This window comes from Nicotiana sylvestris, chromosome 10 (assembly GCF_000393655.2).
Source record: "Nicotiana sylvestris chromosome 10, ASM39365v2, whole genome shotgun sequence".
NCBI lineage: Eukaryota > Viridiplantae > Streptophyta > Magnoliopsida > Solanales > Solanaceae > Nicotiana > Nicotiana sylvestris.
Window position 1 is genome coordinate 157,067,872 of NC_091066.1, and position 63,064 is coordinate 157,130,935.

The following is a 63,064-nucleotide window of genomic DNA, read 5'->3' on the forward strand; positions in this document are numbered from 1 at the left end:
AATTAATTAAAATCAATATTTTTTCTCTACCCAACCCATTATCTTCTCACTCATCCCCATTACATTAAATAAACATATCACACCACCCCATTTCATTTTGTCCCCCATGCCTAACATAAAATAATGCAAGATTCCCCCTTTAAATTAAATCTTGTCCCCCCTTTATATTAAATAACCATATCACAACCCACCCCATTTTATTTTGTCCCCCATGCTTCATATAAACAATTACAAAATGTACAATTCCTAAACTACCCCTCCGACCTTACTGAAAATTACCAAACTACCCCTGAACGTACTACAAATTACCAAACTACCCATCAGCTATAACACATCAATTAATCAAACTTAACCAAAATATAGGCAATATGGTTAATTTCTAACAATGTTCAAACAACAAATTTCATGAACATGATTTCTTCAACATTTCAATAACAAATCACATGAAACATGATTTCAACCACAAATCATATGAACACAAATTGAACAACCAAGAACAACTAAATTTTGATTGAACAATATTTTTAGCAACAACAAACCTATTTTCGGATTTAACAACAACAACAAACAAGTATATTTAGATTTCTAACTTCAATCAAATATCTAAACATAGACATGAATAAAACAAACATTCGCCGATTTTAGATTCGAAAAATATCAAAGAAAAATACGGACAAAATAAAATTCAAAAACTACTAACCGGATTGAAACAACGAATGACTAACCAACGACGAACGACATCGACCAAAACTCATCCGTGTACGCAAGGCCAAAGTGAAGAGGACGAAGGTGAGGCGGCAGCGTCGGGGGCAGCTGAAGCCACTGCCACGACAAAGCAGCAGCGGCGACGACCTAGCAGCGGCGACGAACTAGCAGTGGCGTCCAAGCAGTGATAGCAGCATCAACGACAACCATGGAAGCAGCAGTCCATCGAGGAGGACGACGGGAAGCACTAGCAGCTGCTTAGCAGCAGTAGCAGATGCGTGAGCGGACAACCATGGCATCTTGGTTCGTTTTGTGTTGTTCCGGCGTGGCTGGGGTCATTCGGAGGTGGTGTTTGGACGGAAAAGATCTAAGCAACCACAGCAGCAGCTCGACGTGCTCGGAAGGAGGAAAAGAAGCAGCATGGTCAGCCATGGACGTCGAGCTCAAGCTTGAGCTCGACGAGCCTCGTCAATGGCGGATATGGCTAGGGAATTCGGACGAAGAAGAAGGAGATGAAGATGATGTAGTCATGGGTGGTCGGAGAGCAGCTTCGTTGCTGCGTCAACTGTTGGACGAAAGATGGTCGACGGGCGGACATGGGAGGGCAACTTGGAACTTGAGGAAGAAGAAGAAGATAGGATGGTGGCAGATGATTTTGCAATTTTTATGGTTTTCTTCATTTTGTTTTGTTTTGTTTTTTTTTTTTTGTAAAATGTAAGACAAAATGGGTTTGGGTCTTTTGGGTTATGGACTGGGTCGACCCAGTTCGAAATGGACTGGGTCGTAGGGAAGATTGGGCCACTTTTGGGCCTGTGGCTTGAAATTGAAGAAGAGGCCTAATTCCGACTTTCTTTATATTTTCGCTCTCTTTTCTTCTTTTATTTCTTCTAAAACTAATCTATAAAAATACTTAAACTATTATTAAGAATTAAATTAAGTTATAAAAGCGCAAATTAACTCCCAATAACAATTAACGCACAATTAAGTAATAATTAAGCATAAAATTGTATATTTGGACATTAAATGCTAAAAATGCAAACGATACCTATTTTTGTAATTTTTAATTTTTGTAAAACAAATTTAATTACTAACAATTTTAGAATTAAATCGTACATGCAAAAGGCGACATATTTTTATATTTTTTATTAATTTAGCAAATAAACACGCACAGAAAAATACAAATAATTATTCAAAATATCACAAAATTGCACACTAAAGAAAAATCATTTTATTTTTGGATTTTTGGGAGTAATTCTCATATTGGGCAAAAATCACGTGCTTACAGCTGCCCCTCTTTGCCCGGAGACACGAAGGGTTTTCGTGCAAAGATAAAGCGAGCGATTTTTGCCCATCCGAGTACTCCGTTGAAGCATTTTTTGAAAAAGATTTGACCGAACCTTTGCTTCAAAGGTTTCCTACATATCCTGGGCTAAACAGGAATCAGGTCAATGTAGTTCGGGAAATTTTGGTAGCTGGGACTACCGTGGGACTGCATTGTCATTGTTGTTGCATGCTATTACTACTGCTTACCGATCTCCTTGTTACACCGTTCTTAAAAGAAAACAAGAATCTAGGCTAGAGTACAATTTGTTTTTGTTGCCTTGCTTCCTTGTCTGCTTGCATTTCTTCCGGTGTTTTTCTTCTTTTGACACATGTACTTGAGTTTGTACTGTGACCTCTTGTTGCAACCTTCTGTTTCCCGGTGCTGGGGATTTTTATTGTTTCCTGCTGGGGATTCCTATTGTAACCCTCTGTTTTATTGTCCTCTGACTTGATCTTGAAATGTATGCCTCTGTTATCTGGGCGGGCTCCCAACTTCAATACTTGAAAATTAAAGACTTGAAATGTATGCCTCTGTTATTTGGGCGGGCTCCCAACTTCAATGCTTGAAATATAAAGACTGAAATGTATGCCTCTGTTGTCTGGGCGGGCTCCCAACTTCAACAACTGAAATGTAAAGACTGATATGTATGCCTCTGTTATCTGGGCGGGCTCCCAACATCAATAACAACTTTTAAAAATAAGCGTCATTCCTCTCTTCAGGCGGGCTCCTGACTTCAACAACAACTTTGAAAATAATCGCCATTCCTCTCTTCAGGCGGGCTCCTGACTTCAACCAATACATCGCCATTCCTTTCTTTAGGTTGGCAAGATTTCAACAAAAAACGCCTTTCCTCTCTTCAGGTGGGCTCCTGACTTCAACAACAACTTTGAAAATAATCGCCATTTCTCTCTTCAGGCGGGCTCCTGACTTCAACCAATACATCGCCATTCCTTTCTTTAGGTTGGCAAGTTTTCAACAACTTTTAAAAACGCCTTTCCTCTCTTCAGGCGGGCTCCTGACTTCAACAACAACTTTGAAAATAATCGCCATTCCTCTCTTCAGGCGGGCTCCTGACTTCAACCAATACATCGCCATTCCTTTCTTTAGGTTGGCAAGATTTCAACAACTTTTAAAAACGTCTTTCCTCTCTTCAGGCGGGCTCCTGACTTCAACAACAACTTTGAAAATAATCGCCATTCCTCTCTTCAGGCGGGCTCCTGACTTCAACCAATACATCGCCATTCCTTTCTTTAGGTTGGCAAGATTTCAACAACTTTTAAAAATGCCTTTCCTCTCTTCAGGCGGGCTCCTGACTTCAACAACAACTTTGAAAATAATCGTCATTCCTCTCTTCAGGCGGGCTCCTGACTTCAACCAATACATCGCCATTCCTTTCTTTAGGTTGGCAAGATTTCAACAACTTTTAAAAATGCCTTTCCTCTCTTCAGGCGGGCTCCTGACAACAACTTTGAAAATAATCGCCATTCCTCTCTTCAGGCGGGCTCCTGACTTCAAACAATACATCGCCATTCCTTTCTTTAGGTTGGCAAGATTTCAACAACTTTTTTTAAAACGCCTTTCCTTTAAAAAAAAATTATCCTAGGAGAAAATTCATCAGACTAGGATTTGATATCTTATCTTAGGAGAAAGATTCATCGGACTAAGATTTGATATCTTATCTTGGGAAAAAAATTTCATCGGACCAAGATTGTGACTCTAGGAGATAAATCGTCAGACTAGGTCCATTTGTTGTGATCTTAGAAGAAAGATTCATCCGACTAAGATTTTATCTTGGGAGAACAATTTCATCAGACCAAGATTTTGACTCTAGGAGATAAATCGTCAGACTAGGTCCATTTGTTGTGATCTTAGGAGAAAGATTCATCTGACTAAGATTTTATCTTGGGAGAACAATTTCATCAGACCAAGATTTTGACTCTAGGAGATAAATCGTCAGACTAGGTCCATTTGTTGTGATCTTAGGAGAAAGATTCATCCGACTAAGATTTTATCTTGGGAGAACAATTTCATCAGACCAAGATTTTGACTCTAGGAGATAAATCGTCAGACTAGGTCCATTTTGTTGTGATCTTAGGAGAAAGATTCATCCGACTAAGATTTTATCTTGGGAGAACAATTTCATCAGACCAAGATTTTGACTCTAGGAGATAAATCGTCAGACTAGGTCCATTTGTTGTGATCTTAGGAGAAAGATTCATCCGACTAAGATTTTATCTTGGGAGAACAATTTCATCAGACCAAGATTTTGACTCTAGGAGATAAATCGTCAGACTAGGTCCATTTTGTTGTGATCTTAGGAGAAAGATTCATCCGACTAAGATTTTATCTTAGGAGAACAATTTTATCAGACCAAGATTTTGACTCTAGGAGATAAATCGTCAGACTAGGTCCATTTGTTGTGATCTTAGGAGAAAGATTCATCCGACTAAGATTTTATCTTGAGAGAACAATTTCATCAGACCAAGATTTTGACTCTAGGAGATAAATCGTCAGACTAGGTCCATTTATTGTGATCTTAGGAGAAAGATTCATCCGACTAAGATTTTATCTTGGGAGAACAATTTCATCAGACCAAGATTTTGACTCTAGGAGATAAATCGTCAGACTAGGTCCATTTATTGTGATCTTAGGAGAAAGATTCATCCGACTAAGATTTTATCTTGGGAGAACAATTTCATCAGACCAAGATTTTGACTCTAGGAGATAAATCGTCAGACTAGGTCCATTTTGTTGTGATCTTAGGAGAAAGATTCATCCGACTAAGATTTTATCTTGGGAGAAAAATTTCATCAGACCAAGATTTTGACTCTAGGAGATAAATCGTCAGACTAGGTCCATTTTGTTGTGATCTTAGGAGAAAGATTCATCCGACTAAGATTTTATCTTGGGAGAAAAATTTCATCAGACCAAGATTTTGACTCTAGGAGATAAATCGTCAGACTAGGTCCATTTTGTTGTGATCTTGGGAGAAAAATTTCATCGGACCAAGATTGTATCTGGAGGTAAATTCATCAGACTAGGACTTTTTATCCTAGGAGAAAAATGTAAAGATCAATGATTTGAGAAACTTACCTTCGTAATTTCTTCTTTTCTTTTCTCCTTCCTTCGCGCTGCTTTGTTCTTGCTTGCTGGGGATAATACCACTGCGGGAGTCTTCTTTCTTGCCCTCCTTCAAATTTTTTTTTTTTTCAGAATTTATTTTCTCTCAACACTGCTGGGGATAAAAGTGTTATCTTCTTGGGATAACGTTGTTGAGGATAACGCTGCTGGGGAATTTTATCCCTTCAAATCGATGCTTCATTCTTCTGGAAGCTGCTGGGGATGATAATGGCTTTTGTGCTTTTATGAGCACAAGCGTCATCCCTTTATTCTGTCTGCTGGGGATCAATTTCCTCCATTGGAAACTTATTATGTTGGGGGCAACCCTGGTTCAAAGACCACTTCCTTGGTGCTATCTTTATTCTTCCCCAAATGGGTACCTGATTTTCCAGAAAATTTTCTAACTGAAAAGAAAATTTTCTGCCCCAGTTTGACAATCTTTCTTGCGGCATGCATTTCCGACATCAATGCCATTTCCTTTACCTGTTTTAACTCAAACAAAATTTGTTAGCTTAAAGCGTGGTAGTTGGTTGTGATACTCCACTGGGATGGCTTTTCCCTTTCTCCTTCCTTGCTCTGCATTCCACCAGGGACGATATTATTTGCTGGGGATAATCCTTTTCTGCTAGGGATATCCATCTTCTTTCGTGACATGGCTCGGAGACTTGCATTTTTCCGACCTTTTAGTCTCGCATGAATTTTCCAAGTCATGCTTATTGCTCTCCTTGTTTGTCCACGGGCCTTGGCCTTGAGGTTTTAATAACCTCTGATTTTGGCAAGGATATCCCTCTTGACACTCGTTGATCTTTTTGTCAATTCCCTTTTGCTGGGGATATCTTTTTTTACACTGGCCTCGCGCTTGTTCCTTGCTGACTATATCATTTGTATGTATTAGTCAGATCTTATCTTGGAAAGCTAATGGCCTATTTTGAAGTCATTTCCCACTGGTTCTGACCAAACAGACTCTACTGGGGAAATTTCTATGAAAGGAAAAGATAAAAGGGAACAGAATAAAAGACAACGGAAAAAGATGACTCTTTAACAAAAGAAACTATAAATAAAAACCTATCAAACGCAAATACCGACTCTAATGGTCATGACATGCACATGTGGCCTATCCTTCGTCATCAATCATCTTTCGAGATCTTCCCTTGACTTGGCAATTCCCCATCTAATTCCCAATCTTATTCGACTTGTAGTGCCCGAAGGGTTTTCACTATCAAGCCTCTCTCATTTTGGTTTTTCTCTCAGCTTGCGTCGCCTTATGGTGTCCGTAAAGATTTTCACCGATAAGACTCTCTCATTTGTATCACTTTCCAGCTGGGGATTTGGAGTGTTGCCGGTATGACTCTCTCTGCTGGAGATTAGAGTCCTTTCTGCTGTGGAACAGAATGTTATGTTCGCCGGTAAGACTCTCATTTGTCTGACTTGGCATCTTTTGCAGACTGATCAGAAGGTCTTTCTTTGGACCGTAATGTGGGTTTTTTGGATAGGCTTAGAAATAAAGGGTATTAAAGGCTCAAAAACAAATCAATTTGGGGTTCAAAATTACAACCTTCGAAATCATATTTGTTTATAACAAGCGCAACCCTTGCCCCAGTTTCTTGCTTGGGGATTATTTATTTATTATATATATATTTTTAAATTTTTTGGTTACACTATGCATACTACGCACATTATGCGCACTATGCACCCTATGACCGAGCCGTGAAGCGCCTACGTATCCTCTTTGAGGAATCAGGTCAAACGTAGTTCCCAATTCCTCTGTTTTCTTCTGACTTTCTTTTGTTTTTTGTTATCATTTTTCTCTCATTTTTCGTTTTTTTTTATTATTATTTTTTTTGTTGATTTTTTCTTTACCTTCCAGGCTCGTATTTCCTAGTCGTTGCTATTGATTCCGAACGAGGGGTATGAAAAAAAATAAAATAAGGCTCAAAAGGGGTAACGAAGGATAAAGTGTTTAGGTAGCAGAACAAAATGCCTTCGTCATTCCAGTCTTCAAAACATGTCAAGTGCAAACAACACAATTGAACATAGATTTATTGTCTCTTCTGACGGTGCTGGCCTTGACAATTATGTTAAACACTTACTTTTCATTTGTCCTTTCTAAAGCACTGCTGGGCGACACTCTCACTCTCATGAACGACCCTCATGCCAATTCGGCGAATCTTGCATTTAACGGTTTTCTTTGTGTTTTACTTGCCCTAATTCCACCTGACTCAGGCTTCAAATAATCTCACACCGTTCTTATTTCCTTTAAATGGTCTGATCACCTTTCCGGAGTTTTATAATTAACTTTTAAGACTAGGCCCAAACTGTGTGCGCATGTCATGTCCCTAGAATCGGCATTGAACAAAAGAAAAACAAAAGATGACTGGAAACAATAAAAGACCGGCTTTTGTATTAGACTACCGGTGAAATGGTTTGAATAATAAAACAAACAAAACAACCAGAATAAAATCCTAACACAACCTCGACAAAACTTAAACAAACTGATATGACAAACTGGAAAGATAAGAAGGTTTGACACAAGACAATATTCGGATTACAACCCTAAGAATAATCCGGACAACAGAAATGACAACAAAATAAGCCACCACAAGCTTCTCTTTTGCTAACCAAGGAACGGAGCGTCCTCCCACTTTATCGAAATTGACATCTTTAGCCACTGAGCTTTGCATCAATATTGTCCAGCCCATTTCCAACTTCGATATCATCAACCTTAGTCAACAAGTCCCAATAGGATTCGAGTGCTTCTGTTATCATGCCTGATCCCCGCAAAGTGTGCTTCTGGGTCTTGTATTTCCGGCTTACCACAAACCAACCACCTTCTTTCTTTGCGATTCAAAACAAAACAGGTTAGAATGGACTCAGTTGGTCCCCATTATTAACAACATCTTTTTTTTCATTTTCTTTCTTCTTTTTTTCGATTTTTTTTCATTTTTTTTTTCATTTTTTCTTTTTCATTTTTTTTTTCATTTTTTTGTTGTGGTCGAATCTTATGGAGATTGCCTACGTATCATGACCCCGCATGAATCAGACCTTGCGTAGTTCGGACCAATAAAAGATGAACAATACTAATCATTTTTTTTCAATTTTCATATTAAAATAAACTGGGTTTCAATGGTTTGAAGATGTCCTACAAACTCGAAAATCAAACAACCTACATATTTTAATCAAAAGATTTACAAACTCAAAAACAAACGGCCAGCTTCCTTTCCCCGTTTGACAAATGCAACGGCTATTTTTGCAAATGTGGCCCCTTCCAAATTTTGAGGCCGGAGAGGATTATTTTATGACACTTTAAAAACTTGTCCATTCTTTTACGAAAATAGCCTTTCGACAACTGAAAGATACTCTAAGGCTATTTCGGCAAGAACGGTTTAAGACACTGTCGAAGCTAGCTCGGCTTATTTTTTACTAAAAAAAATTCACCTGACCGTTGACTCTTTGTTTTTTTTTTCAAATTACAATAAAAACCAGGTGGTGCAACACGGCCCTTCAGCGCCTCGGGGACGAAGATGTTTTAAGGCTGTGTGGGTCAACTGGACCAAAATCCTAAACATGACCCAAAAGGTGGCTGTTTATTCAAAGTCAGCCTTCTGGCGTCCCATTCGGGAACATTCGGCTATTTTTGACAAGACAACATCACCCGACTTATTTATGACTCTTTTTTATCGTTTTTTTTTCAAAATAGAAAACTCAATATTGCAAACACGGCTTTTCAACGTCTCGGGGACGAAGATTTTTAAGGTTGTGTGGGTCAACTGGACCAAATCTTAAAAAATGCCCCAAAGGTGGCTGTTTATGCAAAGTCAGCCTTCCGGCATCCCTTTCGGGAACATTCGGCTATGTCTTGATAAAACAGCGTCACCCGACTTCTTTATGACCAAATTAAAATTTGACATATTTTTTTTCGGCTATTTTTAGCAAAAGGGGAGGTTAGACACCACCCGACTTATTTATGACAAAATTAAAATTTTGACACGTTTTTATTTATTTATTGGTTTTTGGCTATTTTAGCAAAAAGGTGGGGTTGGACCCGATGAGGTAGAATAAGTAAATGAACTAACTTCTTTTTTTTTTTTTTTGTGAAAGAACTACTTTAAAAGAAGAAAGGAAGTTTTTTTTTATTTTCTTTTTAAAAGAAAGACTTCTAAGATATTTTTTCAGAATTTTCATTTGTTTTTTTTTTCTTATTCTAAAGAAAAAAGAAAATATTTTTTGGAATTTTACCTTTAATCAAAGAAATGCTTCTAAAAATATTTATTTTTTTTTGAATTTTGAATTTTCTTTTTAATTTTGAAAGAAGAATCAAAATATTTTCGGATTTTTTATTTTATATATATTTTTTTAAATAATTAAAAAAAACTTTCTAAAGAAGTCAATAATGAAAAATATTTTTGGATTTTTTGTTTTGAAAATTGGGGGTCTAAAAAACACTTTTCTAGACTTTTGGCAAGACAAATATTTTTTGCAACTAATAAAGATACACATATATATTTTGGAAATAAAGAAAAACTTTTTGGACTTATATATATATATATTTGTGACAAATAATGAAAGACTCTTTTTATTTTTTTTTATTTTTTTTGCATTTTCATAAACGAATAAATAACAAAAAACCATTTTTAAAAAAATAAGACTCTTTTTTTATTTTCATTTTCATGGCAAGACAAACTATATATTTTTTCTATTTTTTTTTTTGAAAAAAAAAACAAGCCAGAACAACGACTTTTTTATTTATTTTTTTTCTATTTTTCTTTGCTTTTATTAAAACAAACTAATAAACATTTTTTTTTTATTTTCTCAAAATTTCGGCAGAGTTTTGACAGTATTTGGGCATTGGTTTTTTTTTCAAAAATAAACAATCAATTCCCTAACCGCTATTTTTTTTTCAAATTCAAAATATCATTCCTGATATTCAAAAGTTAGTCAACACACAAACCCGGATCAAATAAATGCGCAAGTAGCAGCAAGTAAGATGCATCAGGATGGTCATTTTCATTTTTGGTACACCTGTCCTAGACAGACCCAACCCCTGTGTTGAGCCTCCAAAGTCAAATGCACGTGATGCAAACAAACGTTCCTACTAGGGATCCGGCATGAAGCTGAGTTATTCTAAGTGAAAAAACCTGAGGCATATTGTTCTAGCCCTGGCTTACCCAAGTGGACAGCTTGAGCCGAAATGGGGGCAACGTACCGGGAGCACGAAAGTCTGCCCGGCCTAGTTACTTGTCCCAACTTCGTCTTATTTGGTATGACTTCTAACAGAAAGGTGGGTCACGCGCACGTGTACACCATAAATTTAGAAGACTCAGAAAGAAGAAGAGTTTCGTAGCAGTTTTATACACAATTCAGATAATATTAAAGCGGTAAAAGCATCATTTAGCATATTAAGCATAAACATGTAAAAATCAGATAATAAATAAAGCCAACTATAACAGTTATTTTAAGCTCGAATTTCTTGAACCCTGAACCAGTGGTTCTGGGTTAATATAATTTCCCCAGCAGAGTCGCCAGAGCTGTCGCACCTCATTTTTCCGCCCCCGCGGGGGTGCAAGGAGTTTTCTCCAATTAAAGGACAGTCGAAACGGGATTTGTTTGTTTGTTTGTTTCAGAGTCGCCACCTGGGAATTTTAAGGCGTCCCAAGTCACCGGTTTTAATCCCTGAATCGAGGAGAATATGACTCTGTTTATTATTCTGCGAACCAGAAATCCTGAGTAAGGAATTCTGTTAATCCGGAAGAAGGTGTTAGGCATTTCCGAATTCCGTGGTTCTAGCACGGTCGCTTAACTGTTTTTATTCTTGGCTTAATTATCTCGATTTTACATTTTTTATTGCATGATTTTGTTATCGCTTCTGTTTAGATTGTTTATAATTAAAGACCCTTCTTCGAATCGAATCACGCATACGTGTATCCGTTTTATATATTATATATATTTTAACGTGAAAAATCGTGTCACGCGTACGTATACACAATGATATTGATAATATAATAATTATTTTTTTCTGAATTTTTTTTTTATTATAAAAATAGACTTAAGTTCGAAATTGTGCTTAAAATAAAATTAAGAACGTTCGTTGCTCTTGTATGATTAAATAGCGAACTTCACATCTCGGGTTATATGAAATTAATTTAACATCCTCGGAGAAGTCCCTTTTATTAAATATTTGCTCGAAGTTGCGCGAACGCATAATCCGAATTGCTTTTAGAAATATAATCAGGTTACGCGAACGTATCCCTAATCACAAATATATTCTTGATGATAATATAAATTTGTTTACAAATTATTTATTACATCCATATTATTTTTATGTGAAAGTCATGGTAAACCACTATTTGAGACGCCTCTAAATTACTCGAAAAGGATTCACAAATTATTGAGTGTTGACCACAAATTATATTTTTTCGCGTATAAATTATATTCCTCCAAGCCATTCGAATTTAAGGAGTAAAAATGAACAACGTGTGATTAATACTACCATTTGTAGTGAATACAATATTTGCCTACCCAAATAAACAACGTGCAAATTACATATAAAAATTGGGAAAGAATGGATGTAAGAAAGGAAGTAATATTTTTGAAGAATTTCCATTGTTCTATTTGAAGCGAATGCTAAAAAAAATGTTATAATCTATAAACCTAATCACCTTCTACATTACTTGTTTTTAATCCAAAGTTATAATCGTTTGGTTAATTTATTTATGATGGTAGATAGGCATCAAGTTGATAAGAAAAGGAATTATTATACAAATCGATTGAATAAAATTGCCTTACATGCAACACAATTGTACGTCTGAAACATTCATAACACTCTAACATCGTAACGAGCTATATCAAATCACCTTCCACTTATAGTTCTATATATACCTGTTATCATGCCATATATGAACATACAACTTACATCGTTCAATCCACAACTAAATCAGATATTAGAATAAACTATCAATATGGTTTTTGATATTTTCATACTATTCTTTATTCAACTAACAATGCCACAAGGCTTAGTTAATGGCCAATCTTTATGCCATATTTTCTATCTTGGCAATCCAATCATAACTATGCTTTTAATGAGATTCCGAAATAGGCAACATTATTACTACGCTCATACGAATTTCAAAAGAGAAATGATCAACTAATAGTTATTCTATCAAGCATATTACTATGTTAATCAGTATGAAGCAAAACTGAAATTTAAAATAATGAACTTAGACGAATGAAAAACAGAATTGTATTTCCCAAACTTCATTTATTTGTCATGTTGAAGCTCTTCACAACATGAGTTTAAAAGATATGTACCTGATATTGGAAGCAAAAGAAAATGAAGATGAAAATCAACAACAGTAATAACAGTACAACAGCAACAACTGCCCAGCAACAGTAACAACCCAGTAACAGACCGGTGGAGTAGTAATCCCAAAAACAAAAGCTTTAAGCTTTGAATGAAACAACAACCATTAATACTAATTTCAAACAAAGAAAGAAAGCAGAAGATTTTTTAGTTTTTATTTTTATTTTGAAAGCTTAAATATTTTTCGGAATTTTTCTTTCTCTTAAATATTCAGCCCTTTTTTTTCTTCTATTTTTCTTCTCAGATTCGTTTCTCTTATCTGTGTATTTTTCTCTAGTATCTGTCTGTGTATTTTTCTTTATCTCTCTCTATTTTTTCTCTCTGTATTGTCTATATTGTCTTGTGTTCAAGACTTCATCTTATAACCCATCCCATAAACCTTTCAATTAATTAAAATCAATACTTTTTCTCTACCCAACCCATTATCTTCCCACTCATCCCCATTACATTAAATAAACATATCACACCACCCCATTTCATTTTGTCCCCCATGCCTAACATAAAATAATGCAAGATTCCCCCTTTAAATTAAATCTTGTCCCCCCTTTATATTAAATAACCATATCACAACCCACCCCATTTTATTTTGTCCCCCATGCTTCATATAAACAATTACAAAATGTACAATTCCTAAACTACCCCTCCGACCTTACTGAAAATTACCAAACTACCCCTGAACGTACTACAAATTACCAAACTACCCATCAGCTATAACACATCAATTAATCAAACTTAACCAAAATATAGGCAATATGGTTAATTTCTAACAATGTTCAAACAACAAATTTCATGAACATGATTTCTTCAACATTTCAATAACAAATCACATGAACATGATTTCAACCACAAATCATATGAACACAAATTGAACAACCAAGAACAACTAAATTTTGATTGAACAATATTTTTAGCAACAACAAACCTATTTTCGGATTTAACAACAACAACAAACAAAGTATGAAGATTTCTAAATTCAATCATATTGAACTTAAAATCAACTCTAACAACATTACAACAAACAATTCTTATATTAAACTTTAAACAAGATTATGAGAACAATTCAAGCAATAATCATAAATGGTAAACAAGAAATCAAACTATACAAAATTCGGATTCAAGATCATCCAAACAAAGTATGAACATGAATGAATCTATTTTAACACAACAAACATGACGGATTAAACGATTAAAACAATATATTCCTTTAACACAACTAAATTCTTTAAACAAATAACAAGATCGACGAAGAAACAATTATGAACTTAAACTTGAACTTAACAATATTAACAATTTCTAACAATACATAAACACATGAAACAAATTGAAGAAATAGTTAATTAAATTTCAATTTGAATCTAACAAACATCAAACTAACAAATATTCATTTAAACAATAATACAAACATGAAATGAATATGAAAACAACTAATTAAACTTCTATTTTGAAATCTGAAAATTAATTTAACAAACAACATGAACATGAACAAAACCAAAAATCAAATATCTAACCATAGACATGAATAAAACAAACATTCGCCGATTTTAGATTCGAAAAATATCAAAGCAAAATACGGACAAAATAAAATTCAAAAACTACTAACCGGATTGAAACAACGAATGACTAACCAACGACGAATGACATCGACCAAAACTCATCCGTGTACGCGAGGCCGAAGTGAAGAGGACGAAGGTGAGGCGGCAGCGTCGGGGGCAGCTGAAGCCACTGCCGCGACAAAGCAGCAGCGACGACGACCCAGCAGCGGCGATGAACTAGCAGCGGCGTCCAAGCAGTGATAGCAGCATCAACGACAACCATGGAATCAGCAGTCCATCGAGGTGGACGACGGGAAGCACTAGCAGCTGCTTAGCAGCAGTAGCAGATGCGTGAGCGGACAACCATGGCATCTTGGTTCGTTTTGTGTTATTCTTGCGTGGCTGGGGTCGTTCGGAGGTGGTGTTTGGACGGAAAAGATCTAAGCAACCACAGCAGCAGCTCGACGTGCTCGGAAGGAGGAAAAGAAGAAGCATGGTCAGCCATGGACGTCGAGCTCAAGCTTGAGCTCGACGAGCCTCGTCAATGGCGGATAGGGCTAGGGAATTCGGACGAAGAAGAAGGAGATGAAGACGATGTAGTCATGGGTGGTCGGAGAGCAGCTTCGTTGCTGTGTCAACTGTTGGACGAAGGGTGGTCGACGGGCGGACATGGGAGGGCAACTTGGAACTTGAGGAAGAAGAAGAAGATAGGAGGGTGGCAGATGATTTTGCAATTTTTAGGGTTTTCTTCATTTTGTTTTGTTTTGTTTTTTTTGTAAAATGTAAGACAAAATGGGTTTGGGTCTTTTGGGTTATGGACTGGGTCGACCCAGTTCGAAATGGACTGGGTCGTAGGGAAGATTGGGCCATTTTTGGGCCTGTGGCTTGAAATTGAAGAAGAGGCCTAATTCCAACTTTCTTTATATTTTCGCTCTCTTTTCTTCTTTTATTTCTTCTAAAACTAATTTATAAAAATACTTAAACTATTATTAAGAATTAAATTAAGTTATAAAAGCGCAAATTAACTCCCAATAACAATTAACGCACAATTAAGTAATAATTAAGCATAAAATTGTATATTTGGACATTAAATGCTAAAAATGCAAACGATGCCTATTTTTGTAATTTTTAATTTTTGTAAAACAAATTTAATTACTAACAATTTTAGAATTAAATCCTACATGCAAAATGCGACATATTTTTGTATTTTTTATTAATTTAGCAAATAAACACGCACAGACAAATACAAATAATTATTCAAAATATCACAAAATTGCACACCAAAGAAAAATCATTTTATTTTTGAATTTTTTGGGAGTAATTCTCATATAGGGCAAAAATCACGTGCTTACAGCTGCCCCTCTTTGCCCGGAGACACGAAGGGTTTTCGTGCAAAGATAAAGCGAGCGATTTTTGCCCATCCGAGTACTCCGTTGAAGCATTTTTTGAAAAAGATTTGACCGAACCTTTGCTTCAAAGGTTTCCTACATATCCTGGGCTAAACAGGAATCAGGTCAATGTAGTTCGAGAAATTTTGGTAGCTGGGACTACCGTTGGACTGCAATGTTACTGTTGTTGCATGCACGTCGAGCTTCTGCCATGGTCGACGAGCTACTCCTGTTCCGAGCACGTCAACTTCTGCCCGTGTCCAGCTGCGACGAGCAGCCATGGCTGCTCCGAACGGATGTCGCCGTTGTTTCTCCTTAACCTCCATTGCTACTGCTTCGACGTTGTTTCAGCCGAATCCTTAAGTTCGAGTTCGTCGTTGGTTAGTCGTTCGTCGTTTCAATCCGGTTAGTAGTTTTGAATTTTATTTTGTCCATTTTCGTTTTTATATTTCTCAAAGTTAAAATCGTTAAATATTTGATTCTTGTTTTGTTCGTTGTTCATCGTTGAAATCGTTTTTCTAGTTTGTTCATGTTCATGTGCTTTGTTAAAATTAATTTTCAGATTTCAAAATAGAAGTTTAATTAGTTGTTTTCATGTTTATTTCATGTTTGTATTATTGTTTAAGTGAATATTTGTTAGTTTAATATTTGTTAGATTCAAATTGAAATTTAATTAATTGTTTCTTCAATTTGTTTCATGTATTTGATGTATTTTCCGGAAATTGTTAATATTGTTAAGTTCAAGTTTAAATTCATAATTGTTTCTTCTTAGTTTTTGTTTTGTCATTTGCCTAAAAGAATTTAGTTGTAATAAGGGAAGTATGTTGGTTTTAGTCATTTGAATCCGTCGTTTTTATTTTTAGATTTAATTCATGTTCATATTATGTTTGTTTGATTTTGAATCCGAAATGTGTATAGTTTGATTTCTTGTTTACCATTTGTGATTATTTCTTGAATTGGTCTCATAATCTTGTTTAAAGTTTAATATAAGAATTGTTTGTTGTAATGTTGTTAGAGTGGATTTTAAGTTCAATATGATTGAATTTAGAAATCTAAATATACTTGTTTGTTGTTGTTGTTGAATCCGAAAATAGGATTGTTTGTTGCTAAAATATTGTTCAATCAAATTTTAGTTGTTCTTTGTTGTTCAATTTGTGTTCATGTGATTTGTTGTTGAAATGTTGAAGAATTCATGTTCATGAAATTTGTTGTTTGAACATTGTTAGAAATTAATCATATTGTCTATATTTTGGTTAAGTTTGATTAATTGATGTGTTATAGCTGATGGGTAGTTTGGTAATTTATAGTACTTTCGGGGGTAAAATAGTAATTTGCAATAGGGTCGGAGGGGTAGTTTAGGAAATGTACATTTTGTAATTGTTTATTTGAAGCATGGGGGACAAAATGAAATGGGGTGGGTTGTGATATGGTTATTTAATATAAAGGGGGGACAAGACAAAATTTAGTGGGGGGAATCTTGCATTATTTTATGTTAGGCATGGGGGACAAAATATAATGGGGTGGTGTGATATGTTTATTTAATGTAATGGGGATGAGTGAGAAGATAATGAGTTTGGTAGAGAAAATGGGTTGATTTTAATTGATTAAAAGATTTATGGGATGTGATATAAGTAGAAGTCTTGAAATCAGATATATATATACACAGACAGAAAAAAACGGGAGAGAGAAACAAATCTGAAAATAAGAGAGAGAAAAGGGCTGAACATTTAAGAGATAGAAAATTCCGAAAAATATTTAAGCTTTCAAATATAAAAAAAAAACTAAAAAAAATATTCTGTTTTCTTTTGTTGTTTGAAATCAGAATTAATTGTTGTTTCATAAAAGCTGGAAGCTTTTGTTTTTTTTTGGATTACTACTCCACCGGTCTGTTACTGGGTTGTTACTGTTGCTGGGCTATTGTTGCTGTGTTGTACTGATTTTACTGCTGTTGCTGATTCTCATATTCATTTTCTTTTGCTTCCAATATCAGGTACACAACTGAAAAGCTGGTTATTGTAATCCGAAATATGAAGCGTGAATACATATGAAGAATGAAAATTTGAAGTTTTAATTTCGTTTTTTTTCTTTGTTCCTTTTGTTGATTGTATTTAAGCTATTTCATGAATTACTAAATAATAACTGGAATAAGAAAATAATATCATAAGTTAGTCTGTAATAAATCAGTTCGGCAAAATAGGTTAATTCACTAGTTATGAAGGCTTCAAGATTATAGGTTGATCATGAACAAGTAGCTAAATTTAGCTAAGACACGAATTTAAATTAAACATCGTAAATTAGGCATTAAGGCATGACTTGAGCTTAAGCAAGATTAAAAGAACGTTTAAGTCTAATAAACTTTCTAATAAGCTTTAGTAATTATGGTTAAATCTAGTTTCAAATGATTGTGAATAATTAATCTCAATAATATTTTAAAAAAAATAACAATGCTGAGTTTTAATCTAGCTATATTTGTTTATTTTGAATATTAGTTGTTGAATTTTTATTTTATTTATAATTTCGAAATTAAGAGTAAAATTCCTTTTTCATCAATATTTGTATTAATCAAGCAATTAGCATGTCATGTCTTCTTAAAATAATAAAAAGCTAGTAATTAATTAGGATTTTCTTTCTTTATTTTAGAGACTAATTTTTATAGAAAAATGTAGTCGTTTTAAGATTTGTCCATTTAAAATAAATGAGATGAGCCTCGCTTAATGAAATGTATAGATTGCGGGGCCCTCAATAAATGTACATTTAATCGCTTAGAATTAGGGAGGAGCCGTTTTTAGCAAATTTCACGGCCCTACCCAAAATAATTATACGCTAGTCGCTCTAGGAGCGTATTTAATAATGTTATTTTCTTAAATACGGGTGTGCATTTATGTAACCCAAATCTAAATCTCAACGGAGTCGAAATGTGTCGATAATCACGGGTGCATTGATTGCGACGTGATTTGAAATACGTTTTCACAATGTTGCAATTCTTCGTAAAATAATAACAATAAATAATAATAATAATAATAATAAAAGCGGCTAAGGGATAAATTTGCACATAAGTTTATAATACGTATTATATCAGATAATCAAGCCAAATATAACAGTTGAGTGACCGTGCTAGAACCACGGAACTCGGGAATGCCTAACACCTTCTCCCGGGTTAACAGAATTCCTTATCCAGATTTCTGGTTCACGGACTGTAATACAGAGTCATTCTTTTCCTCGATTTGGGATTAAACTGGTGACTTGGGACACCCTAAATCTCCCAAGTGACGACTCTGAAATAAATAAACAAATCCCGTTTCGACTGTCCTTTAATTGGAAAAAAACTCCTGTACCCCGGCGAGGGCGGAAAAAGGAGGTGTGACAGCTCTGGCGACTCTGCTGGGGATATCGTTTTTGGCCCAGAACCACTGGTTCAGGGTTAGAAATTCGAGCTTTAGATGAATTGTTATATTTGGTTTTTATCTGATTTCGTTACATGATACATGTCTAATGTGCTAAATGATTCTTTTACCGCTTTGATATTATTTGAACTGTATATAAACTGTGTCGAAACCTTTCTCTTCTTACCTCCGGGGAGAAGCTCGCTGGTCGAGGCTCCCTATTCTGTTAGTGTCAATACCCGAAATAAGAAAGAGGACGGATAAGTTACGAAGCCGGACGGCCTTTTGGTTCCCGGTAAGTTGCCCCCTCCTCGACTCGAGTTGTCCGCTCGGGTACACAGTCTAGAACATATACCCAGGTTATAAACCTAGTATAACGAAACCTCATGCCGGATCCCTAGTAGGAACGCTTATTTGCATCACGTTGCATTTGACTTAGGGGACTCAACACAGGGGTTGGATCCGTCTAGGACTAACAACCTGAAATGAAAAGACTATTCTGATGCATCCTACTTGCTCTGTACATATATTTGTTTCGAACTTGCATGTTGACCGGTTTCTGAATCTCGGAAATGTTGGAAAATTGAAAAAAAAAAGGAAAAAGAATATATCAGTTAGGGAGTTAATTGATTATTTTAGAAAAATCAGTGACCAATTACTGGCGAAACTCTGCCGAAATTTTGAAAAAAAAGAGGAAAATATTTTATTTTGTTTTACTAAAAAATATAAAAAAAGAGTCTTTTATTTTTTGGAAAAATAGATTGTTTTATTGTTTGTTGAAAATGAAAAAAAAAATCGTTATTTTGTCTTTTTCAAAAATATAAAAGGAAAATAAATTGTCTTGCCAGGAAAAAATAAAAATGGAAAAGAGTCATGTTTTAAAATAGTTCGGTTAATCTGCCCGAACTACGCGGGTTTGATTCTCACCGGATGTGAGATACGTAGGCAACCCTCATCGAGTCCAACCCCCTTTTGCTAAAAAAAAAAAAGCCAAAAACAAATTTAAAAAAAAAACAAAAAAAAAACATGTCAATATTTTTAATTTTGTCATAAATAAGTCGGGTGATGTCCAACTTCCCTTTTTACAAAAAAAATATAATAGCAAAATATATATGTCAAATTTCTAAGAAGTCAGGTGACGCTGTTTTATGAAGACATAGCCGAATGTTCCCGAAGGGGACGCCGGAAGGCTGACTTTGCATAAACAGCCACTTTTGGGTCATATTTAAGATTTGGTCTGGTTGACCCACACAGCCTTAAAAATCTTCGTCCCCGAGACGTTGAAAGGCCGTGTTTGCAATATTGAGTTTCCTAATTTGAAAAACGATAAAAAAGAGTCATAAATAAGTCAGGTGATGTTGTTATGTCATAAATAGCCAAATATTCCCAAACGGGGCACCGGAGGGCTGACTTTGCATAAACAACCACCTTTATCGTATTTTGATTTTTGAGCCTCACAGCCTTAAAATTTTCGCCCCTGAGGCGCAGGAAGGCCGTGTTGCAATATCGGATTTTTTTTATCTAAAAATATTAGAATTAAGAATTGAGTTCTTCATTTGAAATATAGGGTTAATTTTGAGTCGATAATATAGATAGTAGTTTTTGGAGTTAAATAAAAGTTTTCTTTTGCTTAAACGCTTTAATAAATGTGCAGGATGAGCACGACAATAAATGAGCCTTTTTCAATAATGACCAAAATCCCTTTTGAGCTGCAATTGTGGTGGAATGATTTGGGCAAAGAAGGGCAAGACGAAGTGAGAAAATATTTGAAAGACCTTCCGGATTTATTAGACATTCAGCCTCGGGGGGATATCATCAGGGCATTGGTCGCCCATTGGGATTCGGCACATAATGTGTTTCATTTTTCAGACTTTGAACTCACCCCAACAATAGAAGAAATAGCGGGGTACATTGGAAGTGACCAAGCTCCATTGAGATTCAAATACTTGATTGCTCCTAGAGCCATTACCATACATCGATTCCTGGATTCCTTGAAAGTACCCCGGACAGTTCATCACCCAGATTTTGCAAAGGGTTTCTGCAGTTTCCGCTTCGTGTATGATAGATATGGACATGTGGGCGGGTTCAATAATCCAGACTTTAAGCTTTGCAGCAGAAATAGCCGACAAAAATGGGAGGAACACAGGCGAGTGGCATTTATGGTAGCTTTTTTGGGTCTCGTAATATTCCCAAGGAAAGATGGTAATATTGATTTGAAAGTAGCAGGCGTCGTCAGTACTTTGCAAACCATGGGGAAAAGCACTTTAGCACCTATGATTGTGGCTGATATCTTCAGAGCTCTCACTGCGTGCAAAGCTGGGGGCAAATTTTTTGAGGGATGTAACTTATTGTTACAAATGTGGATGATTGAGCATTTGTGCCCGCGCTCTCAGTTATTGAGTTATGGCTCGGCTGAGAAAACTTGTATAGGGGAATTTTGTACGAGAATCAAAGGGGCTAATCTACCTGAAGGAGTCACGGCTTGGGCATTATTATTTCGGAACCTCGAGGCTATCCAGATACAGTGGGTGCTTGGATGGTTGTCTGTCGAGGAAGTCATATATATGCCAGCAGCCCGACCGCATTTTTTGTTAATGGGACTCAAAAGCATACAACCTTATGCACCGTATCGGGTTCTGAGGCAACTCGGTAGATATCAAGTAATACCAAGAGATGAAGATTTGAGTACCCAAGTGGTCGAAATTAGTCCTGACGGTCGATTCCCCGAGGAAGAGGTTCGTCAAATTTGGAGTGAGTGTCAATATCTGATGGCAAACACTTGTGTGTCCGATAGGGTCAGAGGGGAAATTGCTCCAGGGTATCACGAATGGTTCAGAGGTGACGTGGCATATGGGAGACCGGCTAAAAGACCTCATCTCGAAGATTTCGCCAAGTCGTCCCAAGAGCAGTGGGATTGGTTAGCAAAGGAAGAAAGCTATCGAGTTGAGATTGGTAAATTAAAGCAACAAGTCGAGAGTCTGAAATTCGAGAGCAGTGTACAGGTTGCCGAGGATCAAGGTGAAAAGAATAGACTAGCCAGAGAAAATGACGCTCTTAAAGCCCAAGTCCGACAGTTGAAGATAACCATCGATAAGCAACCGAGGAGCCGATCCGATGAACAATTGGTAAAAAGATTGGAAAGCGAAGTCAGAGAATGGCGGGATGAGCTAGGAAAAGCTGAAAATGTCATGGCAGAACTTAAAGCACAATGGGCGACAAGAACCGAAGAGCGTCGCCAATACTTGAATCAGTTGAAAAGGGACCATGAGAAAATTGTTGCCAATTTAAAGAGAAAAGTAGTTTCCCTTGAAGGTAGAGCGGTTAGGCAGACTAGAGACTTCGAAACTGAAAGCGGACATTGTTACAACTTGTTAGCCCAAATGGAGGCAGAAGTGCAACAGCTGCAAGACCAGCACTTGCAAGACTCCCGAGCTTTAAAGACGTGCAGCGATCAGATAAGACGCTTGCTCATAGAAAAGAAGCAAACAAAAGACAGGATTAGAGCCATTGCTCATGCTATTGTCAGGAGATGCCGGGTTTGTGAAGACATGACCCGTACTACTTTTATCTCAGCAGTGATGATCTATGTGAAGCGAACCATGAATGAGTTAGAGCAGCTTGAAAGGGATTTGGATCCTAGACCCGCGGCGAGGCCGAACGACGCCCCGCGGATACCTAAGTTTGAAGCACTAGAATATGCATAGTCCGTGTCTTTGAGTGTCTACCATGTCGAGTCAGTCTTTTGTACGTCCGGATTGAGTATGTTTGCAGCTTAGAGTTTTTGTTTGCTTTCAGATTGCGTTTGTTAGTTTCTTTCCAAAACAAAAGATGTCGAGTTTGTAAGAGTCTGTTTATTAATGAAAGTTGAGCATTTTATTTCCACCCTTATTTTTACATTTATCTTCATGAACTATGCTTGGTTTGATTCGTGCGGGGTCACGATACGTAGGCAATCTCCATAAGATTCGACCATTAACCAAAAAGAAAACAAAAAGAATGAAAAGGAAAATATAAGGAAAACCAAGAAAAATAGAAAGAAAGAAAAGAGCGGAAAAACAAGAGAGAGAAAAGAAAAAGCACAAGAGAGGGATAAGGCGAGGAGAAGAAAAATGAAACAAGGAATGAAATGCCGGGATGACGCATGCAATCGGGCAAACGCATAATAGAAAGGAATAACTGTATAAGTGCATTCATGCCAACGTGTGGTTGTTAAATCTGTTAAGACCTAATCGCTAACAAAGTGGTTGTCTAAATGTGTGATATCAGGCAGGTGGTTAATTGATTGGCAATTCTGGCAACTCATCCATACAACACCCGGTCGAAAGATCAAGTAAAAATGACAAGGAAGGATTCGGAAATCAGCATCGTAGACCCTTCGAATGAGGTTGAGGTAACAGATGTGGGTGCTATGAAAGAAGAGATGAGGAAATTAAAAGCACAAATGGCTGAAATGCATCAGGCATGGTCGCAGGGACACCCAGCACCACTATATCCTGCCAACCCATCTTACATCCCACCCTTGGCTCAAGCTCAGGAGCCTACCACTCCCCACGCATCTTCAGCTTTCCCTTATCAGGCCCAGGGTTATGGTACCACGTCATACGCTCCCCCAGCTCCACCCTCCAAACAAAACCCTCCACCACCCATAGTTCCCATCTTTGTGGCACCTCCCCCAGCTCCGCTACATAGATCATCCAGTGAGCCGCTATTCCAAGCTCACGACACCCAATATTACCCTCCCGAACCCACTTTCAAAGCGCCTGAGCCATATACCTACCCTCCCCATTTTGAAATCCCGGGAGAAGTTGAGAAACCGGTTAAGAATGCAGAACAAGAGGAGGTGATTCGTAAAGTCAAAAGCCTGGAGCAATCCTTCAGGAACATGCATGGATTAGGAAACCAAGTTAGTGTCGCATACAAAGATTTGTACCCTTTTCCTGATGTACAATTGCCTGCGGGGTTTAAAATGCCGAAGTTTGACTTATATGAGGGGCACGGTGACCCAGTAGCCCATCTGCGTGGTTTTTGTAGCAAAATGAGAGGGGCTGGGGGAAAAGATGAGTTGTTGATAGCATATTTCGGGCAAAGCCTGAGCGGGTCAGCGCTAGAATGGTACACGAGGCAAGACCCCGGCCGATGGTATACATGGGATGATTTGGCCCAGGCATTCATCGGCCATTTTCAATATAACCTCGAAATAGTCCCTGATCGTCTGTCATTGTTGAAACTAGAAAAGAAGCCTGGGGAAAGTTTTAGAGAGTTTGGTTTCCGCTGGAGGGAACAAGCTGCAAGGGTTGATCCTCCCATGCGGGAGAGTGAGATGGTAGATTACTTCTTGCAAACATTGGAACCTACCTATTTTGGTCATCTAGTGACATCTGTCGGGAAGTCGTTTAATGAAGTGGTAAAGATGGGAGCCATGATTGAAGAAGGATTGAAATCTAACAAGATCTTGAGCTACTCGGCGTTGAAAGCAACCACCCAGGCCATCCAAAGCGGTACTGGTGGTGTGCTGGGGAAGAAGAAGAAAGAAGAAGTTGTTGCAGTTGAAGCTAATGTTTGGTCCAGGCACAATAACCGTCCACTCTACTACAACCAACCCAGACCCCATCACCCAAACTATCAATATACCCCATATGGTCCACCGCAACACTATTATCCACCACCAGAACCACAATTTTCTATTCACCACGCCCAGACCTACACTCAACCCCCAGTGCACTCGCAATGGCGTACACCAAGTCCCCAAAATACACAGCCACACCCACAAAACACCTATCCACCTCCCAGGGCTAACAGACCAGGAACCAGCTTCCGCCCAAACCAAGCTTTTAGAAATGAGAAGGCCCCAAACAAAAAAACATTTACTCCGCTGGGAGAATCTTACACTTCTCTTTTCCACAGATTGAAACAGTTGGGGATGCTGACCCCAGTTGAATCCAAAGCACCAAATCCTCTTCCCAGAAACCTGGACCACTCTGTTAGCTGCGAGTATTGCTCAGGGATGCCGGGGCACGATACTGAAAAATGTTGGAAGTTGAAAAACGCAATCCAAGAGCTCATTGATAATCGTCGTATTGAGGTACAGGCTCCAGAGGCCCCGAACATCAATCAAAATCCGTTACCAGCGCATTATGAGGCCAACATGATCGAACTGATACATAAGGGGGCAGAGCCTAAGAAACCTTCGCAGGTGGTTATGGTGATTCGTTCTACGGAAACCAAAGAAAAGACAGTGAGTGCAAGGCCAAAGGTTCAGTTGAAAGCAATAAAAGACAAGCCAGTGCTAGTAATGGGAAAGGAACCGTTTGCGGCCGAGAAAAAGCAGGAGCCAGTCAAGATAGTGGTACCAAGGTCAGTATCTGCGCCCGTGGTGGTTGTGAAGGGAATCTATGTAGAACCGGTTGTCATAAAACCGGTAGTCCAGTTACCCATGGTTGATAGCAAAGCCGTACCCTGGAAATATGACAAGGTAGTGGTGACATACAAAGGAAAGGAAATTGAGGAAGAAAGTTGTGAAGCACAGGGACTGACCCGGTAGGGACGTTGTTTCGCCCCCGAAGAGTTGAGAAAAGCTAAGGGCGCAAAAGACAATCCAGTGCCAGTTAAAAAGGCTGTAACGGAAGAAGAGGCAGAAGAGTTTCTGAAAAAGATAAAAGGACAAGATTATTCCATTGTTGAGCAACTGAGAAAAACACCGGCCCAAATCTCATTGTTGTCATTATTAATTCACTCTGATGAGCATTGCCGAGCTTTAATGAAGATATTGAATGAGGCTCATGTGCCTGACAAAATCTCAGTAAACCATTTAGAGACAATTGCCAACAAGATCTTTGAAGTGAACAGGATAGCATTTTCTGATGATGAATTGCCTATGGAAGGCACAGAACACAACAAGGCTCTCTATTTGACGGTCAAATGTGAAGGTTCAATGGTTACTCGGGCACTAATCGATAACGGGTCGAGCGCTAATATTTGCACGTTATCCACATTGAACAAGTTAAAGATTGATGAGGATAGAATCCGCAAAAATAGCATTTGTGTTCGAGGGTTCGATGGAGGGGGAACAAACACAGTAGGGGATATTGTACTCGAATTGACTATTGGCCCAGTCGAGTTCACGATGGAATTTCAGGTGTTGGATGCTGCAGTATCCTATAATCTTTTGTTGGGTCGACCGTGGATTCACGCGGCAAAAGCCGTGCCCTCCACACTGCACCAAATGATTAAATTCGAGTGGGACAGACAAGAAATTGTGTTACATGGGGAAGATCCCACATGCGCCATGAATGATGCCATTGTACCCTTTATAGAGACCGAATATGATAAGGGGCCATGGGTGTATCAGATCCTCAACACGGTTCCGGTGAGCAGGGTGCCTGAGGGTAAAAGCATGCCATGTCCCAGGGTGTCAGCTGCGACCGTCATGGTAGTGTCAGAAATGTTGAATAACGGGTTCGTGCCCGGGAAGGGTTTGGGGGTTGAACTGCAGGGCATTACTCAACCTGTGTCTTTGCCCAAAAATCTGGACACCTTCGGGTTAGGGTTCAAACCAACAGCAGCAGATGTCAGAAAGGCCCGTAAATTGAAGAAGAAAGCTTGGGTGCTCCCTAAACCAATTCCTCGATTGTCCAGGTCCTTCGTCAGACCAAGTATTAAGAAACAATCATTGGCAAAGATGCCAGGTTCGTTAATTGAGGCAGATGGGAATTTGGATAAGGTGTTTGAGAAAGTATTTGCTGAAGTAAACATGGTTGAGGCCGGGGAAGGGTCAAGCAGAGCAGACATACAGTACATCGGACCACGTGCTAACATCAACAATTGGGAAGCTACTCCTCTTCCAGTTCGGAGGGAGTCGTGGTAGTGGGTTTTGTTTTCCTTTTTGTCACCTGGATTATTCCAGGGTTTGTAATCCAGTTGTTATGTTCCGTCCGTTTGGATGAGTTAAAACCTTGTTGTCTTTACGTTTAATGAAATGCAATTTTCTTCGTCCCTAATTCTCTTTCCATTTTCTTTTCTTTTCTTTGTACAGTTCTTTTTATGCTGATATCAATGACATGACATGCATGAGGAATCTTCGGCCCAGTTTTAAAAGCCAATCTAGTTCAGAAGTAATAATACAAGAGATCGAGTGTGATGATGGGGTGGATTGTAATAATGATGAAGCTTATGAGGAAATTAGTAAAGAATTAAGTCACTTTGAAGAAAAACCCAAACCTAACCTAAATGACACAGAAGCAGTTAATCTAGGGGACCAAGACAATGTACGGGAAACTAAAATAAGTGTTCATTTGGAGCCACAACTCAAGGAGGAGATAATTAAAGTATTGCATGAGTACAAAGACGTTTTTGCATGGTCATATGATGATATGCCGGGTCTAAGCACCGATTTGGTGGTTCATAAATTGCCCACTGATCCAGCACTCCTCCCTGTCAAGCAGAAGTTGAGAAAGTTCAAAACAGACATAAGTGTGAAGATCAAAGAAGAGATCACCAAGCAGTTTGAGGCAAGGGTCATTCAGGTTACACGGTACCCCACTTGGTTAGCCAATGTCGTGCCTGTGCCAAAGAAAGATGGCAAGACCAGGGTGTGCGTCGATTATCGAGACCTTAACAAAGCAAGCCCAAAAGATAATTTCCCACTGCCCAACATCCATATACTGATCGACAATTGTGCCAAACATGATATTGGCTCTTTTGTGGATTGTTATGCGGGTTATCATCAGATTCTAATGGATAAGGAAGATGCAGAAAAGACGGCATTCATCACGCCGTGGGGAACGTATTGTTATCGGGTCATGCCGTTTGGTTTGAAAAATGCTGGGGCAACTTATATGAGGGCCATGACAACTATCTTCCATGATATGATACATAAAGAAATCGAGGTATACGTGGATGATGTGATCGTGAAGTCTAGACAGCAATCTGACCATGTCAGAGATTTGAGAAAATTCTTTCAAAGGCTTCTCAGGTATAATCTTAAGCTCAATCCTGCGAAATGTGCTTTCGGGGTGCCATCTGGGAAGTTGTTAGGATTTATAGTTAGCCGGAGGGGTATTGAATTAGACCCGTCAAAAATCAAAGCTATTCAGGAGTTGCCACCTCCAAGAAACAAAACCGAGGTGATGAGTTTGTTGGGGAGACTGAACTATATCAGCAGGTTCATTGCTCAGCTTACGGCAACGTGTGAACCAATTTTCAAATTATTGAAGAAAGATGTCGCAGTCAAATGGACTGATGAATGCCAGGAGGCTTTTGATAAAATAAAGGGGTATTTGTCAAACCCACCCGTGTTGGTCCCACCAGAGCCAGAGAGGCCTTTGATTCTGTATCTGACAGTTGTGGATAGTTCATTCGGCTGTGTACTGGGGCAGCATGATGTTACGGGCAGAAAAGAGCAGGCTATCTACTATCTCAGTAAGAAGTTCACATCTTACGAGGTCAAGTATACTCATCTGGAAAGGACATGTTGTGCCCTAACTTGGGTGGCACAGAAATTGAAACATTACTTGTCATCTTACACCACTTACCTTATATCTCGCTTGGACCCGTTGAAGTATATTTTCCAGAAACCCATGCCCACAGGAAGGCTTGCAAAGTGGCAGATCTTACTTACAGAGTTCGACATTGTCTATGTGACACGGACTGCCATGAAAGCACAGGCATTAGCCGATCACTTGGCTGAGAACCCCGTTGATGAAGATTATGAGCCTTTGAAAACTTATTTCCCTGATGAAGAGGTAATGCACATTGAAGAATTAGAACAAGCTGAGAAGTCGGGATGGAAACTTTTCTTTGATGGGGCTGCAAATATGAAGGGTGTGGGAATAGGAGCAGTACTTATTTCGGAAACAGGTCAGCATTACCCCGTTACAGCTCGACTTCGTTTCTACTGTACAAACAACATGGCAGAATATGAGGCGTGTATATTGGGATTGAGATTAGCTGTGGATATGGGTGTACGGGAAGTCTTGGTCATGGGTGACTCGGACTTACTGGTACACCAGATTCAAGGGGAATGGGAAACACGGGACTTGAAGCTTATACCGTATCGACAGTGTCTGCATGAGCTTTGCCAGCGTTTTCAGGCCATAGAATTCAGACACATTCCAAGGATTCATAATGAGGTTGCTGACGCTTTGGCTACTTTGGCGTCAATGTTGCACCATCCAGATAAGGCCTATGTTGATCCATTGCAGATTCAAGTCCGTGATCAGCATGCTTACTGCAATGTGATAGAAGAGGAAATCGATGGAGAGCCGTGGTTCCATGATATCAAAGAGTACATCAAAGCGGGAGTGTATCCAACGCAGGCCACCAGTGATCAGAAAAGAACAATTCGACGGTTGGCAAGTGGGTTTTTCCTTAGTGGAGGAGTACTGTACAAAAGAACGCCAGAGCTCGGTTTGTTGAGATGTATAGATGCACGGCAGGCCACAACTATCATGACTGAGGTGCATTCCGGAGTTTGCGGACCGCATATGAGTGGGTATGTTCTAGCAAAGAAGATTCTCCGAGCAGGTTATTATTGGCTCACGATGGAGCGAGATTGTATCAGTTTTGTGCGTAAGTGTCATCAATGCCAAATACATGGAGATTTGATTCATGCTCCACCATCAGAATTACATACGATGTCCGCGCCATGGCCTTTTGTTGCATGGGGCATGGATGTTATTGGGCCAATTGATCCAGCAGCATCAAATGGGCACAGGTTTATCTTGGTAGCTATAGATTATTTTACCAAATGGGTGGAAGCGAAGACATTCAAGTCTGTGACCAAGAAGGCTGTAGTTGACTTCGTGCATGCAAATATCATCTGTCGGTTTGGGATCCCAAAGGTAATCATCACAGATAATGGGGCTAATCTTAATAGTCATTTGATGAAGGAGACATGTGAGCAGTTTAAGATTGCTCACAGGCACTCTACTCCGTACCGTCCCAAGGCAAATGGTGCGGTTGAAGCGGCCAATAAGAACATAAAGAAAATACTCCGGAAGATGGTTGAAGGATCTAGACAATGGCACGAGAAATTGCCTTTTGCATTGTTAGGATATCGCACCACCGTGCGTACCTCGGTAGGGGCGACTCCTTACTCATTGGTATACGGTACCGAGGCAGTAATACCCGCAGAAGTGGAAATCCCATCTCTGCGAATCATTGCAGAGGCTGAGATCGATGATGATGAATGGGTGAAAAGCCGTCTTGAGCAGTTGAGTTTGATCGATGAGAAAAGATTGGCATCAGTGTGTCATGGCCAACTGTACCAACGAAGAATGGCAAGAGCATACAACAAAAAAGTACGTCCAAGGAAATTTGAAGTCGGGCAATTAGTACTGAGGCGGATCTTGCCTCATTGGGCTGAGGCAAAAGGAAAATTTGCCCCAAACTGGCAGGGACCATTTGTAGTAACCAGAGTGTTGTCTAACGGAGCATTGTATTTGACAGATATGGAAGGAGAATGTGTAGAAATGGCCATCAATTCCGATGCGGTCAAGAGATATTAAGTATGATTTCTTTATTTTCTGAATGTATCTGTTCGTATTTGGCATATCTTAAAGATTGAAATGATGAAGGCATTTTGTTCTTCTATCCAAACACTCTTATCCCTTGTTATCCCCTTCGAGCCTTACTTATTTTTCATACACCTCTTTCGGAATCAGCGGCACTATAAGAGAACATATGTGACGAACATAAAGAAAAGAAAAAGAAGAAAAGAAAAAGAAAAAGAAAAGAAGAAAAGGAAAAGAAAGAAAAGTGAAAAAAAGGGAAAGAAGAGAAACATAACAACGTAGTCTCTATGAAGTGAACTACGTTTGACTTGATCCCGAAAGGGTACGTAGGCAGCCTTACTCCGAGGTTCAGTCATACCAAATAGAAATCCAAAAATCCCCAAGCAAGAAACTGGGGCAGAAATGGTGATTGTTATGAAAGTGGGATTCCGAAAGTTGTAATTTGAACCCATTTGAATTGTTTTGAGCCTTTTATACCTTTCTTTCTAACTCAATCCAAAAGCCTACATTACGGTCCAAACAAAGACCTTATGATCAATTTTGAGAAATGCCAAGATGAACATGTAGGAATAACCCACGACAGGGGCAACACTCTAGTTCGAGCAAGAAGAACAAAAATAAATGAGAGAGTCTTATAGGTGAAAACCCTCACGGGCACCATAAGGCGATGGGAGCTGAGAGAAAAATAAATGAGAGAGTCTTGTTGGTGAAAACCTTTACGGGCACCTCAAGGCGAAGGTGAGATAAGAAATGGAAAACTGAGAAAGGTCTGTTTGATAGAAACCGTTTTGCGGTACCGCAGGAAAACAAGGTTAAGGTCTGGATAAATCAAACAAGTGATGGAAGTTCTGGGCAATGAGGTACGACAATTGAGAGTTGTTTGTTTGGACAGATTGGGCTGATTAATCCAAAATGCATGTCTTGACCATTGGTACTAGTTGTCTCGCACAGATAAGTTTATTTTCCTTCTCTTTTTTAAACAGTCATCTGGTTTTGGATTCCTCTTATCCTTAACTCAAGAATCATTGCATTTCATTTTCTTTTGAGGGTTTTATCTAGCTGAGATATTTCAATGCCAGTTTTGTTCAATGCAAGCAGAAAGGACTTCAAATCTCACTACCAGCTTCTAGAATTGTAAAGCACAACGTGGTCAGAGCATGTCAAAAACAACTTGATGTCAAGAGGAATACAGGGAATTAACGAAAGTTTCATCGGTGAAATGATTGGGGAATGTCGTGGGAAAGACAAAAGCTCAAACAAAAAGGTCAGAAAAGTGAAATAACAGCAGGGGTGTAAAACATTTAGGTCGCCAGAGGTTGGAAAATTTAAAAGTTGGTCAGAAAGTCAAGCGGTTCAGGGTCACTGCGTGGAAATCAGTCAACACAAAGCAAGGCAGTGGAAGGATTTTTCAGCAAGAATGCCATCAACTAACCACTGTTTTAAACTGACGAAATTTTCTTTGATTGAGTAGGGGGAGAAAAGTTAGTTGTTGAGGAGGAATTCTCCAGGAGGGAAAAACAAGCACTAATCAGGATAAATGCAAGTTGTCAGGAGTCCGCCTGAAGAACGGAGACATACAGTTTAAATTTTAAAAGTTAGGAGTCCGCCTGGAGAATAGAGACATTCAATTTCAAATTTAGCAATCAGGAGTCCGCCTAGAGAACAGAAACATACTTTTCAAGTTTGATGTCAGGAGTCCGCCTGAAGAACGGAGACATACAGTTTAAATTTTAAAAGTCAGGAGTCCGCCTGAAGAACGGAGACATACAGTTTAAATTTTAAAAGTTAGGAGTCCGCCTGGAGAATAGAGACATTCATTTCAAATTTAGCAATCAGGAGTCCGCCTGGAGAATAGAGACGTACTTTTCAAATTTAGCAATCAGGAGTCCGCCTGGAGAACAGAGACATACTTTTCAAGTTTGACATCAGGAGTCCGCCTGAAGAACGGAGACATACAGCTTAAATTTTAAAAGTCAGGAGTCCGCCTGGAGAATAGAGACATACTTTTCAAGATTGATGTCAGGAGTCCGCCTGAAGAACAGAGACAGATAGTTTAAATTTTAAAAGTCAGGAGTCCGCCTGGAGAATAGAGACATACTTTTCAAGATTGATGTCAGGAGTCCGCCTGAAGAACAGAGACACATAGTTTAAATTTTAAAAGTCAGAAGTCTGCCTGGAGAATAGAGATATTCCATTTCAAAGTTAGCAATTGGGAGCCCGCCCAGATAACAGAGGCATACATTCAGTCTTTACATTTCAAGAGTTGAAGTTGGGAGCCCGCCCAGATAACAGAGGAATACATTTCAGTCTTTTCATTTCAAGCATTGAAGTTGGGAGCCCGCCCAGATAACAGAGGCATACATTTCAGTCTTTTCATTTCAAGTGTTGAAGTTGGGAGCCCGCCCATAGAACAGAGGCATACATTTCAGTCTTTACATTTCAAGCATTGAAGTCGGGAGCCCGCCCAGATAACAGAGGCATACATTCAGTCTTTACATTTCAAGCATTGAAGTTGGGAGCCCGCCCAGATAACAGAGGCATACATTCAGTCTTTAATTTCAAGTATTGAAGTTGGGAGCCCGCCCATAGAACAGAGGCATACATTTCAAGATCAAGTCAGAGGACAATAAAACAGAGGGTTACAATAGGAATCCCCAGCAGAAAACAATAAAATTCCCCGGCACCGGGAAACAGAAGGTTGCAACAAGAGGTCACAGTACAAACTCAAGTACATGTGTCAAAAGAAGAAAAGCACCGGAAGAAATGCAAGCAGACAAGGAAGCAAGGCAACAAAAACAAATTGTACTCTAGCCTAGCTTCTTGTTTTCTTTTAAGCATGGTGTAACAAGGAGATCGGTAAGCAGTGGTAATAGCATGCAACAACAGTAACAATGCAGTCCCACGGTAGTCCCAGCTACCAAAATTTCCCGAACTACATTGACCTGATTCCTGTTTAGCCCAGGATATGTAGGAAACCTTTGAAGCAAAGGTTCGGTCAAATCTTTTTCAAAAAATGTTTCACACGGAGTACTCGGATGGGCAAAAATCGCTCGCTTTATCTTTGCACGAAAACCCTTCGTGTCTTCGGGTAAAGAGGGGCAGCTGTAAGCACGTGATTTTTGCCCAATATGAGAATTACTCCCAAAAGTTCAAAAATAAAATGATTTTTCTTTGGTGTGCAATTTTGTGATATTTTGAATAATTATTTGTATTTGTCTGTGCGTTGTTTATTTGCTAAATTAATAAAAATACAAAAATATGTCGCATTTTGCATGTAGGATTTAATTCTACAATTGTTAGTAATTAAATTTGTTTTACAAAAATTAAAAATTACAAAAATAGGCATCGTTTGCATTTTTAGCATTTAATGTCCAAATATACAATTTTATGCTTAATTATTACTTAATTGTGCGTTAATTGTTATTGGAAGTTAATTTGAGCTTTTATAACTTAATTTAGTTCTTAATAATAGTTTAAGTATTTTTATAATTTAGTTTTAGAGAAATAACGGAAGAAAAGAGAGCGAAAATATAAAGAAAGTCGGAATTGGGTCTCTTCTTCGATTTCAAGCCACAGGCCCAAAAAATGGCCCAATCTTCCCTACGACCCAGTCCATTTCGAACTGGGTTGACCCAGTCCATAACCCAAAAGACCCAAACCCCTTTGTCTTACATTTTACAAAACAAAGCAAAACAAAAAGAAGACAAAAACCCTAAAAATTTTCAAAACAATCCGCCACCCCCCCCCCTTTCCCTATCTTCTTCTTCTCCAAGTTTCTCCAAAGCTCATCCATGACTTCACCCTCAAGCTCCCATGGCTGCCTCGTCCTCATCTTCTCCATCGCACCATGAACGAGCAGTCCCATGGCTGCTTCTTCTTCTTTTAAACACCAACAACTCCACCATTGCACCATGAACGACCCCAAGCTTTCTTCGTCGCACCATGAACGACCCCAAGCTCAAGCTCGTTCATGGATGCTTCCTCGCAGTCCCTTTCATCCTCTTCGTCGAACAACCAGCCTCGTCTTCCACCCGAGGCAACCCCAGTCACGCCGGAAAAACCCTCGACCAACGAAGGAGGAACCCCATCGTTGCGGATTCCTTTGCTCCTCCCAGCTGCCGCGATGCTACTTCTTCCTCCTTCCGAGCACGTCGAGCTGCTGCCATGGTCGACCAGCTGCTCCTGTTCCGAGCACGTCGAGCTGCTGCCATAGTCGACGAGTTGCTCCTGTTCCGAGCACGTCAACTGCTGCCCGTGTCCAGCTGCGACGAGCAGCCATGGCTGCTCCGAACGGATGTCGCCGCTGTTTCTCCTTAACCTCCATTGCTACTGCTTCGACGTTGTTTCAGCCGAATCCTTAAGTTCGAGTTCGTCGTTGGTTAGTCGTTCGTCGTTTCAATCCGGTTAGTAGTTTTGAATTTTATTTTGTCCATTTTCGTTTTTATATTTCTCAAAGTTAAAATCGTTAAATATTTGATTCTTGTTTTGTTCGTTGTTCATCGTTGAAATCGTTTTTCTAGTTTGTTCATGTTCATGTGCTTTGTTAAAATTAATTTTCAGATTTCAAAATAGAAGTTTAATTAGTTGTTTTCATGTTTATTTCGTGTTCGTATTGTTGTTTAAGTGAATATTTGTTAGTTTAATATTTGTTAGATTCAAATTGAAATTTAATTAATTGTTTCTTCAATTTGTTTCATGTATTTGATGTATTTTCCGGAAATTGTTAATATTGTTAAGTTCAAGTTTAAATTCATAATTGTTTCTTCTTAGTTTTTGTTTTGTCATTTGCCTAAAAGAATTTAGTTGTAATAAGGGAAGTATGTTGGTTTTAGTCATTTGAATCCGTCATTTTTATTTTTAGATTTAATTCATGTTCATATTATGTTTGTTTGATTTTGAATCCGAAATGTGTATAGTTTGATTTCTTGTTTACCATTTGTGATTATTTCTTGAATTGGTCTCATAATCTTGTTTAAAGTTTAATATAAGAATTGTTTGTTGTAATGTTGTTAGAGTGGATTTTAAGTTCAATATGATTGAATTTAGAAATCTAAATATACTTGTTTGTTGTTGTTGTTGAATCCGAAAATAGGATTGTTTGTTGCTAAAATATTGTTCAATCAAATTTTAGTTGTTCTTTGTTGTTCAATTTGTGTTCATGTGATTTGTTGTTGAAATGTTGAAGAATTCATGTTCATGAAATTTGTTGTTTGAACATTGTTAGAAATTAATCATATTGTCTATATTTTGGTTAAGTTTGATTAATTGATGTGTTATAGCTGATGGGTAGTTTGGTAATTTATAGTACTTTCGGGAGGTAAAATAGTAATTTGCAATAGGGTCGGAGGGGTAGTTTAGGAATTGTACATTTTGTAATTGTTTATTTGAAGCATGGGGGACAAAATGAAATGGGGTGGGTTGTGATATGGTTATTTAATATAAAGGGGGGACAAGACAAAATTTAGTGGGGGAATCTTGCATTATTTTATGTTAGGCATGAGGGACAAAATATAATGGGGTGGTGTGATATGTTTATTTAATGTAATGGGGATGAGTGAGAAGATAATGAGTTTGGTAGAGAAAATGGGTTGATTTTAATTGATTAAAAGATTTATGGGATGTGATATAAGTAGAAGTCTTGAAATCAGATATATATATACACAGACAGAAAAAAACGGGAGGGAGAAACAAATCTGAAAATAAGAGAGAGAAAAGGGTTGAACATTTAAGAGATAGAAAATTCCGAAAAATATTTAAGCTTTCAAATATTAAAAAAAACTAAAAAAAATATTCTGTTTTCTTTTGTTGTTTGAAATCAGAATTAATTGTTGTTTCATAAAAGCTGGAAGCTTTTGTTTTTTTTGGATTACTACTCCACCGGTCTGTTACTGGGTTGTTACTGTTGCTGGGCTATTGTTGCTGTGTTGTACTGATTTTACTGCTGCTGCTGATTCTCATATTCATTTTCTTTTGCTTCCAATATCAGGTACACAACTGAAAAGCTGTTTATTGTAATCCGAAATATGAAGCGTGAATACATATGAAGAATGAAAATTTGAAGTTTTAATTTCGTTTTTATTTCTTTGTTCCTTTTGTTGATTGTATTTAAGCTATTTCATGAATTACTAAATAATAACTGGAATAAGAAAATAATATCATAAGTTAGTCTGTAATAAATCAGTTCGGCAAAATAGGTTAATTCACTAGTTATGAAGGCTTCAAGATTATAGGTTGATCATGAACAAGTAGCTAAATTTAGCTAAGACACGAATTTAAATTAAACATCGTAAATTAGGCATTAAGGCATGACTTGAGCTTAAGCAAGATTAAAAGAACGTTTAAGTCTAATAAACTTTCTAATAAGCTTTAGTAATTATGGTTAAATCTAGTTTCAAATGATTGTGAATAATTAATCTCAATAATATTTTTTAAAAAAATAACAATGCTGAGTTTTAATCTAGCTATATTTGTTTATTTTGAATATTAGTTGTTGAATTTTTATTTTATTTATAATTTCGAAATTAAGAGTAAAATTCCTTTTTCATCAATATTTGTATTAATCAAGCAATTAGCATGTCATGTCTTCTTAAAATAATAAAAAGCTAGTAATTAATTAGGATTTTCTTTCTTTATTTTAGAGACTAATTTTTATAGAAAAATGTAGTCGTTTTAAGATTTGTCCATTTAAAATAAATGAGATGAGCCTCGCTTAATGAAATGTATAGATTGCGGGGCCCTCAATAAATGTACATTTAATCGCTTAGAATTAGGGAGGAGCCGTTTTAGCAAATTTCACGGCCCTACCCAAAATAATGATACGCTAGTCGCTCTAGGCGCGTATTTAATAATGTTATTTTCTTAAATACGGGTGTGCATTTATGTAACCCAAATCTAAATCTCAACGGAGTCGAAATGTGTCGATAATCACGGGTGCATTGATTGCGACGTGATTTGAAATACGTTTTCACAATGTTGCAATTCTTCGTAAAATAATAACAATAAATAATAATAATAATAATAAAAGCGGCTAAGGGATAAATTGTATAAAATCAGATAATCAAGCCAAATATAACAGTTGAGCGACCGTGCTAGAACCACGGAACTCGGGAATGCCTAACACCTTCTCCCGGGTTAACAGAATTCCTTATCCGGATTTCTGGTTCGCGGACTGTAATACAGAGTCATTCTTTTCCTCGATTCGGGATTAAACTGGTGACTTGGGACACCCTAAATCTCCCAAGTGGCGACTCTGAAATAAATAAACAAATCCCGTTTCGACTGTCCTTTAATTGGAAAAAACTCATGTACCCCCGCGAGGGCGGAAAAAGGAGGTGTGACAGATATTTGTAGATATTTTTGCTTTAGAGATAAAATAATGGCAATTTCTATAGATAATGCTTCTAGTAACACTAGTGCTATAGGCATACTTACAACAACACTAAATCCCGCATTTAGGAATATATTTCATGTTAGATGTATTTGTCATATTTATCATTTAATTGTCGGTGATGGTGTGCGAATTTTAAATTTAGAAATTGAAAAGATTAGAATGGCTCTTAATTGGCTTTTTTATTCAAACCGTAGAAGTAGACTAAGAGAATATTTTAAAAAATATGATGAATATGGCCTTAGAGAAAGAAAGGTTCCTAAAGCTTGCCCGACTAGATAGAATTATATGTACGAAAGTTTAGTAGTTGCATATGAATATAGAAACCCAATTAATGCAACGTTTAATACTCGGGTGGGTGGTGAGGATGATGATGAAATGTTTACTACTCAAGATTGGACGAAAATTAAAATTCTTATAGATTTTTTAGAACATTTTCAAATTGCTACAAATGCATTTTCTGGGCAATATTATCCTACTATTTCAAACTGTTTAGTTTATATTGCAGCACTATGTGATTTGTTTGTTGAATTTTCGGAGGGTAGGGAAATTTATCAACTTGCTATAAATGAAATGAAAGAAAAGTTTAAAAAATATTTTTTCCCTATTCCTCCTATTTATGGTGTTGCTGCAATATTAAATCCTACAATGAAATTAGGAGGTCCTCATTTTTTGTACTCAAATATTTATAAGGCTTTAGATCTTTCAAGTGAGGAATTTGCTACACTTGCATATGCAAAAGCCTCAATTAAAATCAATGCTCAAACAATTTATAATGATTATCAACTTGTCTTAGAGCATGCTAGGCCAAATGTTCCAACCCTTACTTCGTCTAGTTCACAATCGTCTAAAAGAGATGCGGACTTAAAAGCACTTAAATCTTGGACGGAGTTCAGGGGTTCTCAAGGTGATAATTATGATGAAACTTCACATCTAAATGAGCTTCAAGTTTATTTGTCGCAGGGACTTGAAAAGGAGAATCCAGACGGCACTTTTGATCTTTTGGAATGGTGGAAGGCAAGGGAAAAATATTTTCCGGTTCTTGCAAGGATGGCTCGGGATATTTTATCAATTCAAGCTTCAACTGTTGCATCAGAGAGCGCTTTCAGTCAAGCAAGACTTCAAATAGGTGATCATAGAGCGTCAATGAGGGAGAGCTTGGAAAAATCTGTACTGTTCAGAGATTGGATCCGCTCGGAAAGAAGAAACTTTGGAATTGCGGAATCACAACCGGCGATAGATGAAGCCTATGAAGAAATGATGGCGGAACTTGCGGAGGATGCTGCTTCGCCCGGAAGTGGTGATGAACAAGCTTCTTTTCCACCACCACCAACGCAACCTCCTCCGAACCTTGAAGGATTTATGAAATTTGTTAGAGATACAATGTAGATTATGGTGTACCTTGTACTTTGGCATATCTTCTTTTAGTTTTTTCCCTTTTAATGGTGGTATTAGTACCTTGTTGTGCTCATTCCATTGGGGGAGGAAGACTAAGAAAGATATGCCATTTTTGGTAATAAAAATTATAAGACATGCCCTTGAATATCTTTTTGCAATATTTTTTTGTCTTTAACTTGCAATTATTTATAAGCTATAATATATATACATAACATACAATATATACTACAAGAAAATATATAAGGGAATATATATACATAACATACAATATATACTACAAGAAAATATATAAGGTAATATATATGCATAACATACAATATATACTACAAGAAAATATATAAGGTAATATATATACATAACATACAATATATACTACAAGAAAATCTCTCTCTCTCTCTCTCTCTCTATATATATATATATATATATATATATATATATATATATATATATATATATATATACTACAAAATATTATAAGAAATTATATTTGGAAATATATATACATAACATACTATATATAGTATACTATACTAGTATACTATATACATATAAATATACTATATATATATATATATATATATATATATATATTATATACTATACTAGTATACTATATATACTACAAAACAAGATTTTTCAAAATTCAAAATGAGGGCCCCACCCCCAATGACCACCAACGGCCATATTGCACAAATAGCCATTTTTTTCAATTTACAAAACTAACCTTCTCTAACACTATAAATACCCCCTCCCTCTTCTTCATTTCAATACTCAATACTCATTTCTCAATCTAAATTTCTCTCAATCTCCAATTTTCAAGACTTCAAGTCTCAATCTTAATTTTCAAGTTACATCATGCCCCGTTCGGAAAGAGTGCGCTTATTTGTTTCGCACTACTATGAAGTGCTTGAAGAAAATGGAGAAGGCCAAATATTAAAATGCAAGAACTGTGGAAGAGTCTTAAATTTTCGTTCAGGGTGTACCACATGCATTTTAAGGAGACATATAACGTATTGTGTTGATGGTATTTATCCGCAAATTCGTCTTTAAGATATTTCAACAATTTGTGTTATTTTACAATTATTAGACGTATTTATGCTTTATGTTGTACTTTCTTATTAATTTATTATGTAAGGCAATTTAGTTTTACTATTGTTTTGTTATTTTACTTTTTCGTCAAACACTTTAATAATTAGATTTCTACATATATATTAATTATATAGTCATGATAGGGTTTACAAGAAATTGCCTTAAACAAAAAAATTAAAAAAAAAAACAGAAATAAAAAAGCCCGTTAGGCCCGCTAAGCCCACGAGCGCGGCCCATTTAGCACAGGACCATATGGGCTTAGGCCCGTCACGGGTTGGTTCCACCCGTTGAGCCCACGAAGCCCGGGACTGTCAGAGCCCAGGCCCGCTAAGCCCAGGCTCGTTAAGCACGGCCCATTTGGCCCATTTAGGCCCGGGCCCGGCCCAGAATACAGCATTATTGGCAAGTTGCTGATTATATCTTCTCGGCTTCTGCCTCTTTTTATACCTGTCGGAGACATATCTTCCTAAAAATGAAAAAGCCAAGTAGCCAATTAATGCAATCAATTCACTTTTTTGGGCTTTTGAGAAAATAATTATAATACAAAGAATCAAATACAATATATAATTTCCAACACAAAGGATGACTATAGGTCTTCTACATGCATTCGGATGCTAGATTTAAAGCTAGCTCATATGCGATCAAATCTTTTCTATAACGGTATCCCTATATAACAGTTATTCACTATAAAAGTCAATTTTTTTGTGAAACAGCACTTCGCTATAACAACCAAAAAATTCGAAACAAATTGGCTGTCACAGTGAGGTTTGACTATATATATAGACAGACATAAATCAACAGAAAAGGGTGGAAAAGAAGAAAGAGGCAATTGACAATTCTTAGAATTTTAATCATGAGTTTAATCAGCAAATATTAATTGTAGTTTTATACAACAATATGCAAAAGAAGAGAGAATTTTCTTACCCCAAATAAATGGCAAGGAAAATCTGCAAAATATTGTGAGATTGAAGAGGTGACGGAAATTTTAGGTTTTAAAGACCACATGAGACAAGGCGGTTTTATTTTGAAAAAAAAAAGGTACTCCGTGTATTTTTGGTATTAAGATTAAAATAATAAAATTTTGAATTAGGTAAAAGTGTTTATAATTGTGCTTTTTAACATATTAGGTGGACTGCTATTTGGGTTAATTTGTCCACCTTAAATAAACAATTTGCCAATTTTTTCCCAATTTGAGTGGGGGAAGAACATTGATCCAAGCCCAAAAATTATTTGTCGTATAAATTACATATAAAATTGACGGCCTTCAACTTCATAATTTCTCTGCCGCTTCTTACTTCTTTATCAAGTTCCTCATTCACTAACGGGAATCTAATTGTAAGTTTTTTCAATAGTTTGTAATCAGTTTTTATGGTTTATTCCAGGTTTTTTTCTTCTTCTTTTTTTTTTTTTTTTATATTCTGCTATGCACTCAAGACTTCTTTTTATATATTTGTCTAACATATATAATCAAACCTCTCTATAATGACTATCCGATGTAACAGCACTTAAGTTTTCTTTGAAACTAATTTCTCATGTTATGTTATAATATATAATTTTCATGAATTTTCTACATTCTGTTTCTGTGTTGGTGCCTTTTGATTTTGATGAGAATATAAAATGTAGTGGTTACTTCAGAATAGAGACCTTTGATTTCTTGACTTTTCTGCATTCTGTTTCTATGTTAGTATCTTTTGATTTTGATGAGAATATAAAATTTAGTTTCTCCGACTCCCCCCCCCCCCCAAAAAAAAAAATGTCATTTGGCGTTTCATTATATTTGATTATTTTAGAATGAATAGATATCTTCCTACTCTGCTTCTGAATACTTGATTTTTTTTATTACTCGTACTTTTATACTATTTTGGTAATGGCGATGATGAATTGAGCTAAATGAGAGGAATGAAGATTCATATCGCCAGGCCAAACTTACTTGGGACTGAGGCATAATTATTGTTATTGTTGTATATTGATTTGTTTTTCCTTTTTGAGACTAAAAGAGCATGAGAACGAATTTAGTGATTATGTTGCCAAGGAATGTAATAGATTGCATTCTACGAAAAATGCCTATACGTGATGCTATAAGAACGAGCGTTCTCTCAAAGAAGTGGAGATTAAACTACTTAACCATTCCGCAATTAGTGTTTGATGACCAATTCTGCAAAGAACTTGTTGACTCCGCCAACAAGAAGAAAACTCAGAAATTTTTCAACTATCAATTGAACGAAACTGTCACCAATTCTCTTATGCTTCATCCTGGCCGAATAGAGAGATTTAAAGTATGCATTCCTAAGTTCAGTACAGTAGGGTATCCTAATGTGAACAAATGGATGCTGTATTTATCTACAAAGAATATCAAGAAATTAACCTTAGAATACAAGAAGAATTTTGTACGTCATAAGTTACCTCCTTATTTCTTTTCTTGTCTGGACTTGACGTACTTGAAGCTCCGTAATTTTGATTTTTCGCCTCCACCAGAGTTCAAGGGCTTCTTATACCTTGAAAAATTAGTTTTTTTCGGGGTTCACCTTGCAAACAACTGTTTTGAAAGTTTTCTCTCCAGCTGCCCTCTTCTTCAAAAACTACATGTGAGTGCGTGTTCCGGTGTTCGTCATTTTAATATCATTGGCTCTAAACTCAAGGTATTGAGCATCAAGGCCGATGATAAGTTCGAATCAATCTCCTTAGAAAACGCTCCTAACTTGACTAAAGTTACTGTTGCACTGGAAAGAGCTGTAATCGGACTGGAAGACAATCCTATCGCTAATTTGGGTAAGTTTGGGGATTGCTTGGCTAAAGTCAAACTACTTCGTCTAAATGGAAAGTTTCTGCAGGCTAGTACTGTTGCGTAAGCCAAATGTATATAGTGTGAATAAGTCATAATTATTATACCAAAAATTATGACAGCCACCAAATAATAAATAAGACAATAAAGCAACAATAAAGGGAACACCAGAATTTACGAGATTCGGCTAATTTTGCCTACTCCTCGGACACAACCAATATTTTATTCTACTCCAAAAATACAAGTGAAATAATACTAAAAAGAGAAAATACAAATGTCTTAAACAGATGAGAAGGCAAATGAGAAGTGTGTTTAAATCCTAAACATTAGACCTTCTTTTATAGGGGGAAAATCTCCCCCCCCCCCCAAACTCAAGAGCCCACCGATGTGGGACAAAAATTTGCCAAACTTCAACAAATCTCCACCTTGGCAAAATTCCACATCTTCAATTTTCTCTCAATAACAAATTTCAAATTTTTGATTGTGTCTAAATCTTCAATCTTCAGTGTTCAACAATGTTGATCAAATCCAAACAATGTTGAAACTTGATCGCAGTCACCACCTTTGTCAGCATATCAGCATGATTCTCCGTAGTATGAATTTTCTTCACCGTGACTCCTCCTTCTTCTATGATTTCTCATACGAAATGATACCGAACATCAATATGCTTCGTCCTTGCATGATAAACTTGGTTCTTCGCTAATTGAATAGCACTTTGACTATCACAAAAAATTGTGATACCTTTTTGTTCAACACCAAGCTCCTTTAGCAATCCTTGAAGCCAAATTGCCTCCTTCACAGCCTCTGTAATAGCCATGTACTCTGCCTCTGTTGTAGACAAAGCAACTGTTGACTGCAAAGTAGACTTCCAACTAACTGGTGCCTTTGCAAAAGTAAACACATAACCAGTAGTTGATCTTCGTTTGTCCAGATCACCCGCAAAATCTGAGTCACAATATCCAACTACAGACTGATTGTCTTCCTGCTCAAAAACTAACCCGACATCTACAGTATTATGAATATACCGTAGAATCCACTTCACAGCTTGTCAATGCTCCTTCCCTGGATTGTGCATATATCTGCTAATAACTCCAACAGCTTGTGAAATGTCAGGCCTTGTGCAAACCATTGCATACATCAAGCTACCAACAACATTTGCGTATGGTACCTTTGACATATACTCTCGTTCAGCTTCATCCATTGGCGACATAGTAGTACTTAGCTTAAAATGGGAAGCAAGTGGAGTACTAACTGGCTTAGTCTTGTCATCTATGCCAAAACGTTGAAGTACTCTCTTCAAATATTCCTTTTGAGATAAACAGAGTTTCTTTGAACGTCTATCTCTAATTATCTCCATGCCAAGAATTTTCTTTGCCTCACCCAAATCCTTCATCTCGAACTCCTTCTTCAGTTGAATCTTCAACTTATCAATTTCTTCCGAATTCTTGGAAGCTATCAACATATCATCAACATATAGGAGAAGATATACAAAGGAACCATCTTTAAGCTTGTGCAAATACACACAATGATCGTATTTGCTTCTCTTGTACCCTTGCCGCAACATAAACTCGTCAAATCGCTTGTACCATTGTCTAGAAGATTGTTTCAATCCGTACAACGATTTTTCAAGTTTGCACACCATATTTTCTTTTCCAGCAACTTTGAATCCTTCTGGCTGAGTCATGTAGATTTCCTCCTCCAAGTTTCCATGTAAAAACGCAGTTTTTACATCCAATTGTGCTACCAAAGCCAACATAATTCTAATGGAGGAATGTTTTACGACTGGAGAAAACACTTCATTGTAATCAATTCTCTCCTTTTGAGCATATCCTTTGGCCACCAATTTTGCTTTGTAGCGAACATCTACTTGATTAGGAAATCCTTCTTTCTTTGTAAATACCCATTTGCAACCAATTGCTTTCTTTCCCTTCGGGAGATTGGTCAATCTCTATGTATGATTCTGATGAAGGGACTGTATTTCATCATTCATGGCAATCCTCCACTTATCTTCTTCTGAATTTTGGACAGCGTCTTTATAAGTGGTAGGAACATCATCAGCTACAATTGAGGTTGCACAAGCAACCGTCTCTATGAGACGAACAAGTTTCGTTATTGTTCTTTTTGGCCTGCTGGTTGCTATTGATTCAAGTTGTTGTTGAGGTTCCTGAGTTGGAATCTCCTCTACTGGCTCTCCTTCCAGAGGGTAATCTTCATTTGTTTCCTCCTCTGCTTCTTGTGTAGGAAAAATAAATTTTCCCTCAAACTCCACCTGCTTAGAAGCACCTTCATTTTGTTTGGTATCTTCTGTTACCTTATTTACCATAGCAAATTCATCAAAGGTAACATCTCTGCTGAATATTACTTTCTTTGTCATAGGACACCATAAGCGATATCCTTTGACTCCAGAAGTAATTCCCATAAAAATAGCCTTCTTTGCCCTTGGATCCAATTTTGACTCCGTCACATGATAATATGCAGTTGAGCCAAACACGTGCAAAGAGTTATAATCTACAGCAGGTTTTCCGTACCATTTTTCAAATGGTGTTTTGCCATCAATAGCAGCAGATGGTAGACGATTAATGAGGTGGCATGCATATGTAATTGCCTCAGCCCAAAATTCTTTGCCCAAGCCAGCATTGGACAACATACACCGTACCTTCTCCAGCAAGGTCCGGTTCATACGTTCTGCCACTCCATTCTGTTGTGGTGTATGTCTAACAGTGAAGTGTCGGACGATGCCATCATTTTCACAGACCTTATTGAAATGATCATTTTTGTATTCACCTCCATTGTCTGTGCGAATACACTTGATCCTCCTGCCTGTTTGATTCTCCACCATCGTCTTCCATTTGAGAAAAATTCCCAGCACTTCATCTTTGTTTTTCATTGTATACACCCACACTCTTCGGGAAAAATCATCAACAAAGGTTACAAAATAGTGCTTCCCACCCAATGAAGGTGTTTTGGAAGGACCCCAAACATCAGAGTGTACATAATCCAAAATGCCTTTAGTATTATGGATCGTTGTACCAAATTTAACCCTTGTCTGTTTCCCTTTGACACAATGCTCACAAAACTCCAAGTTGCAAGCCTTTACTCCTTTTAACAATCCTTGATCTGATAGAGTTTTCAAGGATTTTCCTCCAGCATGTCCCAAGCGCATGTGTCATAGCTTGGTTGCTTCTGCCTCTTTGTCGTCACTGGATGTCACTGTCGCTGTCCCAATAACTGTACTGCCACGATAGCGGTACATATTATTATTCTTCCGATTAGCCTTCATTACCACTAGTGCACCGGAGCATACTCTCATCACTCCATTTTCTGCAATGATTTTGAACCCTTTTGATTCTAGGGCTCCTACAGAGATGAGATTCTTCTTCAAATCCGGTACAAATCGAACATCTGTTAATGTTCTGATCATTCCATCATGGTTCCTTAATCGTATTGAACCAATGCCATATGAGGTAAGAGGGCTGTTATCCGCTGTGTGGATGACTCCATATTCTCCTTCTTGAAATTCCACAAACCAGTCCCTGTTGGGACACATATGATAGCTACAAGCCGAGTCCATCAACCATATGTCTGATGATGTTGATGACTCTGTTGTAACTAATGAGAAGTCTGAATCATCACAATCAGCTACATTTGAATCCATAATAGCCTTTCCATTGTTATGTTTGGCCTTATTCTTCAACTTCGGACAGTCTTTCTTCCAGTGCCCTTTTTCTCGACAAAAGGCACATTCATCTTTACTGGGTCTGGATCTTGACTTGGATCTTCCCTTCTTTGTCCTCGTTGAAGGTGTTAGGCATTCCCGAGTTCCGTGGTTCTAGAACGGTCGCTCAACTATCATATTCGGCTTGATTATCTGATATAATACATGTTGAACATATGTGTGAATTTTAACTTTTAACCGCTTTTATCATCATTATTATTTTTATCGAGAATTGCAACATCGTGAAAATATATCTCGAACTACGTCACATCAATGTACCCATGGTTATCGACATATTTCGACTCTGTTGAGATTTGGATTTGGGTCACATAAATGTGCACCCGAGTTTAAGAAAATAAATTGTTAAAGGTGCGCCTAAAGCGACTAGCGTATCATTATTTTGGGTAAGGCCGTGAAATTTGCTAAACAACCGATCCCGAAGTCTATACAATTATTAACCATTTATTGAGGGCCCCGCAACTTGTGCGTTTTATTGGGTGAAGCTCATCTCATTTATTTTAAAAGGATAATCCTAAAGTGCCTACATTTTTTCTATTAAATTTGTCTCTAAAAAATGAAAGAGAAAAGGTCCTAATTTATTTACATGCTTACGAGTTGTTAAATAAAAAAAAACTTGGCAATCTAATTTTAATAGTAGACCATTTACATCCTGAAATTAACCAATAGTATCTAGCTAAACAATATTCCTACAAGTTTCGAAACGGTCTATTCGTTTAATGAGCTAACTGTTGAATGTTTAAGAATAGTCTAAATCAGCTAACATGTTTTTTGAGACATGATAATCATCCAACAATAACGAACTAACTGGACAGAGTTACTACACCATTTATTTATTTTTTAGGCAATACATAGACAGTTCGTCCACTAAGCTACTGTCAAATGTTCCATTATATATATTAAATAACTACATGATTCTAATTAGAGGAAGCTAAATAATGTATATATACAAATAAAATTCAGAATATAACTAAGATAAATTCAGAACTTCAACTCTTCATTTCATATTCATTCTTCATGTTTCAGTTTACAGTAACCAGCGTGTCAGTTGTGTACCAGATATTGGAAGCAAAAGAAAAGGAAGATCAGCAGGAATGCAGTAGCATACAACAACAGCAACACTCAGCAACAGATTTAAAAACCGAGCAGAAATCCAGCAACAACCAGTGAAGTAGTAGCAAATAACCGACCAAACTCAAGGAAACAAATCAAATGAAAATCCAGAAACACCAACAACAATCAAAGGGCAGAAACAAAGTGAATCTTTTTAGATTGAAAGACCAGTTAATGTTTAATCCTTAAATCTTGACCCCTCTGTATATCCAGTGTATGCAGATTGTATATCGGGTGTATACTACTCTCTCTTTCGAATCTCCTTCGAAATGTTTTCTCAATATTCAACCAATCCCCTATCCCCTTTCAATATTTTCGGAATCCTCTCTCAATATTTACGGAATTCTCCCCTTTCCAATATCCAGACCTCTTATTTATAGCCAAACTTCAAGCATTTAAAATTAAAATCCCACCATCTTCCACTCATCCCCCTTTAACTTCCACTACTTAATGTTTTGTCCCCCATTATATTAAACAAATATATTAGATCCCACTAACACATATCTTTTATTTATTTAATTCCATTATTCCCCACTATCGCATGTTTTGTCCCCCACTATATTAAACAATGTATTAATTCCCCACCATTATGTCTTGTCCCCCACTATGTATTAAAAAATGTATTAATTTAATATTATTAGTACCTAGTGGATTGGACGGAACACTCAGATTAAATAATTGTTCAAATTTTTCATTCCAAAAATATCCCTCTGAAATTTTTGAAATTACCATTCTACCCCTAAAAATACTGCAATTTACCATTCTACCCCCATCAGCTATAACCAATTCACCTAATCAATTCTAACCAAAATACAGCAGCTATAACCAATTCCTAATCAAATTCAATCAAATTTTGGCTAGAAACTCAATATTTTTGATTGAACAATATTTTTAACAACAAACATACTTTCAGATTCAATAACAGTAACAAATTGAACATAACAAACAAGTAGATTCAAATCACTAAACTCAAAAATCAATTAAATCTAACAACATTATAACCAACACACTTCTATATTAAACTAAACAAGAACAAATGAATAAAAACAAAAATGAAGAAATAATCAAAAAACGATAAACGGCGAACAAGAAAAGAATTAAACATATACTAATTTCAAATCCGAGAATATCAAACAAAATACGGACAGAAATGAAACTTAAACTAACTAACCGGAAATGAACAACAACGAACTTGAACGGAAACGGAAAACTCGAACCAAGACTGCCAACGACCTCGACGTGAGATGAAGCTGCTGGTGGTGGACGACCTCGGCGATGGTTAACATGAGCTGCTCAGCTGCTGGTGGGCGACGAGGGTCGTGACTGGCCGACGCACGAGTGAGCTAGGTTGCTCGACGAGCAAGAACGCAGCAGTGGGGCGCTGGGCAGTCCGTAGGGGTTGTGCGCAGATGGAGCTCGCTGGGGTTTCAGGTGGAACGAAGAAGAAGATGACCGGAGCAGCTGCTGCGTCAATGGCAATGTGAGGTGAGGTGAAGATCGAGTGGGTGGTCTTTTATGGGGAAGAAGCAGAAGCAGCAATGGCTATGCTGCTCGTCGGTTTCTGTCCAGCGGCGATGGGAATGGGGCTGAGGGAGATGGTGTTGGGTGGTCGTTTGACGTGAGGAGATGGAGCAGAAGTGAAGAAGAAGAAGATGAAGACGGGGCAGCCATGGTTGCCATGAATGGCTACTGTGTGTGTCTGCATTGCTTGGCGTAGATGGTGGTGGTTTGGGCAGCCATGGGACGTGAGGTGAGCAGAAGCAGCGGGGGAAGCCATGGGAGGGGGCTTGGGGTTGTTTGGAGATGAAGAAGATGAGGGGGGCGGATGGTTTTTTTACGGTTTTTTAGGGTAATGAAAAAATGAAAATGGGGGTTGGAATTAGTTTGGGTTATGGGGCGGACTGGGTCGGGTCGACCCGGTGAGGTTTTGGGTTGGGTAGAAGTGTTTTGGGCCTAAATTTAGAATTGACGATGAGGCCCAATTCCGATTTTCTTCTATTTTTTGTCCTCTTTTCTTTTACTTATTAATAAAACTAAAATGCTAAAATTAAATTATGAAAACGAAAATTATCTTAAAATACTAATTAACTCCTAATAATAATTATCACCCAAAATTAAACATCAATAAAAATAAAATCACACAATTTGGACATTAAATGCTTAAAATGCAAAAGATGCCTATTTTTGTAATTTTCATTCTTGTAAAACATACTTAATTACTCATAATTGCAAACCTAAATCCTAAATGCAAATGCGATGTATTTTTGTATTTTTTATTAATTTAGCAAATAAACATGCACAGACAAATGCAAACAATACAAGAAAAATAACACAAAACTCACAACAATTGCAAACAAACAAAAACTTGTTTTATTTTTGGAATTTTTGGGAGTAATTCTCATATAGGGCAAAAATCACGTGCTCACAGCTGCCCCTCTTTGTCCGAAAACACGAAGGATTTTCGTGCAAAGATAAAGTGAGCGATTTTTTGCCCATCCGAGTACTCCATGTGAAGCATTTTTTTGAAATATTTAACCGAACCTTTGCTTCAAAGGTTTCCTACATATCCCTAGCTAGAAGAGAATCAGGTTAATGTAGTTCGGGAAGTTTTGGTAGCTGAGACTACCATGGAACTGCAATTTTGCCGTTACTGTTGCTGCATGCTGTTGCTACTACTTTTCGATCTCCTTATTACACCGTGCCAAAAGAAAACAAGAAGCTAGACTTAAACCAGGAATTAAAAAAATCTTATCTATCTACGACTTATTCTTGTTGCCTTGCTTTCTTGTCGGGTTGTGTTTCCTCCGGTGTTTTTTCTTCCGAAAACTGCTGGGGATGACACTGGCCTTTTGCTTTTACAAGTGTCATCATTTTGTTCGGTCTGCTGGGGACACTGCTTCCTACGTTGGAGCTTGTTATGCTGGGGATTTTTTGTTGTAACCCTCCTCATTACTGACTTCTGAAAGACGACACAACCTCCATTCTTCAGGCGGGATCCTGACTTCTTCAACTTAAAAATATAACAACCTCCGTTCTACAGGCGGGCTCCTAACTTCAACAACAACGTAAAAATAATTCAGCCACCATTCTCCAGGCGGACTCCTGACTTCTTCAGCAACTTTGAAAAATAAATCATTTGGCAATGATTTATGAAAATATATATTTTGGCAATGTTTATACAAGTAGGATCACTCGGTTCAAAATAAATTAAATGTCCTTTTGAGGAAGGATTAAATTCAATATCCTATTCGAGGGCGGATGAACCCAAAATATCCTATTCGAGGGCGGATGAACCCAAAATATCCTATTCGAGGGCGGATGAACCCAAAATATCCTATTCGAGGGCGGATGAACCCAAAATATCCTATTCGAGGGCGGATGAACCCACAATATCCTATTCGAGGGCGGATGAACCCAAAATATCCTATTCGAGGGCGGATGAACCCAAAATATCCTATTCGAGGGCGGATGAACCCAAAATATCCTATTCGAGGGCGGATGAACCCAAAATATCCTATTCGAGGGCGGATGAACCCAAAATATCCTATTCGAGGGCGGATGAACCCAAAATATCCTATTCGAGGGCAGATGATCCCAAAATATCCTATTCGAGGGCGGATGAACACAAAATATCCTATTCGAGGGCGGATGAACCCAAAATATCCTATTCTAGGGCGGATGATCCCAAAATATCCTATTCGAGGGCGGATGAACCCAAAATATCCTATTCGAGGGCGGATGAACCCAAAATATCCTATTCGAGGGCGGATGAACCCAAAATATCCTATTCGAGGGCGGATGATCCCAAAATATCCTATTCGAGGGCGGATGAACCCAAAATATTGTATTCGAGGGCGGATGAACCCAAAATATCCTATTCGAGGGCGAATGAACCCAAAATATCCTATTCGAGGGCGAATGAACCCAAAATATCCTATTCGAGGGCGGATGATCCCAAAATATCCTATTCGAGGGCGGATGAACTCAAAATATCCTATTCGAGGGCGGATGAACCCAAAATATCCTATTCAAGGGCGGATGAAGCCAAAAATATCCTATTCGAGGGCAGATAGACCCATCTTCAAAACTTGAAATTGTCTTACCTCCGACTGTTTTTCTTAAAATCGTGTTGTCTTGCTATCTCTTAAAACTTGAATTGATTTCCTCGTTCCTCCGAGAAAATTTTTGACAATGGCAGAAAATTTTCTGCCCCAGTTTTGGTGCTTTTCCTTGTGGCATGTTTTTTCGCCATTAATAAGATTTCCTTTTCCTGCTTCAAATCAAAGAAAATTTGTTAGTTTTAAAACATGGTGAGTGGTCGTGCCACTCCTGCTGGGGATGGTTTTTCCCTTTCTCCCTTCCCCGCTCTGTGTTTCATTATGCTATCAAAACTTGCTGGGGATTATTTTGCTAGGGATGAATTTTCCTTTTCTTCCTTCCCCACTCTGTGTTGTCCGACCCTCTTGGAACTTGGTCGAAAATCTGTCGGGGATGCTCTTACATCTTGATGATCTGCTGGGGGCCTCTTGGAATTAGGTCCACAATTTTCTCAATTGTTGTTTTCCTGTTTTTCTGCAACTTCCCTTGGAAATTTGGTCCTCTTGGGATCTAGACCCATTCATCATTTGGTCTTGCGACTAACTTCTTTTCGCTTTATCGCCTTATCTTTAGCCTGTCCTATTCAAATTTTGCTTTGCATCATTTTGGCAACTGGTAGTAAGCTCTGAAAATCCTTTTCAAAAACTAACTGCTGGGGAGGTAAAGTCTTTAAACCAAGAAATGAAAAAGTGATGATCTCAAAAAATAGAAAAAGAAGAAGTCTTTCTGAACAATGTTGGTGAATAGGAAAGAAAAGAACTTATATGAATGATATAACTGATCCCAACGATCATGTCGCACATTTTGGATTAATCAACCCAGTCTATTTGTATCAATCAACCTTTCGGAGGGCCTCATGTTGCTGGGGATAAACAAGCACTCAACTCTTTGTCAAATGCGGATCCTTTCTGCCAATCTTGTCTTGTCGCCTTATAGTGCCCTTCGAGGGGTTTTCACTAATAAGACTCTCTCGTTTCTCTCCACTCCCGTCAGCTTATGGTGCCTGTGAAAGTTTTCACCGATAAAACTCTCTCATTTTATTTTATTTTTCAGTTGGGGATTGGAGTGCTGCCGATATGACTCTCTCTGCTGGGGATTCTTTCGGCTATCAATTCATTTCCAGCTTATGATCTTCTTCTTTGCTGGGGATCAAAGTGTTATTCCCGACTTCCATTTGCAATGACTTGGCACTTCTCAGATACTGATCGGGAGGTTTTTTTTGGACATCAATATGGGTTTTTGTATATGGTTAAAAGAAAAGGGGTAACAAGAGGTTCAAAATAATTTTGATGGGTAAAACATTACAACTCTTGAAATCAACTTTCTTTCCCAAAATTATAAACACAAACTTCTGCCCCAGTTTTTCTTGCTTGGGGATTTTTTTTTTGTTACACTATGACCGAGTCGTGAGGCGCCTACGTATCCTTCTTTGAGGAATCAGGTCAAACGAATTCCCAATTCCTTTGTTTTTTTTTCTTGTGACTTTTCTTTTGTCTTTATTATCATTTTTTCCTCTTTTTCTTTCATTTTCATTACTGATTCCAAAAAGAGGGGTATGAAAAAATAAATAAGGCTCAAAAGGGGAAGCAAAGGTTAAAGTGTTTGGATAGAAGAAAGAATTGCCTCCGTCATTTCATTCTCCGATAAATGCTAAGTACAAACAAACAACAATTACAATTACAAGAAATCATATATAATATCTCTTGACTACGTCAGAATTGATAGCCATGTCAACGCATTTCCCTTCGATATCTGTTAAACATAAAGCGTCATTGGGCTTGCTCTGTTCAGATTGCGATAATCAATACACACCCAGATTTTTCAATCTCTTTTTTTGGCACTGGCACCACATTAGCCAACCAATCAGGATATCGAGCGACCCGAATAACCTTAGCATTCAGCTGTTTGGTTACTTCTTCCTTAATCTTCACACTCATGTCGGTTTTGAACTTCCTCAATTTTGCTTGACGGGAGGAAATGCCGGGTCAGTGGGCAATTTGTGAACCACTAGATTGGTGCTTAAACCCAGCATGTCGTCGTATGACCATGCAAAACATTTTTTGAATTCAATAAGTGCTTTGATTAGTTCTTCCCTGATGTTTGGTTCAATGTGGATGCTTATCTTAGCTTCCCTGATATCATCCGCATCCCCTAGATTGACGGCTTCCATGTCATTTGAGTTGGGCTCTTTTTTTTTTCAAATTGGCTCAACTCTCTGTTAATTTCTTTGAAGGCTTCATTCTCATCGTATTCCGACTTATCATCACAATCTTGTACTATAAGTTCGAAATCAGATTGATTTTTTTAGACTAGGTTGAAGATCCGTCGTGCATGCCATGTCATTAGAACCAGTATAAAGAGAACTGTTCAGAAGAGAAAAAGAAGAAGAAAAATTAAAACAAAATAAGGAATGAAGAAAAAAAACTTTCACTTTATTAAAATACGGGATAGCAAGGTTTCACACTTTGGCGAGCACAAAAAGAAATCTGGATTACAACCCAGGAATAATCCAGACAACAAGAAAGAAAATCAGAGCCCACTACCAAGACTCCCTTCGGATAGGAAGAGGAGTAGCCATTCAATTGTTGATTTTTGCTTTCAGCCCCACAAACTGTACATCTGCCCCACTGGACCCTTTTCCCAACACCATAACTGGCTTGTCATCTACCTTTTCCAATTATACCACCGCTTTTCCACTAGTCGACTTTTCTTTTGAACCGGCACGGATCATCATCACTATTTGTGAGGGTTTCTTTAGCTCCCCTCCTTCGTGCACTAGCTCGATCATGTGGGTTTCATGGTGTGCCGGCAACGGGTTCTGATTGATGATGGGTGCCTCTGGTGTCTGAACCTCAATCTTGTTGGTGTTAATAAGATTTTGCACTGCATGTTTCAACTTCCAACACTTCTCAGTATCATGTCCGGGAGCCCCCGAACAATACTCATAGCTTACCGAGTGGTCCATATTTTTGGGAAGGGGATTTGGCAATCTGGGCTCAACAGGACTCAACAAGCCTAACTGCCTTAATTTGTGGAACAAGGCAATATAGGTTTCTCCCAACTCAGTGAATGTTCTCTGTATTCTTTCATTTCTGAAAGCCTGATTTCCCCGGAAACCTGCCTCTGGAGGGTTCCTGTAGGTCCTTGGCGGCGGATAGGTGTTTTGTGGAGGTGGGTATGTATTTTGTGGAGGTGGATATGTGTTTTGGGGAGGTGGATATGTGTTTTAGGGAGCTAGCATGTGCCATTGCGGGCAATCCGGAGGCTGAGTGTATGTCTGGGCTTGGTGTACGGAGAAGTGTGGTTCTTGTGGCGGGTAGTAGGGTTGTGGAGGGTAATTTGGAGTGTGAGGGTAGTTTGGGTGATGAGGTCTGGGTTGGTAGCGAGGGGAAGGACCTTTCGATCTGGACCAGTTGCCTGCCTCTATTGTCGCGACCTCTTTTCTCTTTTTCTTTCCAAGCGCACCTCCCGTGCCGCTCTAAATGGCCTGAGTCGTTGCCTTGATTGCCGAGTAACTAAGGATCTTATTGGACTTAAGTCCCTCTTCTATCATAACTCCCATTTTCACTACTTCATTGAAGTACTTGCCAACTGACGTCACCAAGTGACCAAAGTACGTTGGCTCTAGAGTTTGCAGAAAATAGTCCACCATTTCGTTTTCCCTCATTGAAGGATCAACTCTGGCTGCCTGTTCTCTCCACCGGAACCCAAATTCCCGGAAGCTCTCCCCGGGCTTCTTCTCAAACTTTAGCAATGTGAGACGGTCAGAGACTATCTCAAGGTTGTACTGGAAGTGACCTGCGAAAGCCTGTGCTAGATCGTCCCAGGTGTACCACCTGCTCGGATCTTGCCTTGTATACCATTCTAGTGCTGACCCACTTAGGCTTTGGCCAAAGTAAGCTATAAGCAGCTCGTCTTTGCCACCAGTTCCTCTCATCTTGCTACAAAAACCCCGTAGATGTTCCACAGGATCGCCATGCCCTACGTATAAATCGAACTTGGGCATCTTGAACCCTGCCGGCAATTGGACGTCAGGGAAAGGGCATAGATCCTTGTAGGCCACGCTGACCTGGTGGCCTAACTCGTGCATGTTCCTGAAGGATTGCTCCAGGCTTTTGACCTTTCGAATCACCTCCTCATGTTCTGTGTTCTTAACCGGTTTCTCAGCTTCCTCTGGGATCCCAAATTGGGGTGTATATGTGTATGGATCAGGAGCTTTAAAAGTGGGTTTAGGAGGAAAATATTGGATGTCGTGAACTTGGAACAGTGGTTCACTAGACGATCTTTGTAATGTGGTTGGGGGAGGTGCCACAAAGACAGGAACATTTGGTGGTGGAGGGTTCTGATTGGGTGGCGGAGCTTGGGGATCATAGGAATCTCTCCCCTGATAGTAGTGGTGGCTTGGGAAGCTTGTTGAAGGGACGGGGGAAGGGTATTCGGGCGTGTGTCCCGGTGGGGGAGTAGGAGTGACGGGTGGTTCGGGCCCCTTTTGCACCTTAGCCATGGCTAGCTGCATTTCATTCATTTCCAATCTCATTTTTTCCATATTGGCCATCGCCTCCTTTAGCATCTGATGTGCTGTCTTTTCCAACTCAACACTATTTTCTGAGCCAGTCATGCTTTCTGGTATAGGCCATTTTGATCTTATTTGATAATGGTATAGTGCCAGTACGCTCTAACAAACTAACTGGTATGGAAAAACAACAAACTTGTCAGCGTTAGAGTTTTAACAGATATTACAATTGCACGTTGGGGGATGCAATGTTCTTAGGCAGTTAACCATTTCTAACATGCTTTTGCTCCGACCGCATGCATCATCCCGGCTTATTTTATTTGTGCCTCTTGTGAGTGTTTCAGAAACCTCTCTTTTTCTTCTTTTTTTCTTTTTTCTTTTTCTCTTTCTCTCTTTTTTTTCTTTTCTTTTATTCACTTTCTCTTTTTCTTTTTTAGCGGTGGTCGAACCTTATGTAGATTGCCTACGTATCATGTCCCCGCATGAATCAGACCTTGCGTAGTCCGGACCAATAAAAGATAAATAATAATAAAATATATTTTTTCATAATAAAACAAACTTGATTATAAAAGTTTAAAAACTGACCATACTAACAGACTTTGACAAAAGACAATAAACGGACTCGAAAATCAAATAACTCACATACTCTAATCAAAGAATTACAAATTCAAAAACAAACAGCCAGATTTCTTCCCCTATATGCCAATTTTAACCAAATGGTTGTTTTTCAGACGTGGCCCCTTCTCAATTTCACATGAATTTTAAGGCCGGGAAGGACTATTTTACGACCTTTCACAAACTTGTTCATTCTTTTACGAAAATAGCCCTTCGACAACTGAAAGATACTCTAAGGCTATCTCGGCAAGAACGGTTTAAGACATCACCGAAGCCGGGCCGACTTATTTTAACTAAAAACCAAACGGTATTCACTTGACCGCTAACTATTTTCTTGTTATTCAAATAATAAAAGACCTGGTTTTGCAAACACGACCTTTCAGCACTTCGGAGACGAAGATTTTAAGGTTGTGCGGGATAACTGGACGCAACCCAAAAGAATGACCAAAGATGGTCGTTTACGCAAAATCAGCCTTTCGGCGTCCCTTTCGAGAACATTCGGCTATTTTTGACAAAACGGCGTGACCCAACTTATTTATGACTCTTTTCTTGTTTTTTTTTAAATTAGAATAAAAGACCCAGTAGTGCAAACATGGCCTTTCAGCGCCTCTGGGACGAAAATTTTAAGGCTACGAGGGTCAAAAATCAAAACATAACCAAAGGTGGTTGTTTATGCAAAATCAGCCTTCCGGCATCCCGTTTGGGAACATTTGGCTATATTTGACATGAGCGGCATTACCCGACTTATTTATGACAAATATTCGACATTTTTTGGCTATTTTTGCAAAGGAGAGGTTGGACATCACCCGACTTATTTTTGACAAAAGTTTTGACATGTTTTTCAAAATAGGAAACCCGATATAGCCAACACGGCCTTTCAACGCCTCGGGGACGTAAATTTTAAGGCTGTGTGGGTCAATCGGTCAAAATCTAAAAATATGACCCCAAAGGTGGCTATTTATGCGAAGTCAGCCTTCTGGTGTCCCTTTCGGGAACATTCGGCTATGTTTTGACAAAACAGCGTCACCCTACATATTTATGACCTTTTCTCGTTTTTCAAAATAGAAAACTCAATATTGCAAACACGGCCTTTCAGCGCCTCGGGGACGAAGATTTTTAAGGTTGTGTGGGTCAATTGGACCAAATCTAAAAAACTGACCCAAAGGTGGCTGTTTATGCAAAGTCAGCCTTCCGGCGTCCCTTTAGGAAACATTCGGCTATGTTTTGATAAAACAGCGTCACCCGACTTCTTTATGCTGAAATTAAAATTTGACATATTTTTTTGGCTATTTTAGCAAAAAGGGAGGTTGGACCCGATTAGGGCTGCCTACGTATCTCACATCCGGTGAGAATCAAACCAGCGTAGTTCGCCATATATAAACTAAACTTTTGTAAACAATACTCCTTTCTTTTCCAATAAATCAAACTAAAAAAAAATTCAAAGTTTCGGCAGGGTTTTGACACTACTTGGACATTGATTTTATTTTTCTAATAAAAAATAAGTAGTTATCTCCCTACACTGCTATATATTTTTTTCTCTTTTTTTTCTTCAAAATTCCTGATTTCAGAAGCCGGTCAGCATGCAGATCTGAAGCAAATAAATGTGCAAAACAAACAAGATGCAATAGGATGGTCTTTTTCATTTCAGGTTGCTTGTCCTAGACGGACCCAACCCCTGTGTTGAGTCCCATAAGCCAAATGCAACATGATGCAAATAAACGGTCATACTAGGGATCCAACATGAAGTCAAGTTATTCTAGGTTCAACCTGGGTATATGTTCTAGACAGTGTACCCGAGCGGACAACTCGAGTTGAGGAAGGAGCTCCTTTTCGGGAACCAAAAGGCTAGCCGGCTTAGAAACTTTCCGAGCCTCTTTTATTTAAGGTATGATACTAACAGAATAAGGGGTCTCAACTAATAAGCACATCCCCAGAGGTAAGAAGAGAAGGTTTCGGCACAGTTTATATGTACAGTTCAAATAATGTCAAAGCAGTAAAAATCATCATTTTGCACATTTTAGGCTAAAACATGTAATAAGATCAAATAATAAATAAAGCCAAATATAACAATTCATCTAAGCTCGAATTCTGAACCCTGAACCAGAGATTCTGGGTTCGTCCCCCAGCAGAGTCGCCAGAGCTGTCACACCTCCTTTTTACACGCACCTACCCCGAGGGATAAAAGCACAAGGAAGTTTTTCCAATTTAAGTGACAATATTCGAAATGAGATTATTCATTTATTTCAGAGTCGCCACTTGGGAGATTTATGGTGTCCCAAGTCACCGGTTGAATCCCGAATCGAGGAAAAGAATGACTCTGTTTAACAGTCTGCGCACCAGAAATTCGGATAAGGAATTCTGTTAACTCGGGAGAATGTGTTAGGCATTCCCGAGTTCCGTGGTTCTAGCACGGTCGCTCAACTGTCATATTCGACTTGATTATCTGATATAATACATGTTGAACATATGTGCAAATTTTAACTTTTAACCGCTTTTATCATTATTATTATTTTTATCGAGAATTGCAACATCGTGAAAATATATCTCGAACCACGTCAAATCAATGTACCCGTGGTTAACGACATATTTCGATTCTGTTGAGATTTGGATTTGGGTCACATAAATGTGCACCCGAGTTTAAGAAAATAAATTGTTAAAGGCGCGCCTAAAGCGACTAGCGTATCATTATTTTGGGTAAGACCGTGAAATTTGATAAACGACCGATCTCGAAGTCTATACAATTATTAACCATTTATTGAGGGCCCTGCACCTTGTGCGTTTTATTGGGTGAGGCTCATCTCATTTATTTTAAAAGGATAATCCTAAAGTGCCTACATTTTTTCTATTAAATTTGTCTCTAAAATATGAAAGAGAAAAGGTCCTAATTTATTTACATGCTTACGAGTTGTTAAATTAAAAAAAACTTGGCAATCTAATTTTAACCATAGACCATTTACATGCTGAAATTAACCAATAGTATCTAGCTAAACAATATTCCTACAAGTTCCGAAACGGTCTATTCGTTTAATGAGCTAACTGTTGAATGTTTAAGAATAGTCTAAATCAGCTAACATGCTTTTTGAGACATGATAATCATCCCAACAATAACGAACTAACTGGACAGAGTTACTACACCATTTATTTATTTTTTAGGCAATACATAGACAGTTCGTCCACTAAGCTACTGTCAGATGTTCCATTATATATATTAAACAACTACATGATTCTGATTAGAGGAAGCTAAATAATGTATGTATACAAATAAAATTCAGAATATAACTAAGATAAATTCAGAACTTCAACTCTTCATTTCATATTCATTCTTCATGTTTCAGTTTACAGAAACCAGCGTGTCAGTTGTGTACCTGATATTGGAAGCAAAAGAAAAGGAAGATCAGCAGGAATGCAGTAGCATACAACAACAGCAACACCCAGCAACAGATTTAAAAACCGAGCAGAAATCCAGCAACAACCAGTGAAGTAGTAGCAAATAACCGACCAAACTCAAGGAAACAAATCAAATGAAAATCCAGAAACACCAACAACAATCAAAGGGCAGAAACAAAGTAAATCTTTTTAGATTGAAAGACCAGTTAATGTTTAACCCTTAAATCTTGACCCCTCTATATATCCAGTGTATGCAGATTGTATATCGGGTGTATACTACTCTCTCTTTCGAATCTCCTTCGAATTATTTTCTCAATATTCAACGAATCCCGTATCCCCTTTCAATATTTTCGAAATCCTCTCTCAATATTTTCGGAATTCTCCCCTTTCCAATATCCAGACCCCTTATGTATAGCCAAACTTCAAGCATTTAAAATTAAAATCTCACCATCTTCCATCCATCCCCCATTAACTTTCACTACTTGATGTTTTGTACCCCACTATATTAAACAAATATATTAGTTCTCATTAACACATATCTTTTCTTTATTTAATTCCATTATTCCCCACTACCGCATGCTTTGTCCCCCACTATATTAAACAATATATTAATTCCCCACCATTATGTCTTGTCCCCCACTATGTATTAAAAAATGTATTAATTTAATATTATTAGTACCTAGTGGACGGAACACTCAAATTAAATAATTGTTCAAATTTTCCATTCCAAAAATACCCCTATGAAATTACTGAAATTATCTTAAAATACTGCAATTTACCATTCTACCCCCATCAGCTATAACTAATTCACCTAATCAATTCTAACCAAAATACAACAGCTATAACTAATTCCTAATCAAATTCAATCAAATTTAGGCTAGAAACTCAATATTTTTGACTGAACAATATTTTTAACAACAAACATACTTTCAGATTCAATAACAGTAACAAATTGAACATAACAAATAAGTAGATTCAAATCACTAAACTCAAAAATCAATTAAATCTAACAACATTATAACCAACACACTTCTATATTAAACTAAACAAGAACAAATGAATAAAAACAAAAATGAAGAAATAATCAAAAAACGATAAACGGCGAATAAGAACAGAATTAAACATATACTGATTTCAAATCCGAGAATATCAAACAAAATACGGACAGAAATGAAACTTAAACTAACTAACCGGAAATGAACAACAACGAACTTGAACGGAAACGGAAAACTCGAACCAAGACTGCCAACGACCTCGACGTGAGATGAAGCTGCTGGTGGTGGACGACCTCGACGATAGTTAACATGAGCTGCTCAGCTGCTGGTGGGCGACAAGGGTCGTGACTGGTCGACGCACGAGTGATCTAGGTTGCTCGACGAGCAAGAACGCAGCAGTGGGGCGCTGGGCAGTCCGTAGGGGTTGTGCGGAGATGGAGCTCGCTGGGGTTTCAGGTGGAACGAAGAAGAAGATGACCGGAGCAGCTGCTGCGTCAATGGCAATGTGAGGTGAGGTGAAGATCGAGTGGGTGGTCTTTTATGGGGAAGAAGCAGAAGCAGCAATGGCTATGCTGCTCGTCGGTTTCTGTCCAGCGGCGATGGGAATGGGGCTGAGGGAGATGGTGTTGGGTGGTCGTTTGATGTGAGGAGATGGAGCAGAAGTGAAGAAGAAGAAGATGAAGACGGGGCAGCCATGGTTGCCATGAATGGCTACAGTGCGTGGCTGCGTTTCTTGGCGTAGATGGTGGTGGTTTGGGCAGCCATGGGACGTGAGGTGAGCAGAAGCAGCGGGGGAAGCCATGGGACGGGGCTTGGGGTTGTTTGGAGAAGAAGAAGATGAGGGGGGCGGATGGTTTTTTTAGGGTAGTGAAAAAATGAAAATGGGGGTTGGGATTAGTTTGGGTTATGGGGCGGAGTGGGTCGGGTTGACCCGGTGAGTTTTTGGGTTGGGTAGAAGTGTTTTGGGCCTAAATTTAGAATTGAAGAGGAGGCCCAATTCCGATTTTCTTCTATTTTTTGTTCTCTTTTCTTTTACTTATTAATAAAACTAAAATGCTAAAATTAAATTATAAAAACCAAAATTATCTTAAAATACTAATTAACTCCTAATAATAATTATCACCCAAAATTAAACATCAATAAAAATAAAATCACACAATTTGGACATTAAATGCTAAAAATGCAAAAGATGCCTATTTTTGTAATTTTCATTCTTGTAAAACAAACTTAATTACTCATAATTGCAAACCTAAATCCTAAATGCAAATGCGACATATTTTTGTATTTTTTATTAATTTAGCAAATAAACATGCACAGACAAAATGCAAACAATATGGGACACATATGATAGCTACAAGCCGAGTCCATCAACCATATGTCTGATGATGTTGATGACTCTGTTGTAACTAATGAGAAGTCTGAATCATCACAATCAGCTACATTTGAATCCATAATGGCCTTTCCATTGTTATGTTTGGCCTTATTCTTCAACTTCGGACAGTCTTTCTTCCAGTGCCCTTTTTCTCGACAAAAGGCACATTCATCTTTGCTGGGTCTGGATCTTGACTTGGATCTTCCCTTCTTTGTCCTCGTTTGATTTTGAGGACGACCCCTCACAAATAGTGCTTCTCCTTC

The 63,064-nt window shown here is 38.0% G+C and overlaps 1 protein-coding gene across 1 annotated transcript; it reads left to right on the top strand.

Annotated features, from left to right (window-relative positions):
* The first annotated feature begins 42,253 nt into the window (after window positions 1-42,253).
* On the top strand, window positions 42,254-43,042 carry LOC104232466 (F-box/FBD/LRR-repeat protein At1g13570-like). Its single transcript, XM_009785679.1, has one exon. It carries the CDS (start codon window positions 42,254-42,256, stop codon window positions 43,040-43,042), a length of 789 nt encoding a protein of 262 aa, XP_009783981.1.
* Window positions 43,043-63,064: the final 20,022 nt, after the last annotated feature.

Bases quoted from the DNA above. Each gene is read 5' to 3' on its own strand.
- LOC104232466 (XM_009785679.1), top strand. From the start codon at position 42,254: ATGCCTATACGTGATGCTATAAGAACGAGCGTTCTCTCAAAGAAGTGG.